The 63263-nt window shown below is 41.8% G+C and overlaps 4 protein-coding genes across 5 annotated transcripts in view; 2 read left to right on the forward strand and 2 right to left on the reverse strand.

Moving 5' to 3' along the window:
• fbxl2 (F-box and leucine-rich repeat protein 2) overlaps positions 1-8567 on the reverse strand; it is a 17927-nt gene extending 9360 nt beyond the window's left edge. Inside the window, exons 1-3 of one of the 2 annotated variants that reach the window (XM_008290723.1) lie at positions 8117-8566; positions 4081-4142; positions 115-169 (exon numbers count right to left, since the gene is read on the reverse strand). In XM_008290723.1, coding sequence (XP_008288945.1) covers positions 115-169; positions 4081-4142; positions 8117-8146 — 147 coding nt within the window. In that variant the 5' untranslated portion in view covers positions 8147-8566. Of the gene's footprint in view, positions 1-114; positions 170-4080; positions 4143-8116 lie in introns of both variants that reach the window. The other variant, XM_008290722.1, reaches the window with a different exon arrangement.
• Positions 8568-19538: 10971 nt separating this feature from the next.
• On the forward strand, positions 19539-35090 carry susd5 (sushi domain containing 5). Its single transcript, XM_008290724.1, has 5 exons — positions 19539-19745; positions 20865-21042; positions 25933-26042; positions 28230-28418; positions 30850-35090. Exons 1-5 carry the CDS (start codon positions 19658-19660, stop codon positions 32769-32771), a joined length of 2487 nt encoding a protein of 828 aa, XP_008288946.1. The 5' UTR covers positions 19539-19657; the 3' UTR covers positions 32772-35090.
• A 746-nt stretch (positions 35091-35836) lies between these two features.
• crtap (cartilage associated protein) lies at positions 35837-44525 on the reverse strand. Its single transcript, XM_008290726.1, has 7 exons — positions 43720-44525; positions 40071-40220; positions 38875-39046; positions 38579-38707; positions 38332-38477; positions 36782-36865; positions 35837-36221 (listed from the first exon to the last, which is right to left on the reverse strand). The coding sequence occupies exons 1-7, from the start codon at positions 44179-44181 to the stop codon at positions 36174-36176; spliced, it is 1191 nt and encodes a 396-aa protein (XP_008288948.1). The 5' UTR covers positions 44182-44525; the 3' UTR covers positions 35837-36173.
• Positions 44526-45242: 717 nt separating this feature from the next.
• fkbp9 (FKBP prolyl isomerase 9) lies at positions 45243-58672 on the forward strand. Its single transcript, XM_008290725.1, has 10 exons — positions 45243-45518; positions 46432-46577; positions 48224-48413; positions 48508-48653; positions 52684-52873; positions 54215-54360; positions 54480-54669; positions 56618-56763; positions 57168-57331; positions 57462-58672. Exons 1-10 carry the CDS (start codon positions 45316-45318, stop codon positions 57639-57641), a joined length of 1701 nt encoding a protein of 566 aa, XP_008288947.1. The 5' UTR covers positions 45243-45315; the 3' UTR covers positions 57642-58672.
• Positions 58673-63263: the final 4591 nt, after the last annotated feature.

Raw genomic sequence — 63263 nt, forward strand, 5'->3', positions numbered from 1 at the left:
AATCTAAACTGGTTTTAAATGAATCACACCGCAGTTTAGAATTACATAAGTCAATACTTTTTAAACAATGAGGGTGTAACTCCACAGTGGAAGCGTGGGAAGTGAGGTGCTTACCTTGGATACCTGGGCACACCTACAGAGTGTAACCACGTCTAGATAGGAGAATATTCTAGAAAGAGACACAAAAAAAGGAGGCGTGAGTTCGTCTGATCGGACAAGGAGCTTTGGGTCCAAGTGAATTTTATGTTTGACTATGTTTTCCCTATGGTGTTAGTGACTATATGTTGTTTTAGGCCCGTGGAGAACAGAACAATCCCCTGTATTTGGTTGGTAGCAGGAGAGCCCCACACACAGGCAGTGTTTGAGCTGTGGGCCGGTCGGCCACAAAGGGCTGCATGCAGCAGGCTACTGGGTCAGCTCAATCCATTAATCTGCCAATGAGTAATCTCTGGCACTCAGACAGGCAAGGCCACAGACAGGCTGGGACAGACAGACAAACATATATGCACATACAGGAGGGCACACACAGCGAATACGTACACCTCCTATGATTTCTCAGCGATAAAGCGGCCTGTTGCTGCTCACAGGTGACTTAAACGGAGCAATCTATAGGAAAATTTGAGGTATTCAGAGAACTGTCATGGTGCCAAAGCTTTGAGCGCAGCTGGGGTCTGAATGTCCTTTTAACCCTCGGAAACAGGAGCTGGCCATTGTTTCCTTCATATAGAGGCAGACAAAGGGTGCGTTTGATGTGCGTTAGGCCAGGGCATGTTGGGACATGTCTGTATAATCTATAGCAAGAGTCTTGTGTCAGGAGAGCACATGCATACAACTGACAGAGCGACGCAGAGACACATGCACACATGCGACACGTGCACTGCTTTAAAAAAAAAACACACATGCACGGTGCGGTCGCATGCCACCGGAGAAGCCGACCAATCAAGCTGCTGCTCATCGATCCGCCCGTCTAATAACTGGTTAATGGCCATGACGCTGACCATTGATTGACCGTCCGTTTTAATCAAATACAATCTGACTTTCCATTATGAGTGCGAGAGAGAGAGGCCTTTTACCAACCGCAGAAGAATTCAGTTAATCATGCTCACAGCGAAGCAATAACTCAATCTGATTCGTTGAGTCCTGTTAACTGATCGGACGTTCCTAATTGGTAGCGAAAAAATATTAGCTGAGAAGAAATTAGATGTTTTGAACGAAGACAGATTGATGAATACGGATAGGTCGCTAACTTTTTCATAAGGCAACAGAAAGGAAGAGATTTCAGAGCAACACCATCATGAGTAATGTATATTTTTCAGCTTGCTTCACACACACACACACACACACACACACACACACACACACACATACACAGTGAAAAATAAGTTAATAGCCTGTGATTGCTCTATCAAGCCCTGCCTGGGTGTGCCTTTTTTTTCCCCCGGACAAGGTACATAATGGGATATTAATGGGGCATGGTCCCATTTGTTGACAAAAACGTACACCCGGCCCCGTCGAGCGTGGCCAGATAAGAGAGAGTCGAGTCGTCGCCTAGAGTCTGGGACTGGTTGCCATAGTAACAAGTCAGACATGAATTTGGGTGGTGGTTGGGAGGATGCTGAGTCAGTGCTTCCTGGTGAAGAGGAACCCGAAGTCTCGTCTGTCACACGAGGTTCTTCTAGATAAGGGTTCTCACAGTTTACATCCTCGCTAGATAACAGCTGTTTACGAAGCGCCAAAACTAGTCAATCGCTCCAGTTTGCTCACAGCGATACGTGAAACACTAGCTGTTATGCTAATGAGAATGCTAATTAATCAAATAATATATTAATTAAGCAATATTCCTACAGCACCCATACTGGCCAACACACTGGTGTTCGCTCCATCCAGCTAGAACATCGCAACATTGGCGAACAACACCTACAAGTTCTAACTGGGTTTTTAAAAGAAAATCAAACGTTCCAAGAACGCCTGAACAACATTTATCATGTCAAATAATGTTCATATATGTTAAAAGTTAGACATAAAGTTTCATCTGAGGCTGTTTGGAGGATTGTGTGACATGATAACAAACAAAAAAACATTCACAAACTAACATTCCAAAAAATGTTTTTAAGATGCTATCAAAGCCCCGCATGACAGAATGTTCTTTATTTGTTTGTTTGTTTTTTTTAACGTTCCTGCAATGTGATGTGCGAACAAAGGCAGAACATTTCACCTGCAATGTTTCGAAGATGTTGTTGGGGTTACAGGTGTTGTGTCTTGACAACAAAGAAATTACATTCTCAATGTCATGTTCAGGAAATGCTCAAAGAATGTTTGGGCGTAACAATGTTCTCACCAGGCGTTTTTAGAATGTCTTTGGAGAATGTTGTCTTTACTTTTAATAGGAACATTTTCTGGACTAAGAAAAAATCTAATTGACAGCATCACTGAACCTTTTCAAAACTTTGTTACATAATTTCAGAACAACAACATCGTCACAACTTATTATTATCTTTGAGATATGAGAAAGGCTAACCAAAGACTGAGGTTCCCCTTCAAACCATACACACTGTTTCAATTTAGAGTTCTTCTGTTTGTTTATTTATTTATTAAAGTTAGTTTTTGGCCTTTTAGCCTTTATTTGATAGGACAGTAAAGAGTGAGACAGGAAAGTGGGGAGAAGAATGGGGGACGGACCTGCAGCAAATGGCCATGGGCTGGTTTCGAACCCACAGGGACTACAGCCCCAGTACATGGATCAACAGCTCAACCAGTTGAGCTATAGCGGCGGCCCTCTGTTTCCTAATTAATTAGTTTGTTGATTGCCACATAAGTATCAGCTGCTTTCATGTTTAAAAAGTCAACGAGGTCATCTTTTAAGAAAAAGTGGCAAACACATTCTGTGGTTTCAGCTTCTAAAATGAGAGGATTTGATGCTTTTCTTATGCCTACATGTTTGGGTTTTGGACTTTTGGTTGAATAAAACAATCATTTACTGTATTTTACTGACAAAATAGCTATTTAATTATACATGAAAATATGCCAAATTGATGAATAATGAAAGTTAGTTGTAATATTTATGTTAAGCATTAGGGCTCTTAGAAATTAAAAACATCTTGTACGACACAGCTTCATGTTGGAATCACGTTCAGGGGTTCCGCAGGTGAATTAAGTGTTTGTCATGTTTAAAAAATCTACACAGTAATGAAGTGACAACACCATGTACCTCACAGTGTAATGTAGAGGCAGGATGCAACAAAATGCTTTGGAAAAACAACAAAAAAAAGCTCCTGTCAACCCACTTTCCATGGTCTAAGAACAAGATTTACTGCCATCACAAAGAGTCTTCCTCACTGCTCATGTTGTGTAACTCTCTCAACATGACACATGTGACAGTAGGTCATGCGCCGCAGCCATCGAGCCCGTTCGTGCGTGTTTTTTTTTTTTTTTTTTTGCATGCCCACCAGTGAAAGCGTGCTGGTTGTAATGGGCGTACTGGTCGGTCTCTGCGGTGTGCAGATGGAGCAGCAGAAGAGCACAGCACTGCGGAATTCCCCACCAGCTAAGACAAGCTATTTATAGCACACATACACAGACATACAGTTTGCATAGGCCCAGGAGTGTTTCACACATGCACGCACAGACACACAAACACAGAAACAAACACATGCCATGTGTCGGCAGAGGTGCGTGCAGGTGCATTGATTTTTTTTTTCCAACATACAAGCAAACACATGTGCAAAAAATAAATAAAAAATCCACGTATAAATCAGCGCCGGGGATGAACACGGGTGAGCGTGATGTCAGATTTATGGGTCATGTGCAGCTGCTGTGGGACAAAATATTGGTCTGTAGGTCACACAGTTAACAGAGCCTCATTTCAGGCTAGTGGCTGACATACATCATACAAAAAGCACACACAACCAGCAACGAAACAAACAGTTCAAGGCTGCTTCAGCTAATGAGTAACCCTGAACCTAAGCCCTTTTCCCTGTTGGTATGTTGTGTTGCGTTCTGTGTTGCTTGTGTGTGTGTGTGTGTGTGTGTGTGTGTGTGTTTATGGACGGGGTGAAGGAGCTCCTGCGTTTTCAATCTTACCTAAGAAGAAGCTCTTTGGGGAGCTTCTTGTTAATGGGGGCTTCATCGCTGTTTGAGAACACCTGCCGAGACACAAGATAAACGGTAAGCGTGTTGGTGAGGCAGCAACAAGACACACACACACACACAAAAATCCATCATCAGCTCAGGATCGCTACGACAAACAGACCCCAGCTTGTGGATGACATGATTTCATGGCCCCTAACTCACGATGTATGTAATAAAAACAGACCCTTGCTCTGTGTTTACAGTTACTACTGAGAAAAAAGCCATCACTTCCTTAAGCTATGCTAATAAACACGACAGAGCTACATTTGGCTTTCCATGTCCCCTCCTTTACAAGCTTATAATTCTGTTAGCCTGGTCAGCTTGTTGGCATGCTTATCTCAATTAGTCTACTCACTGGATGTCTGGCCATCTGCTGAGTGGGACACACAACACACACACACACACACACACACGGGCGGTGACACACACTTACACACTTGCAGGTGATTCAAGTCAGACCTCTGTGTGTGAAGAACAGAGGCAGAACATTCTAGATCAGGTGGGCCGTATTCAGCCATGAATTTAAATAACGGCAAAACACCCACATTCGCTGTGCCTCTGCAGACACGCATCCTGCCAGCGATGCACTTGTATCCTCAAAGAGTCAGAAACTGTATCTAATGAGAAGGTTGGGGAGAGGGGAGGGGGGGACTCCCCGCTGTTTCACACGCAAACACCAAAAAAAAAAATAAAAAAAAATGTGAAGGCACAAAAAAAGGGGAGCGAGGAAAGGGATGAGCAGAGGTTGATTCCAGCTCCAACACAGATGCAACCTCCCCGAAGGAGCAGGCAAGGAAAAAGGAGGAATAAGGGGAGACAAAGGCAAACAAAGAAATTGTGCAACGGTCTCGAGGAGAGTTGAAAAAAAAAAAAAAACGTGCATAAAAGTCATTGCAATCAGAGTGGAAGAAGGGGAGGCGAGGACATAAAGGGCAAGCGAGGTAAAAAAAAGACAATAGAGCGGGAGCTGGTTCAGCCGAGGTCCTGCAAAACATTAACTAAGGCGGTTTAAATGTTATCCTCTCCACTCAGGTAACAACACGGCCGAGAATGTGGTCTGAAACCGATCTGGAACCTATTGATTAACTATATCCAATAATAGTTCGAGGATATAGTTAAAACCTTCCTCCATCGCTGGTCTCTGCACACACACACGCACACACACACACACACACATGCACACCTGTATTGAATAATGCATTATCACACTCTCAGCTGTGTCCGCTGAGTAAAGTGTATTGTACTGAATAGTAGGAACAGAACTTAGCCTGTCCACAGTCAGGACATTTGCTGTGTGAAGCCAGAGGTGGCTTAGGATTTAGGACTAAATTTAGACTTAATTCCAAAGCACCTCTGTAGCACATCATTGACCTTTGACCTCTCCTTCAACAGACACCAACAACACACACACAGGCCAGGATGAAACCCAGAAAAACATTACCGTCCTGATGTGGCTTGTAAACACAATTTCATGTGCTTTGTGTAATTAGATCTAGTTTAGTTCCTTCCAGACTCACAGATTAAATTTAGATTCACAAATCTGAGATCACTGCTGAAACAAGCGATCCATTGGTGGGTCCAAATAAATTTAGTCATCACAAACACTGATGACATTTGACACGTCATCTATGTCAAGGAAAAATACTGACTCTCTCCTTGAATTATGATGCCATCAAAGGCAACTCCGGTATGTACACCTCCCTAAAGTTATCACCTCAACATTCTGGTGCCCTCGTTCCCGGTGCCAGAAGAGCAGCATTCCCAAGCAGGGAGCTCCTCCCCTGCTGTCACACTCCTCCTATTCCTAGACAGTGTACAACACATGCAAACCTGTTTTTATCAACTAGCCTGGCTCAGTTTCTTTGCCACATTAAAGCGGCTATGAGGAAATTAGATCTGGGTCATGTGTTCAATTTCGGGCCTGCCATCCAACAACTACGAGGCCCTCGTGCCAAGTGTTGTTGGTGAAGCATCATCTCAGGCTACTACCAGTCAAGTCCTCGTCTCCTCCCCTCCTCTCAATGTGACACAGCTTTGTTTCCCACCATACACTGGGTTTCATCTAAGGAGCTTAGGGCGCTGTTGAGAAATCCACCGATATGGCAACACACACATCAGCGCCGCTAACACCTTCTGCTCTGACTCACTCGCACGTAGACGCACACGGTCGTAGCGCCGGCAAGCACGCGAACACCCGACTGTGGAAAGTCAAGTAGCATCAAGTCGAACCCTGAAAAGAATCTCAACTATGTTTGAGTAATATCTGAGATGCTCACAGCTGGAGGGACCGGTAACCAGTTGGATGAGGCTGATTTAAAGGCAGGCATGAAGAGGAGGCTGACACAGCAGAACGATTACTGTGGCGCTGGTGTCGTGCACGAGTCGAAGGTTTCTCAACTATGTTTGTGCTACTTTCTCCATCGCAAACATTGATCTGCCAGCTGTGATCGCTGATAAAGACGATACAATCAAAAAGGGCCCTTAAAAACAAAACAAGATTATGAATGAAATTATGCAGCTGTACATGAAGCGAGCTGCTTTATTCAAACCTGTTACAACATAAATGCATCAGGTGTCACTTTGACTGCGTCATGAGCTCATTTTTACCACTTTTGTCAGCAACATATTGCAATATTTACTTGTAAATAAAACTAAAAAAAACTTCAAATTCCCTGAAAGTTAAGATATCTGCTACTTTTACACAAGACAAAAGAGCTGACGTGCACAAAGGGATGTGTGTTTACCACTTTCCCGCAAAAGTCACCATGGAAATATGGCGTCACCTTACTTTGCCTCCATTAAAAGCTCATTGTTGGCACTTTGCTGACACCATATCGCATTATTTACTTGTAAATACGAGTAAAAAAAACTTAGAATTGCTTGAAACTTAAAATATTTGCTACTTTCACATGAGACAAAAGAGGTGACATGTATGAATGGTTGTGTGTTTACCACTTTCCTGCAACAATGATCATCGAAATATGGAGTCACCTTACACTGCCTCCATTATAACCTCATTGTTAGCACTTTTGGTGACACCGTATCTTATTATTTACTTGTAAATTCAAGTAAAAAAAATTTAAATTGGTTGAAACTCAAAATATTTGCTACTTTTACACGAGACAAAAGAGCTGACACGCATGATCGGTTGTGTGTTTACCACTTTCCTGCAACAATGATCATGGAAATATGGAGTCACCTTACACTGCCTCCATTGTACGCTTATTTCTATCACTTCTGATGACATTATTTCCTCATTAATCCAACCTAAATAACTCGGAATCCCCTTGAAACTTTAACTATCTGCTACTTTTACATGAGACAAGAGAGCTGACACGCATGATCAGTTGTCTGTTTACCACTTTCTTGGAAAAATGATCACGGAAACACTGGAGTCACTCACATTACAAACTGTGCCACTGATTATTCTTGGAACACAGAAGGACAACCAGTCCAGTGGTGAAGAGCCAAAACCTCCTGTGGCACCTGTCAGGTATCACAGGAGAGGTTTCTTTTTTGTTTTTCTTTTCAGCCAAATGAATTGAACACTGCTACAAATGCTTGTGTTTACAACATTACTCTCCATCTGCATCCCCTCCTCCTCCTCCTCCTCTTCCTCCTCCTCCTCCTCCCCTGAAAGCCTGTAACCTCAGGCGACAGTGGCAGCCAAGCCTCGGCCCTGATATATTGACTATCCTCAGCCACAGCCCTCCTCCTGTCCCGCAGTCCTGAGCTCCATGTTGTCGCTGTCTACTGGTGCGGCAGGACAACAACAGGATTTCGGATTATCCTTGACCAACAAAAAAAAAAAAAAAAAACGCCTCAGCTCCTGACTGCATGTAAAATTAGGAGCAGAGCGCACCAACACACACACACACACAGACACACACATACACACACACAGTTTGCTTATACAAGCCCCACGACTCCCACGTCTGCTGGAAACAAACAGTTTAACCGTTGCCGGTCCACTCCCTTCGGTCATTACCTCGAACCGGCCCTTGGTGATCCCGTTCATGTCTGCGGCGTTCCCCTTTCGCTCGCACACGCCGCGCAGACACCAGTCAGATTATTGTTTTTGTCGCCGTTTTATTTTTGGTCGGTCGGGGAGTGGAAGGAGCCGAGCTGAAGCTGGGTCTTCACACCCTCCCTCCTCCTCCTCCTCCCTCCCTCCTCCTCCCCAGCCGCCAGCGAGGCTCCTGTCTCCGGGTCAGCGGTAGCGGCAGGCGGCGGCGAGGGTGGTGTCGGTCCGGGGCGGCCTGCGGTAGCGCTCGTTGTCTCGGAGACCAGCGGCTCCCCAGCCCGTCTCATCACAGGAGCTACCAAAATAACAATAATAACATGGACGGTCTGTCAAGTGACTTCACTTCCGCCTCTCCCCTCATCGCTCCAGTCAGCTGGCCCCCCCAAACAGACACACACAGGGGGGAGAAAAAAAAAAAAAAAAAAAAAAACCTCCCGAAAATGTGCCGCAAAAACACAAGAAGGACGCGAGATTAACGTGCGCCCTCCGCTCCCCCGATGCGTATTTTACGCATCAAACGCGCGTATGGCGGCTGACACGAGCGCTGCTTTCCTCCTTCACTGTTTTCACTTCACTTGCAGTGGAGAGAGAAAAAAGGGGGAGGGCCCACGTGACGTCATTGCTGCGGGAAAAGCACGCGTGGTCGATTTGTTTTGATTGTGGGCTCTTGCGGAGATTTCGAGGGGGAAACTCGCCGCGAAACGAGTCCCCCGTTTGTAAACCTTGCAAACGCCGCAGCGGCAGCAGCAGCGAAGGGGACCGGGACGGCACCGAGACGTGACCTGACACGAACCTCCGATTAAAAAAAAAAAAAAAAAAAAGGAGGGAGGGGGGGGGAGAGAAGAGAAGGAAACACTCGCATCTGTGAACGCCAGATCCACGATCCAAGAGTTTCTCCACAGTGGAGATGCGTAACTGTGGCACAATGCGGGCTTCGACCTGCAGACACACACACACACACGCACACACACACACGAAACAACCTGGACCGACTCCTGTGGCATTCCTGCGTTATGTAAAGTGGTGAGACATCAGCAAAGCAAAGCAGGCTGCGAGGGGGGAGGCCTGCAGTCTGGTTTCACTGGGTTTGGCAGTGGAGACGGATTATTTTGGGGAAGAGGTCAGAATTACATGTGAGAAGGTTATTTCAATAAGAATTTGATCAGACCTCAAGTTATTTCTGCTCAGCCTGTATCCAAAAGCACATATTAATGATAAAAGAGGTACAAACGTTAATAGAACTCAGTTTTCCAAATACTTAAAAAGGTCAACTGTGACGCACTGGATGAGACAAATGATGTCAAACCTTTAACTGGAAAGAAGGATTTGTATCTGAACATGTAGCTTTTTTTAATTAGGAAAATGTGTATATAACAAAGAATATGACAGAAGAAGAACTCACAAACCGTGGCTTTGTTTCAATTTCAAATTTGGAATTAGAATATTTTTGGGTTATACTAGCTTTTCCACCTTTTTTTTCAATTTAATACAAGAAAGGAATAAGACTCAAAGGAGATGTTAAGATAAGATGTTAAGGATGATGGATCTGGATCTAAGAGGAGCAGTTCACTGTTGATTTCTTCTTCATCATGTCTGTATTTGTCTTTTTCAGCCACTATGCGCTCTTCTGCGAGACTAAATCAGGAATGTTGGGATATAGTTGTCTTAAAGTGAAGATACTGTTGGGGAAAAAAATCCTGCATTAAGTTTAGTGTAGTTTTATCTATACAGCAGCAATTCACAACAGGAGTCATCTCAGGTCACCTCATAGTAGGAAGTGCAGTAGAGCATGATATTACAGAGAGAAGTCAAACACTTTGCTTTGAGCAGGCGCTTTGCCAACAGTTTGGTGTCAAAATTCTACCTACTTGAGTAAAAAAAATAAACTAGTATTACTGGTGAAACAACAAAAGCCCAACTAAAGACTAGTTTCATGTGTTTTATTCATATATTGTGCAATTATCATCACCTAAGCTTCTTTCTTTCTTTGCAACATAATTTACACGGCACATCTAAAACAAAAGCTGGCGAGCCAAAGTGCTTTCCATTAGACAAATTAAACTGGAGTTACAAATTAACCTACCAAGCTTAAATATTAAAGATAAGACCCTGCGGGTTGATTTATGATGGGAATAAGCCTGAGTAGTTTAAATATTACGGTTAAAACCCTTAAAAAAATGACATGAAATACAAATTTGCTTGAATAAATTGAACAATAAAGTTAAGAGCACAGCAGAATTTATTGTAGAGATTTACCTGGCTACTTTAGAGTGTGTTGGGTAGTTTGTCTGCAAAAACCTCAACCTTGTAAAGATATTTTTTTTTAAATCTTTGAAGGATCCACAAATGAGGTAATATGTCTAACGCACTGCCAGGTGTTGTTTTACTTATTAAAGAGTCCTAAATGATTTAAGACTCTTCATAATATTGAGAGATTTGGTGATCAAATTGCCTCCAGCTACAATAACTTTCTCCTGCATGTTGTCCTTTAATAATTTATAGTTCTGATATCCTTTACTTGCTAAGAATTACATTTTTATGCAATGGGAAACATTTTTACATTGAATTATTGCTACCTTTACGTCTACAAAAGGCTTTAATACTCCTCCTATTGCAGGTTTTTGTAGACAAAGCTGCAGACAGACTGGAGCTTGTGTTACACATCTTGGACCAAATATCTTTGTATTTGTTCTCCATCTCCACAGCTAGAGGACGCCCTCATGCAGCCTCATCTCACTTCATCCAGTGCTGTTCCAACAATATCAGCAGGTTTGCTCTTGTCATACAACAGAACTCAGTAGAAAAGGAATGGGAATGTAGCAGGACTTGAGCAAATGTATTCTGCTTGAGTATTCACATGTAATGCTTCTTTTTACATCTACTGTACTTCCTCTCTGAGAGAAATAATGAACTTTTAACTCCACATTTTTCAAACAGCCAGTGGTGGAAAGTAACTAAGAACATTTTCTCAAGAACTGTACTTAAGTATGATGTTCTGCTGCCTTGTACTTCTACTCCATAGAAACTCAGATGCAAATATTCTGCCTTTTACTCCACCACTTTTATTTGATTTAACTTTAATTTGATGTCACTTTGCAGGCTTAGTTTTATCACATAAATTATAACCAAGAAACAAATCACGATGTCGTATTATTAATCCATTGATTCACTACCAGTCAACAGAAGAACTTTAGAATGAAGGTAAATCACCGTTAGCAGCTCCAATATTAAAGACATAATACCAACAACTGTAATCCAATAACATACATCATTTTGAAGTAGGCCTTTCTGCAAAATGAGCACTTTCACTTTTTGTGTCTTAAATATACTTTGATGCTTGTGTACTTCTACTAAGTATGGGTTTGCATTGCAAAAGCACAAGATCCCAGGTGTCCCTCAAAGGGACACGAACCAGCGACCTTCTAGCTGCCAGGCAACGGTGCAAACCACCGAGCCACCTCGCAGCCCTCAGTTATACTTGATTACATTTTCCATTCCACATAATAATGCTAACAACGGTTTATTTTAATACTCTAGGTAGAGTTTGCAGGCTATACTTTTACACTTTTGCCAAAAGAATTTTTACTTGCAATAAAGTATTTTACAGCATGGTATTAGTACTTTTACCCATGTATAAAGGATTTGAATACTACTTCCACCACTGAGAGCATGACAGGAGAGAATACATCATCCTACACTCTAAAAAATCATGTTTAGGCTCACCAAAAAAAAAGAAAAAGATCAATTTGCATCAATGTGTTTGAGTTACGACAACTTCTAAATAAATTATGTTCAGCCAACAAACTCGATTGAGTTGAAAGAATTAGCAATCAAAAGTATTTTTATTTACAACTTACTGTAGGATTGGTTGTATAAACACGAGTTTTCAAGGTGATTACTCAAAAAACTAAGTTGTTTCAACAAGTGTTTAAGTTTTTTTTTTTTTTTTAAGTTTTATGTGCTTAAATACTGCAATTATGAACTCAACATTTTAAGTTGGTAAATTTAAAACACTGGATTGTTCCAGTGTTTAAGGTGTCAGTCCAGTTTCATTTAGTAACCTCAACTTAAGTTTAGTTTTAATTCAACAAATGCAGAAGTTTAAGTTTAAATGACTCAAAACAGGGCTGCTATGTGGTACCGTGGTTAGCATCGTTGCCTCGCACCAAGAAGGTCGTTGGTTCGTGTCCCCAGTGTGGAGTCTCCATGTTCTCCTCGTGCAGCGTGGGTTCTCTCCGGGTTCTCCGGCTTCCTCCCACAAGGTCCAAAAACATGTTGAGGTTAATTGGTGATTCTAAATTGTCCGTAGGTGTGAATGTGAGTGTGCTTGGTTGTCTGTCTCTAAGTGTAGCCCTGTGATAGACTGGTGACCTGTCCAGGGTTTCCCCTGCCTTCACCCTAAGTCAGCTGGGATAGACTCCAGCCCCCCATGACCCTTGTGAGGGATAAGCGGTGCATAGATAATGGACGGATCACTCAAAATATCAAGTTGATGCAAATACTAACATTATTGTGTCAACCCAACCTATAAACAAAATGTCTTGTTTACCTAAATCAGTATAATAGATTTTTTTTGTCTTGCAGCCATGAATTTAACTAAGTGCTGGAATTACATCCCTTGAATTACTCTATAGTGTCTTGTCTACAGCCTCATCTGACTGTGTAGCGATATGAGAGCTTTTTTCACACAATAAATATCAAAATGTCACAACAGTTAAAAGCAGAGGCATAAAAGAAGATGCTAAATGATGGCTGTATTACCACCAGCTGCTTCATGGTCCTGTGAGACCAACCTGAATCCTGAACCTACAGTAGCTATAACGTGATCATAACTATTTGACTGGAGCAGCTTGTTAGTGGAAGTATGCAGCAGCCTTTGAAGGCCCTGACATTTTGGGCCTGCCATTTGCTTTTAGCCCCTGATTAAAAGGATTTTGTCCCATAGCTGATTTTTTTTTAAAGATTTGTTGCTCTCCAGCTGTGAGGAAAAGTGAGGAATGTTAGTGGAGAACAGAAAGAACAGAAATGTCAGACATAGTTCTTGGACTTTGTGTGTGTGTGTGTGTGTGTGTGTGTCAGATTCGGCCCTCTGTTCTCTTCTCTGGTTTACTTTTGTACTTTCTTTAATTATTTGTGTGTTATGTAAGACCTGTGTTTCAGTGAGTGTAACATTTGTGAAACCAGTAACACAAACAACAACAACAAAAAAACATGGAATTAAATACAATTCCAGGAAAGAGAACATAAAGATGAGAAACAGTTCGTGCGTGAGTTCTGCCACGAGGACGCACATTTCACAAAGTTTATGTGAAAATGTAGTCTTTCGTCTACACTCATTGTTATCCCTTTGCCACCCCATCTCGCTTCATCGCGTGGTAATTAACAATCTCTCATCAACAGTCTAATTAATTAACTGTCTCCTCTGAATAGCTCCACGCCCTTCTCGTCCTGACTCGGCTGTGGCTGGCGGCTGCGTGTTGAATGCGTCCTGATGACTGCATTAATGTCAGACAGGGTCATGACTGTCACGCACACGGTGTTTCTATAGAGTCTGTCAAATGGAACGTGTAGCTGAGCTGTTCATGCTGATGAAGTTAATACATCACTTTTATCTTCTGTGCATCGTCCTCTTCATTCATGAACACATTTAAATGAAACTTTTCCCCCTAATCTGTAATTACTGTCTCCGTCTGTTTATTATATATATTTTTTTTGTCTATTTTAATGTGTTTTAGTGTCTTTGTCATTCATTTTATTGCTGTTTTACTCTATTTCTTGAACATTTTGTAAATCAAAGTGCTATTAAAATGCACATTAACATCCGTGCACCATTGTGGCTCATGTATTTCCTGATTTAAACACATGTATGTAGTCTGTCAAAATCATAGAGATTTTCAGAATCAGAAAAGCTTTGTTGCCAAGTGAGCTTGCACACACAAGGAATATGGCATGGTGAATGAGACTGGTACACAACAATAACAAGACAAGAATAAATATAGAAATCTAGATCTAAGAAATTCTAAACAAAATATGTAAAAGAAAAGCATAAAAGTACTACGGAAATAAAAAATACTATGAAAAGAGACATAAACCAAGTAATAAACTGAGTTTAAGTGTGTTGTTATGATCGGGTAAAATTCTCCAATATGTCTTTTTATATGAATAATAGTTTATTTCTCCCAAAATAGAGAAAACATAAACAAATATTTCATTGAGCTTTATTATAATACAAAATAGAACTGATAATAAATGCTTAAATGTTCACAGCATGGCTTGTTAACTGGCATTCTGCACTGTAAAGCTTTGTACCCCAAAGTATCTCACATTTTCCATGTTTTTACAATATTTAAAAATATTGATAACATTTTTAAAAACTAGACTGATTTTACACATATAATGTAAAACAACGTTTGAAACCTGCAAGTTTTAACAACTATGAAATTCCAGTTTTTTAAGAACATATAAACACATATCATAATTTCCACAAATATCTCTCAGTATTTAACAGATGAAACTGTTTAAAATAGGCTTAATGTCATAAATATATTTCTAACATTATATTTAAAAGACAATTAACAGAAAAATAAACGTTTTTTCAGTAATTTTGCATTGATTTGTTTGTTAAATGAGATGTATGAAACCATCTATTATTCTTCAATAAACACCAAAAAGCCAAAAATGTATGCATAATAGCATGTAAAATAAGGACTAAAAATTTATTGGGATTATGGGAAACTACTGTGGTACTATTCATCCATCATCTATACACCACTTAATCCTCACTAGGGTCGTGGCTGACTTAGGGTGAAGGCAGGGGACACCCTGGACAGGTCACCAGTCTATTACTGTGGTAATATGAGATGGTTATATTTTTTTTTAAATATAGTTTTACTGTATTTTTGTGACTCCCTGTCAGAATATTGTCATTTTTTTGATAGTTTGTCTTGTAACAAACTACATTTTATGCAGTAGTAAGTTACTGCTATTTCTATAAGCTGGATTCTGCATTAAAATTAAATGCTTGATAAACAAGAATGGTACTGTCCCATTTCAAGTGATACTCCTTCACCTTATCAAGCAGCCTTTCCAATATCCATCCATCCATTATCTATAGACCACTTAATCCTCACTATGGTCGTGGGAGGCTGGAGTCTATCCCAGCTGACTTAGGGTGAAGGCAGGGGATACACTTAGAGACAGACAACCAAGCACACTCACATTCACACCTACGGACAATTTAGAATCACCATTTAACCTCAACATGTTTTTGGACCTTGTGGGAGGAAACCGGAGAACCCGAAGAGAACCCACGCTGCACGGGGAGAACATGCAAACACCACGCAGAAAGATCCCGCGTGTCCTCACTGGGACGCGAACCGGCGACCTTCTAGCTGCGAGGCAACGATGCTAGCCACAGAGCCACCTTGCAGCCCCCTTTCCAATATGTCTTTAAGTAACACAAATCCCCTAAAAGCCCTCTGGTTGTTCTGAAAAGTGCATTGTCATAGAGCTAAACACTGGGATATTTTCTGTCTTTAGCTCTGTCAAAAAATTAGTTTTTCAGATACATGGCTTTTACAAGAGAGCCACACACACAGACACACACACACACACACACACACACAATCAATCACTTTTCTTAAACACACATTTTTAGTTTCAGTTCAGGGCTTTCAGTTCTGTTCCTGTTTGTGTCTGGACCCCACCCGTCACCGAGGTTTTTTGGGAGGCTGTTGCCATGGAGACAAAGCCATCCCTCCCCTCCGTCTCCGGCCTCCACCATTATGACCAGTGATTTCCTCTGAGTCAGTCGCACACCTGCACTACACCTCATTCTGACAGGACACGTCTCACATGGGAAGTCACTGGTCCCACACATACTCAGAGCAATCTCGTGGTTGTATGTTTGTGTGTGTGTGTGTGTGTGCGTGTGTGTGTGTTTACTTCTACAGCACAGATTGCCTAATGGGTGTGTGCTGGAAGTCCTGTGAGATTACACACCGGTGTGATGTCTGGATGCGATGTCTGTCCCTCTCGCAGAGCCCCTCCTGGACACCTGCAGGAAAACATAATTCTCACCAGCCTCTCCGAGATGCTGCAGGTGTGAATCACGTCTCCCTCCTCCTCACTTCTTCTGTCCGACCCCTCGACTCTCCAGAAATAACCCCTGCTCATGAGTCAGGATCCTCGTCCGGCCCTCTGAAGGGGACATGCATGGAAGTGTGAGAGGTGCACGAGTGGAAAAATGTGACTGACATGGAAAAAAACAAAACCAAAAAAACCCATCAGCGAGGGATTTGAAGCGAGAATACAGCAGCAGCAGAAGTACAGGTGACTCCGGTGGGACTGAGGGAACACGGAGAATTATGAAAATGGAAAAGGTGGGATGTGAGAGGAAGAGACAGAAAGAGATGAGTAAGTGTGAATCCTCAATAAAGGTGCCACTCCTTGAGGAGTTTCTATATCATTGTTTAGTTTAAATCTCATTTCAATTGCTTTTCTGTTTAAAAAAAAAAAAAAAATCCCTGTGTCTGAGTCTATACGTGCACACATATTGCTCCTGTCCCACACCGTCTGCAGCTTTCTCAGCCTTGAAATCACATCCATCATCTCTTCAGCTGTAAAAAAAAATCATTCATACTCAAGGTGTTTTAATTTTTTTTAGCTCTTTTTTTTCTTCGTCTCTTTGGTTTAAATAGAAACAGAGTAAAAGAAGAAACATCACATTCTTGATTAAAAGTATCTCTTGCACTACAAATACATTTACTCAAGTAATGTACAAAGTTAACTTTCATGCAACAACTCATCAATTCATCAACAGATGTTGCACAGTGGTTAGCATCGTTGCCTCACAGCAATAAGGTCGCCGGTTTGCGTCCCGGTGAGGATACCCGGGATCTTTCTGTGTGGAGTACCCTAGTGAGGATTAAGCAGTGTATAGATAATGGATGACGATGAGCTTATAAGATATTATGCATTGGTGAATAAAAACAAAGCTGAATCAATTCCAGCTGTCTGGTGGTGACGATTTACTGCTTTTCTCTATTTCAACTGAACATAGAAACTGTAGTTGCTCTGCTTTCTGGGGAAAACAAGCAGGAATTTCTTTCCTTTAACAGACCAAATAATAATCACAAACAATGATTAGATGATTATATGTCTAAGTAAGATGTTGGGCCATGATGTGCTGACAGAACAGCTCATATGCAACCACAAGCTCCTTGGCAGTGGTTCTCCAAATCTCTGGAGCTCTACTGGACAGATGAACACCATTCTTCCAAAATGTATTCACCTGTTTGGTGTTTCAATGATGGTGGTGGAAAGTTGCCCGTAGATGTTCAGCTGGGTTGAGATTTGGTGACTGTGAAGGCCAGAGTGATCCCTCATGTTCTATTAATGGAGCCATTGTCATCCTAGACTCCCCTTCTGACAGGCATGTTCCATCATAGGATGAAGGTGATCAGTCAGAACAACTTTGTATTCATTTGCAGTGACCTTTTGCTCTTAGGAGGCAGCTGGACTTAAATCCTGACAGCAAAATGTTCCTCACAGCATAATAGAGCCACCGAATCTTCTCACTGGAGGGCTCGAGCATTCAGGCCTGTTTCTTGTGTAAGGGTGGCTCAGGTGGTAGAGCAGGTTATCCTCTGATCGCAAGGTTGCTAGTTCGATTCCCTTCCCCTCCTTGGGCTTGACACTGAACTTGAAGTTGCTCCAAATGGCAGGCTAGCACCATGCATGGCAGCTCTGTCACAATTGGTGTGTGAATGAAACACATTGTAAAGCACTTTGGGTACCACTAAGTTAGAGAAAAGCGCTATATAAGTGCAGACCATTTACCATTTGTGTGCCAAACATGCAATTGCCCACTTGTTGTGAATATGGTGAGGAATCACTTATTTTTTCCAGCTCTTTTTTTTTACACCAGGGAGCTCTCAAATGTGCCTTCGTCTTTGTAATATGGTGCGGCCCTATCATCCCTCTTTCTGTACCTGTCGACATATTCTGTTTCTCCTCTCCTATGGCACTAATGCGAAAAACATCAAGGTCATCAAATGCGCCTGAGTTTCCATTCCTGTTTAATCTTCCCCATAGATCTAAATGCAGATGTCACTTTAGCCATTGTTACTAAAACGCCAGCCACTTGAGCTTTGTGACTGAAGCTCCTGCCATCTGCACCCTAACCCTCTTTCCAAGTCACGTATACCTTTTCTTCCTGCCATCTTAGCATAAAAATCAGAATCAAACTGGACCTGCTCTGCATTTATATAGATGCCAATGACGCTCATTTGATGTTAACTGTTTAACTGTATCATCCGCTGACTGAAAGCATCTGCATTTGTTGTGTTCCTCCATTCATTTATTCAGGCTTTTCCTGTAATTTGTCACAGTCCACATATACGTTGTCTCTTGTAGGTGAGAATAAAAAGCCTCAGACACTGACTCACAGGCGGTCAAGCCGTCACATCACAATCTAACACCATCCTTACGCATGTGAGGTTTATGTCCGATGTGCAAATGAGAAACAGATGATTCAATTCTTTGGTGTGTTATGCATTCTTTTTAATTATTTTTTTTAAAGCATATGTGCACACTGTGATAACTTTTATTCTCTGCATTTTTTACAGCTAGTAATGTAAATTTAGGTTTACCAGCGTTGATCCTGTGTGTATGTGGGTTCTTATCTTCACATGCAGATATACTGAAACAATGCCTGAATGCTCCAAAAAAGCTCCATATGGGTTGTGGTCTTTATCTCTCCCACCAAATGGGACGCGTATACATCCATCCACCCACACACACACACACACACAGGCGGCATCCAATACAGAGAAGTTCGGCCTGCATCAGAGGGGACAGTTCACCTTAATTAAGATTATTATGCTCAAAGGATCAGTTCCATTTGGGTGTATTGAACCTGAGGTGCTTCATTAGCCACTGGGTGGTAAATGGACTATAAATAGAAATGCAGTTCTGCAAAATAAATGCACACTGGCGGATATTTTTAAGGTTCAGGCTCACAAGGAATGACTTGGTAGGACTGTAGGACACCTCAGCCTCTCTCTCTCTCTCTCTCTCTCTCTCCCTCCCTCTCTCCCTCTGTAAAGGAGCAGTCCGGCGGTCCTTTCCTTCGCCCACCCTCCTCTCAAGATTTTGAGCCGTGACGTATTTGCTAACGGGGACGCGCGAGTTTTCACACAGGTGCTCCATCTGCTTGCCAGTGCGACTATTTGGAGGAGATAAACTGCGCCTCGCTCCTGAGCCGCTGCAGCCGTTTTCTTTCCGTTAACATCCTCACTTGTGAACACCTTTCCTGCCGCTCAGCCACCCCCTCTGCCACCGGGAGGCAAATAGCAGAAGTTTTGCCCTCCACCGTCACTTTTGACCTGCGAGTTTGTGAATACATTTGGAAGTTTTTGGACACGTTTTCCAACGCAAAACGTGAAATTAAGTCGACAAGAGAAGACTTGTGGGAAGAAAAAAAGAAAGAAAAAGAAAAAAAAGATGCTGGATCGTTGTAACCAAACTGTTCAGTCACTGCTCTTTGGATGCCTGGCTTGTCTTGTGGTGACCTCTGTTGTAAATGCAGATGGTAAGTAAACCTTTTAAGAAGAAAATGAAAGACACTACGTAGGTATCTAAACCATAGACTTAATTATAAAGTTATTCCAAAACAGAATTATAAGCTTTTACTCACTCTGAGTTGGTGCTGCCCAAAACTGTTCCAGAGCGCACTGGTGGATCCGTGCGCAAACATTTGGCACCTGCCTTGTTATCTGTACGTTTAACGACGTGTATTTCCCTCTCAGCCTAAAGTTTTCTTTCTTTAACGTAAATATTTCATCGCACTAAGAGAAATGTAACATATTAATGTAAGTAGATGTGAAAAACACAGCACTTTTACATCCAACAAATCTGTGCGTAAAGATTATGGAAGCTGTTGCGCGCAGTCAAGCTGTCTCAGCTTTATCCAGATATTTAGAACATTGAACTCTTAAGAGTGTTTTCCGAACTGCTAATGATGTGGCAGGGGTGTAATGAAATCACAACTGTTGTCAATTAACCATCACAGGAGGTGGACAAAGCAGATGCTCACACACATTAAAGTTGACATCTGAGCTCTCTAACAGAGACTCACATGCAAGTGTGATTCTTAATGATCCTTGATGCAAACACATGTTACATGGCACATTAGCACTATTATATTTTGTAATTTATTTGCAACTTGCATTTTATGTGATACTGAATGGATACCTTAATTAGGACAGATACAGTAATTGTTCATTTACATGTGTATTCTAATAAAATGACGTGTCTGTATTATGATAAACACGATAAGGCTATCAGACTTTTGTATGAATATGCACCCAGTGTTGCAGAGAACTTACTTAATCAATTAGATTTTCAGCAGCTATTCAGTTGGATGCCCAAAAAATGTTGATTAAATAACTTAAAGAACAAATGTAATCTGTTAAAACAGTGTCGCTCTTTTGGGCCTCTGTGCTCAAATAATCTGTCTTTTTTGACCAACTGCATCTGTCCTTTTTCCTCACGAACAACATAAAACACATTTATTTGTCTGATTTTATTCACAAGTCTCATTCTTACAGATCATGCCATTATCCACAAGCACACAGGTTCAGTTTATACAGCAGGCAATACAACAGATTTTTGAGTTTTTGCAATATAAGAGGTTATTTATATTTCTCAGGTCGAGTTTTTGTGTTGGACCTGAGGAACTCCTCTGGCCTGCAGGGCTTCAGAGATGCTGAGCAAGCTTGCGCCTCACAACATGCCCGCTTGGCATCAGCAGAGGAGCTCCGTCACGCCGTGGTGGAGTGCTTCTTCTCCCCGTGCACCCGTGGGTGGCTCTATGGAGGGACAGTAGGGTGAGTAAAGGAAGCGTTTGTCCTCATTGTTTGAAGGTGACATGTAGGGAGACTTAAGATTTCCACAAAGGTCAGAGGTCACGTCAGTGTGTGCGCTTCTGTGTGTGTGCGTGACGGAGGTCGCGAGGGTGGATGAAAGGAAGTAAAGAGAGCGGCGGCGGTTACAGAGCGAGAGGGAAGATAGAAGAGTGACACATTTCAGGGGGGAAAGAGAACAAGCAGAGAGGAAGAGAGGGAGAAAGACTCCTCTGTTTCTTCCTGGAGGAGGAGGGAATTCTGAGCCGGGGTGTCATGTCGACAACTGCCTCCATTCACACCTCTCATCTCCACGGCAACATGACACACAGCTTTCAGCACCCAGAGACAGAAACAGACACACAGACGGGGTTGATTTGGGCCTGGAGGAAGACAGGTACACTGTTGGCTTAAAGGGAGATGATTGACAGCTGTTCTTTTTGATGGTAATTGCAGAGCAGACACTAGAATTACTGCAGTTTTGGTTTATGTGGTTCAAATGTAAGGTATCACGCAAACATACTGATGTTCAAGGAGGTGAAAGTGTAAAGTGATGGCAGGTTAACATTTGTTAATGTGGTCGTACATGAGTGTGGTGATGGCCTGAATGAAAAATTAAGGGATCATTGTAGTTGGTACATTTTGTTCTGAGGGAGACGTGAGTATCTGTGAAGTTTATTTTAGGAATATACTCAGCAGTTGTTAGACCAAACACAGGCTACAAGTGCCTGTTAAGTGTGTTTAGTGTGTTTAAAAGGCCTAATAAAATACTGTGAGCAGAGAAACTTCACGTACATTACATAACCTTCCAACCAACCTTCATATATGTGCCATGGAAAAAATTCTCTTCCTCAGCTATTGTTCAGAGAAACTGTTATGAAACAGAACCTGATTCAGAATGGCAGCTGCCCTAAAATATGATCTGGTGACAAAAAATACCACCTTTTTTTCCCCCTCGCTGTCTGTCTCTACACTACGTGCTCTCTACATGTTGCTCAGCGGACATCATCAGCTTTCACACTGGCTTACCATGTTTCACAGTGTATCATCCAGCTACAGCTCCACACCTCGCCCCTCTCCATTTCTGATGACTCAGTGGAGCCATGACAGTAATTGTGCTCAACTGAACCGACGTGGAATTTCACATATATTCTGGTCGAATTCATCATTCATGTTTTTAGACGTGCATATAGTTGTTGGATTTAAACAAACCTGTTTCATAAAAATGCGGCCAATTCTGAGCTCATGCAACACGTGATAGAGGAAAAACACAAGAATCATCTTATATAATATGAAACAGCAGGCATTCAGTAGCAGTAGCTGATGCTGGACTGATCATTTATTTGTGAGTATAAACATTATGATTTATGGTTACATTCAGCAAACTGTATGAGGGAAATATGATTTATGGCCAACATGGTCTCTCTTATTCAACTTGTCCTCATAGCCTCTGATTTCATCCTTCATGACTCTTCTTTCGGTCGGATAAAGAAATACATGGACACACATCATGACACAATAACATCACGAACATGTGAGGTGTAAGGTGTCTTTTTTTAAATCGTCATTCTATCCTTGATTCTTTTTTCTGTTTGATTATGTTTCCCACAACACTTACTCCCACTTACTTCCCCCATAGGCCATGCCATCTTCATCTTCATCCTTATCCTCATCCCACCTTCTGACACTCACAAGCATTGACTGTATAAAAGAAGTGGATGCAGTTAATATGATGCCACTCATTGGTTTGTACGCTACTATTTTAAGCCCTTGAGTTTGACATTTTGGCCACCATTCTTGCAGTCAGAAGTGATGAGTGAGAGGATGGATTTCAGGGACATAATGCAGACAAATATGGTAAACGCCTATCCTGTTTTATTGTCTATTTTACTCTAAATGGGACCATAATTTACAAACTGAACATCCTCCCGTATTGAAGAAGACTTGAAACTAGCAACTGAGGCCATCAACCTGTTAGCAAAATGTCTATTGTGGTAATGAATTAAGTGAGAATTTGGTTAATTTTCTCATTGACTTCTATGAAATCGGACCAGAAGAGTCGCCCCCTGCTGGTCATTAGAAAGAACACAGGTTTAGGTCACTTTTGGTTTCCCTGTTTTCCCTACAACCACTTCTTTAATACAGTCATTGATGACAAGTGAACAGAAAATGTCAGAAAATTTACAGACCTAAAGCTCAGTATAGAGGAGTCAAGTGAAGAGAAAGAAAACGCTCCATCCAGATCACCTTCAGTCACATTTTGGTTCCTTAGAATAACAATTGCGCCCCCTAATTATTTCTATCTCTAATGTGAACTGTGCTGTTTTTCCAGAAGGACGTGCTCTGTCGTCAGCATTAGCTAGCTTCTAGGTCTGTTGCATAATAACAAGTGCATCTCAGGTTGACCCTCCTACCTTAACATGTTCCTCTTACCTGTCAGTCATACATCTGCTGCCACGGTAACCAAACACAACAATACCAGTGGACTGAATTAACACTCAGTTTCATACACACACTAACACAGACATACTTTTTTTGGTTTTCCTTGTAATCGTTCTGTCGTGTAAGGCTACGGCTTTGAGAAATGGGTCCACTTTCAGGGGGAAATGCTTCCCAGAGGTCAATCGTTTTCCTTCTTTCTCATCCGTCACACAGATACCTGCAGGGGCTACGGCTTAATGTTTAAACAGTCTTCGTGTTTTTGTCTCTCTCCGAGTGTTTTCTCGGTGATTTTCTGTTGTGTTCCAAATTTCTCTCCCACCTCTCTCTCTCAGACTTTTGTCCTTATAAGCTGAAGTTAGCGTGGCACAAGCATGCAGTATGACTCACACTGCTCTCTTCTCACAGTCTCTCACTGCGCTGCCAGTCAAATTCTTTCCAATTACTGATGCTTTGACTAGTTCGGTTACTCACACACCTACACAAATGCGCGCTCCTAAGTTTGGCTCCAGTAGCTTTTCCATTCGAGTAACAAGATGACCTATCAAAAAAATGCTATTAATGAAAAGCGTAGTGTGACGGACTTCTCATGATATTTGTTACGTCAGTCAGACTTTGCTATGAATTTTCTAACACCGGGTTGATCGGTGCTGGGAGTCGCTTTGGGAACATGGCCTGGGAGTCAAGCTTATCTGCTGTTTTTGGATGACAAATGGATTAACAATGCAATAATATGGCACCGAAAATAGACTGTTTACTCAGCACTTTTTAGTCTCAGTGGCTTGTAGGCGTCGTGCACTTTCCGCATTACTCGGTCCCTGTGGAATACGTATTATATTGAGTCGGTGATGTTATGATTGCTCTATAAGAAGTGGGCTGCAACTGAAGGCTCCTGCTATGGGAACATCCATCCCGAATGTGCCATGGTGTGATAATATTGTGTCACTCGCTACAGCTGCTGATACTGCAGCATGTCTGAGACATGATGTGTGTTCCTGCACCCTCATGTCAGGCTGGAATAATATTTGACTAGGCAGCAAACCAGGCGGCGACCGAGAAAGCGCTGTGCTGTGTTACTGTACGCATCGTCTGTGTGCAGCCAAGTTTCCCATACATAAAGCAGAGCAGCAGCTTTACATTTCATGTCACTCGGAGGAAACATTAAATTACCCATATTACTCCCACTCACTTCACTTTGATCAGCCATGGAAGAAATATTCAGATCCTCTGCTTATGCATTCACTTCTAAAACTTCCATTACAAGTAAAAGACCTGCATTCATGATCTAACTTCACCAGATGTGGTACTAAGAAACTGCTGATATTTACTGTGACTTCTGGAGCCGTTGTATGATTTTTTAGTCCAGTGGTTCCCAACGTGTGGGTCAGGCCCCGTTCAAAGGGTCACGAGATAAATGTGAGAGGTCTTGGGGTGATTAATGACACAGGGAAGAAGAAAAAAGTAAGTTCTGCTTCACAAATCTATACTTTTTTTGTGAAATAATCGCTAATTTGACTTCAGTATGCCTTACAAAAGTTATTTAAATGAAAGCATCAGAGAAGTTTAGAGGAATCAGTGGCTCTCGAGTGGCTTTCAGATTCTCAGTCCTCTTCTTATGAGCAGAGTCGCACAATGAGGAAATTCCTTTGAACTTGGCACAAATTTAAAGTTGGACTCGAGAATGGTTTAAATAGAATTAATATATGACCACGCACAACATATTTGCAGCAATACCTCAGTAATCCATCAATTAATCATGACAACATATCACACATATGTCTGATGAGGTGACATTTTATACGCAAAAGGTCAAAGGTCACCCGCACTGTCAGACCATAAGTTCTTAAAAAACTGGCTGTCATTCATTTCTAGAAATCAAATTCTGAACTGGTTACACTGATCCCTGGGTGTGCTCACCTTGAAACTGTGTGGATTGTTTATATTTTCTGTGTTGATGAAGTTTGTGACGCACCCACATTTTAGAGTTGTAGCTTCTTTGGAGCAACATTCGTATTTGAAGCGTCTCCTACTGTAATAGCTTTGACTCTTCTGTCGGAGTCGGCTAAACATGTGAACAAATATAAGGACTGTGAGGTAGAATAATATTAAAACTGCTATATGCTCAGTTCTTGACTAAATGTATCTGGTTATTTTCCACCAGTGGGTGTAATGAAGCACAAGATATGTGTCTAACGGAGTCTCTTTCTGTGTATGTGTGAGTTCGTGTGCGAGAGACTGTGTGTGAAAAGTAAACACAGCGGGTTTAATTTTCACCACCCTCAATCCTAAAATCCCTCTGGGTTTCTGAAATGCTTCGCTGTAGGCCACTCAGCCTCATATCACCTTGTAATTAATGAGTGTGTTTGTGTGTAATTTGACTTCATATGTGGATAATAGACATTCTTACCGTGCATATGTGTGTCTATCTATTTTTAGGACCACGGTGTGTAACATTGTGGGCAGCGCACTGAAAGCTGTGGATGTGAGGATAGAGAATGCTACAGACGACACAACGCACCTGGACGCCTTCTGTGTCAAAGACAAAGGTTTGTAGAAACACAAATACACATGTATAGACACATTATAAGGAGGCTGTGATCAGGATATGAATGGAAGAGCTTTGTGTGTGCAGCTTGTGTGTATGTGTCCTTCCTGAGATATTTACTGAGGCGTAAAAGAGGCTGCGTTCCTGCACTTTTTCCATCTATAGCTCAGCTTTCATCACTCTTCATCCTACTCATGTTGGCGTGCCATTTTTTACTCATATCTGTCTCTAAATATGAATCCATCAATCCTCTCCTGCATGTGTGTGTGTGTGTGATACCGCTCGGTTCACGAATGTACCCAGACGCAGCAGAAACTGAATTCCACTGGCACTGACAGAAGAGGTGGGCAAGTCAGTGGTTGGTTTTGGATCAGATTAGTATCGAACGCCACCTCCAAGAGGTCTCTAGTCTTTCCTCATAAACAGGAGAGCTACAGTTCCGTGGCTGTTAATATACCACACACCCCGAGGTTGGAACAAACACTCGACTGTGGGAAAAAACATGAGCGGTACGGATCCACGTGGCGCAGTAAAAAGCAACGACGCAGCTTCACAGTCGGGGTTAAGGTTGCGGCTGCAGCTGTTGGTCAAACTTTTGTTTATATCAGGAGGTTTGGAAGAACTGGGTGCTGTGGTTACCCCATCATCAAGGCAACACACCCACATACAGTTTGACTAAATTCATTAAAAAAGACAAATTTTAGTACAAACAAACAAAGAAGTGGGGCTGATTTGTCAGTTTTGTTGGTGAAAAGTTGTTTTAAGTGATCATTCCAGGGATTTTTTATTTTTTTTGCTGCTGTTTGACTAATATTTCAGACAACAGACATTTAAAGACTTGCCATAGTTTGTCTTTTAACTGTCATGCAATGGTTCAGATGAAGATCCAAGTGCAGACACCACAGATAGGCAGGTTGAGGCAAAAAAACATAATCAAGATAAAGCAGGGTTAAAGGCAGGGCAGCAACCAGAAGAAAAATCAAAACTATAAATCCATGTAAATAACTTAAGTATTTTATCCAGGGAAACAGAAAGCAAAAACAAAAAATGACAAACTGGTTTAAGAAAAGGGAAAGACAACCACTATTTATACACTGAGGAGTAAATGGAGAGACAAGAAACAGGTGACTCGTGAGACACAGATGAAACCGATCAATGCAATCAACAGAGGAGGGAAAACAGACAAAGGAAGGAAGTAACTCAATAAGAGACACACAAGGACTGTAAATTACAAAATAAAACAGGAAATTGGTGAAACAAAAACTGTAATTTTTTAACCTTATAGTTGTCATTATATAAAAAATATAAAAATCAGTATATAAATTGGGCTGTAATCAATTACTGTACACATGGAATATTCATTTATTTTGACAAAACAGTCATTCAGCAGCTCAACTGCATTACAAGATTTTATTTTGCTATTAGAAATTGATTTTTATTTCTATTTAAGCGCTTTAAAGATAATAAACAACAATGCATTGTACTTTGAGCAAAATAACAATACTTTATGAATTGGCTATAATGCAAAAAAGTGCAGATTCATATGGCGGCGTTGGAAGCTTTGACATCCACCACTGCAGATTCAGCTTAAACGTTAAGGTATGACACACCATTAAATGCATAGAAGGAATTCAGTGCATTAAAACATTTTTTAAAAGGCAGCTGGTGGTATCCTAAAGGAAGGCAATGTCGTAGATTGACTTAAGTAATCAAAAGTACCTTAAATTTATCCATTATTTACCACAGTGAAGCTAGAAATTTAGTCGTTTTATTTAAAATATTAGACATTCATTCTAGAAAGTGGCATTCATTACGATTTAAAGAAAAACAAAAACAAAACACCATATAGAGTAAACACAAGCCTGAAAACTTCACTTAAAATAAATTGCGCACCATTTTTAATTACATCAGCATGTTGTTATTTGTCATAAACCATTTTTTAAGAAAAGGCCAGAGTCAAGAAAGTATAAGCTTTAATTCATATTTTTTGTTTTTTTAAGTGGTCATGTTCTTTGACATTACATCCCCATTTCCCATTAATTCTGTCATTCTCATGCTGTAAAGCTGGTAAACAATGAGTCAGGTTTTATTGACCACTCTTAGCAGTATTGAAGCGTGATGCATCATCTTTAACTAACAGTTTCACCTCTTTTTTGATCGCATGCATCTCTGTGTTTGTCGTTGACAGACGTGCCGTGTGGAGACCCTCCATCCTTCCCTAACGCACGTCTGCAGGGGCACTCTGGGTTCGAGATGGGCGACGAGCTGCTGTACTCGTGTGTTCCAGGTTATGTGATGCCCAGTGGACAAGCTGCCTTCAGCCTGCTGTGCGACAGCTGTGGGGAGTGGTATGGACTGGTGCAGATTTGTGTCAAGGGTAAGAAGGCGTTTAAACTGTTTATGTAGGGCAGAAATAGAAAAAGGCAGAAAGAGACAGATCTGTCTTTTGCTCGTCCACTTCAAAAGCTTTGACCTGGACAGGAGACCAGACCGAGGTCAACCTCCTCACTTCCTTGCTTGTTAGATGCCAGCGTTGTTAGGTGATTGATTCCTGACTTTTGGAAAACAGACTCTTGTTTGTGAGTTGGGATGAAAATGGCTGCGATGACACCACAGTGTGACATGCCATAGTGTGGCCCAGTTCGTAGAGTAGAAAGAGTCTATGAAGGTAAAATGCCAGGCCTGTGTGGATGGCTAACAGAGTCTTTGTCATGTTTGTGCTCTAAAAAGTTTCCTGATCCATCCCAAGATACATCTCAGTAGATGATTTAAGGAGATAACGAAGGACAAAAAAAAATCCTGCAAAATTGCTTTTATGTTTCTACCTACTTTTTAAATTTTCATTGAGCTCCTTTCATTTAATCAAGCATCTAAAAATCCATCAGCCTCAAACAAAAAGGTCACAATTCCAGTCATTCATTCAAACTTTATTTAAACTTGGAGCACATTTGGGTGCAGAGGACACATACCATGAATCTAAGTAAGAAAATAAAAGATGTAGGCACACAGATACGGAACTTGGATGGCAATAACAATAAAAATATTAAAAGGCACATTTTCTAAAATTATAAAATCAATATTTAGAGCTTTTGAGATTTAAAAACAAATGCACTGGCTAAACAAGAGCTGGAAGTAAAATAAGATTAAATTAAAAACCTGAATTGCCCTAAGGATAAAAATGAGTCAAACTCCAGATTGTTCTGCAGGTTATTCCAGGTCGCAGCTGCACAGCGAGTAAAACTGGGTTTTCCAAGCTCAGTAAAAACAGATGGCACCTGCAGCATAATCCAGTCATTTTAGTGCGTTCAGTAGAGGCTCACATTAAAAGCCAGCAATAAAGTACTGTAAGGAGGTAACAAACCAGTAAAAGTCTTATAAATAAATAAACCCCAGTTTCTTTCACACCTGACAGCGAGTGAGAGCCTGGCTGTGTGCCTCAGCATACAGTGATGAGTATTATAATTATCACCAGCTACAAATCCTAATAGAGAGTCAAGTGCTCAGGGGCTTAAGAGTCGCCGCTGATGCAGGCACGTATAAAAGGTCACCATAATTAATCCTGTACTGCTAAAAAAGTTGCCTCTGCAGTGCAGTGGGAAACATGATTTGTTCCTTTGAAAGAAAACATATTTTTTTGTAGTTGTAGTTACAGTGTGGAAATGTGATCTTTAAAAGTCAACTTCTGTATTTGTGCACCTTGACTCTTTCAGTGTTTGTACCTCTCATAAAAGAGATGACCAGATTGTCACAAAGCAATACTTCAGGCTCTGTTAAAGACCATGGGTTTATATTTCTCTGAATTAAGAATTCATTTATGCAACATATAGCCCAGCAAAGCAGTACGGAAGGGCTTTGACAGCAGAATGTTGTGTTCAAACAACAGCACAAAACCGTATCGTCGGCAAAAAGATGTACATAATGGGCAGATACAGAGGAAACCATGTCATCTATATAAAGTGAACAAAACAGGCCACAGAATTGAGCCTTGTGGGGCACCTTTTAAAACATTTACAAAACTAAACATTCCTAATAGCCACATGTTGTTGTCTGTCCATGTGGTAAGAATCAGAAACAATTTTCTTAAAAAAAAAAAAAAAAAAATCTGTCCATGTGGTAAGAATCAGAAACAATTTTCTTAAAAAAAAAAACCCACACAATTAACCGGTAAATAGACTGATTGTAAAGCACCATAACCACATTTTTAACAAATTTGATCAGGTATCACTTTGTCCATTACATACACTGCTACAGCCAGCAGCAGATTAGCTTAACTTAGTATAAAGACTTCAAAGAGGGAAATCAGCTAGTCCAGCTTTGTTCAAGGTCAAACAAAATCCACCCAGCAGCCCTTCTAAAGCTCACTAGCAATTAATACATTATCTTGTTTGTTTAGTTGGTACAGAAACTGAAGTTTTACGTGGAATTTATATGTGGAACTATTTCTTAGCTGAATGCAGTGACCTCCTGTAGGCTTTTTTTTTTTTTTTTTTTATTGTGAGGTTGCCAGGCAACCAGAAGACCTTGAGTCTTTTGGAGCAAAAACTATGCTAAGCTAAGCTAACCGACTGCTGACTGTGGTTTCATATTGAATGGACAGAGTGGTGTTAATCAACATATCTAACTCTTAGCGACATGACATCATAAAATTTTAAAAAAACATCAAATTTTTACTAAATTTAAGGGGGCATGACCCAAAACTGCATGGGAACCATTGCCTACTTACTTCCAAATTCAAAAATGCAAAGACTTGATGTAGCCTTGTGAGTTGATAAAGTACTATCTATGCATCATGTTTCCTCTTTCTGCAGATGAGACTGAAAGTCACGTAGACTACGAGGACAAGTTCACGGATTCCTATGGGGAGGCCGAGCACCACAACGTGAGACCAGAGGAGGCTCATGGTGAGACGTATGAGGAGGTGCATGGAGCTGCACATCCAGATGGGAAGACGAGTCACGTGCAGCAAGAGACAAGTTTCAGTGTCAAAGTCGAGGAGGAGCACCAAGACCAGCATGGAGAGCCTGAAGTGGGAGGAAAGGTGACTGAGCATGGTGAAAAAGAGGCTGTAGAGAAAGGAGAAAAAAGTGAGGAACGGGCTGTCGAGGACTTCACAGGTCATCCTCGGTGGGAGCAGGAGAGGAGGGAAGTGGTCCGGACTGATGCAGCTGCAGCCACAGAGGCACCCGTCTCTCTTCTCTCCCAAAAACACCTGTTCTGGTTCCCCTCCGAGGCTTTCCAGGAGGAGGAACCTCTTGTCTCCACCAACCCGGCCACACAGACAACACAGAGAGCCTCAGGCGCTCAATCAGAGGAGAGCAAAGAGCATGAGAGCCAAGAAAGACCTCACCACCAACGTCCTGTTGATGCTGACGATCATCATCACGATCGCGACAGCTATGATGGTCCTGATGATAACGATGATCATGATGACAGCCGCCACGATGACCAGGACGTCCATGAAGACAGCCACTATGATGATCACTATGACAGTCACCAGGACGAAGACCATGAGGAGTCTGTGAAGCATCCAGCTCAGCATGATGATCTGGACAGTAGGGAACACCACGACAAACACGATGATCACGATGATCACAATGATCACGATGATCACGATGATCACGATGATCACGATGACCACTACGACATGGGCGAACACGAAGAAGACCGTGATCGTGTTCGCTATGGCAGTCAGGAGTATGATGATCGAGATGACACTTATGACGATCACGATGACCATGGCGACGATGATGGAGAACATCCAGACGTTTCTGAGGAACATCCAGACCATGACGACCACGATGACGGTGAGGAACATTACGACCATGAAGACGACCATTACTCTGACCATGACGATCACGATCACGATGATCATGATCACAAAGAAGATGACAGCTATGACGACCACGACAGCCACGAAGACGATGATGGTCGTCAGCACTTGATCGTTTCTATAGCAACTGATGAACGTCAGAACGCCTCCCACAGAGGAGCGGGGGTAAAGGCCACCACAGATGAGACCTGGCTGGACGGCTACCCAGTTGTTCCAGCAGAAACAGAAAACGGTGACTCCACGGAGGGGAGACCAGAGGGTAAAGAAAGGGGGAGTGTTACCAAGACAACAGACAGACCCAATGAGGTGGAAATTCGTCGGCCTGTTTCTTACACCAGCTTACCAGAGGAGCACGAATCTCCCACCACTGTGCCTGAATTGGATCAAGGGGTGGTGGAGGAGGTATGGCCCAGCTTCATCAGGACCCCTGCTCCCTCCGCTGACCATTTAGATCCTTCGGGCTCCCCCTCATACTCTGACACCCTGGACTACGACACACAACAGGCAGCTCCCACCCACTCCTGGCTGGGCGACCTCACCGAACACCCCTTCCTCGATCACGGCCCAGCTCCTCCGGTGCACGACGACAACGTCTTCACCGGATCGATGGAGGAGCACAACCTGCCCGGTGAGACCGGTGAGAGGGGCGATGTGGAGGGGGAGATGGGGGAGACGATCTGTGTGGGTGAGAACTGCCCTCCTCGTCCTCCAAGCTCCTCCAGTCGAGGTCCAACGGTGGCGGCCATAATCGTGGCGGTGTGCGCAGTCGCCACGGCGGTCATCGTCGGGGTGTGGTGTTACCGACGGCAGCAGCAGAAGAGTTCGGTATATGAGATGAATGGGAAGGGCCAAAGTCAGAGCAGACAGGGCCAACAGATAGAGATGCAGCAGAAGGTGTAGGAGCCACAGATGAGGAGAGGGACACTGACGGGAGCTGATGGCAAGGATGGGAAGATTCAGATGAATTTTGAAGGAAAGCACAGCTCCTCATCCTGTTAGAAACTACTGCATATTTGAAGATTTTGAATAGGTATAAACAGATAACTTGCTGCAGCTCTGCCTTCATAGCAAAACTTTGCCGAACCAGCAGAAAATTTTAGTAAGAAACTTGGGCGAAACAAGAGGGTAAGAGTTATCGATTCCAAGGAAACCCATCTGTCTTTCTTATACCTATCCATTATTTTTAAAGCTCTGGCATCTAGCTGGACACCTAAAGGTGCTGTGACTGGGCTGGACTCAACTCCAGGAACTGAAAAAGGAGATTATAAATAAATGACCATGTAGGAAAACCACACAAACACAAGGCCTGCCTGCCTGAATATACGAACTGAGATTTCAACCTCCAAAGCTCTTGGACATTGTGGTAAAGATTCTCTGTGTTACCTTTTGTTGATTTTATTGATTGCTCTTTTAATTTTTGATATGTACTGCTCTGGATTTATCATTCATCTTTTCTGTTCTTTTTTTTTTATGTTGATAAAAACTGTATTTCACTTGTTACTCGACCACAAGAGTGTTGAAGTTCAGAACAATTCAAACCAATCGCAGCAGATTCGGGCAGCTTGTCCCAAAAGAACCGTCTGGTGTCTGTCAGACCGGAAAGAACGGAGACAAAAAGGTGAATACGGTCAGGTCAGATGAAGAGAAGCGAGAAGGGAAGGAAAAAGAGGTGCAGTATGATGGGAAGAGTATTTTTAAGACTGTTGGTTTTGACAGTCGGCTGGTGAGACGTATAGAGGCTTCCAGACTGCAGACTCAGCTCCGTGTATGTGTGTGATAGCGTGTGTGTGTGTGTGCGTCTCAGCTCGCCGGTCATCGTGTTTGAAGTTTCCGACTGAGGAACCGGAGTGGATGCTGACGGCATTCAAACCAAGCAGAGACTAAACATTGAGGTGCTACCATGGCAACAGAGAATCACAACCCTAATTGGTTTGAACTTAAATTGATGTTCTGAATGCTAAGAGTGTCGTCGTCTCCCCCCTATTAAAGTTCAATAAAGTAAATGTATTTAGAAAAAATCTAAACTGGGGCTGAAGCACAAGGCCCAAAATATACTGTATATACGTAAAAGATAAATTTAATATTTTTAATACATCAATTGGTGATGTTTCCTCATTTGTGTCCCGGTTATTCACAACATGACGAGGGTCTTCTTGACTGGGATTATTTGGCCGTTTATTGTCTGATTAGACTTAATTGGTTGCTAATTTCGAACAATGTATTTATCTTTTAAAAAAATCTGTCATGAACAAATGAGGCTGATTAAAATTGATAGGTTTTGCCCTTTTCATTTGGTTTATTTTCCAGCCTAAATAAAAAAAAACAAAGGTATCTGTAGTGTGTTGTAGCTCTGTATACTTTCATGATATTCTCTCCATATTGTGTCAACTATTTGAAATATTTAAAATAGAAATATATACAAAAGAGTGTAAATAAATTCAAAATAGCCATAAGAGTGTTTACATTTCAGTGTCAGAGTGTTCTTCTCTTGATAAAAAAAAAAAAAAAGATCTGTAGCACAATAACTTAAATAGAAAGTGCTTTAATTACAATTATTGTGAATGATGATGAGTAGATGAGGCATTTTACGGTGTCATCAGTTTTTTCTTATATTCAAGTCAACATCCAGCTGATTTCTGAGAAGCATTTTAATAGTTATTTTTCATTTGCAAGTATTTCATCAAACGTTTTCATTTCTGAATTGATGCTAATACGGTGAGAACCTGAGGAATGAGGTGCCTGTTGTCTGTTTGTTTCTGTAAATAGGAACCTATTAACTTGCTGTACATACTGTAGCATCACTGGTGTGTGGGACATACATTTTAGATTTACTGTACGTTTTCTTCTTCGCCAAATCCTTCAAACACGGTCGGCATTAGACACAGGTCTTACACAGGGTACGCTCATCTTACTTCGCCTGCTGTTTAAACACAAACTCTGTATTTGTAGTTGTGTGAATAAAAACCACACTGTAGATCATTGAGCCTCTCTGGACTCCTAATAATAACCATGATTATTAAAATACTGACACTCGTTTAGGGTTTTAATAGGAAAAGCTATTAAAACTAACTTGCTCACTGTCATTCACAAGCTGCAAAGATTCTTCCTTTTTCTTTTTCATCTCAAACAGCCTGATGTGTTGGATGTCAGGATGAAATGTGTACTGTATGTGTGTTCTCTGAGTCACAATAAACTTCTAAACATGTGGTTTTACCTCTATTTTTTTGTGTATGTTTGTTTTGTCAGTGTCAAACAGACACACTGACTCATGCTACAGATCTCAGATGCTCCATTGTTTACCAGTCATTGTGTAAGCGTCTGACTAATCGCACCTTCAGGTGTGACTTTGACCTGCGACCTTGACTCCCGACAATCAGCCTTTCATCGAAACATTTAACAAAAAAAGCCCCGTTTATCAGCCGCTGCCTTTCGCTTCTCTGACCTAAATGTTTAAAAAAAGAAGACTGAGCTGAGAGTTGAAGTGCGCTCGAGGGAGAAGTAATAAAGGAGACAGGTAAATAGAGGCAGGAGAGGAAGGAGGACGGAGAGACACAGAGACACTCAGTAATACAGAGGGAATGTTCCCCGGTGGGTTTTTAACATCACTGTGTGACAAACTGCACAGAGACTCAATGTTCAAACATTATTAAACAACTCAGTGTTTTCTCTGCTCGGCTCTGCGCTCCATTCTCCTCTCCTCTTTTCATTTTTTTTAATATTGGGGCTCCAGTCAAAAATCAATGGACTGAAACAGAGTATTAGCTGATTAATTAATCCTTTAAGTCATTTTCAAGAAGCGCAGATACTAAAAATAGCAGTTGCAGGCTCAGATTTGCGATGGTTGACGGTTATATTTGACTATTTTCTGACTTTTTATGTACCTAACAATGAGTATATAAGCTGAAAAACAATATGATTCAAACATAGCTGCAGCTCAAGGCTGCAGGGATGAAACCAGCAGCTGATACTTTTTTGTAAAATCTTTTTATTGTCAAAAAAACCCCTCCAAAAGACAACATTGATGATTCACAGTGGAGAAATGAATTCATTAAAACGGTGAGTACAATTACGTCTGCCTCTGTTATGACTGTCTTTAAAACATTTCATCGCTGTGCTGTAAGTCCATACAACTGAACTGGATATTTAGTGCACAAAAAACTTTAAAATCTTCAGGAGCTGCAGGTTAAAAAAAATAAAAACCTCAGTGATCAATCAGAGACTCTTAAACTTCAGGAGTGTTTTGTAGTTTGTGTTTGTTCTTTTTTTTTTCTTTCAGTGTTTCGGCAGAGTTTCCAACGTGGGCTATTCATCCTCGTCCAGGAACTCATCTATAAACTCCACCACCTCCCCCTGTGGACACAAACATGACAAAAAGAATGAACCAGAGACAACTCAGGAGGGTCGCTTTTGTTTCAAAGTGGATTACCATAAATCCCTCCACTCACAGCCCTATGTGTGATTTCTCATATCACGCATTACTAAAGAGATTACAGTCAAGAACTGAATGGTATTTACCACATACAGCATGTAATCCTGGCTTATGCTAGGTTGCCCTGATGGCCACAGTCCTTGTGCTGCATCACAATAACTTCAAGAAATGCTGTGTCATACTGCCACCCCATGGCTGCCTGGGGTTTTGCAGCCTGATAAACACAGGGCACATTGTACTGCAGGGCGTCATGTGACCAGACTGAAGAATCCAGGGTTTTTCCATAAGTTCCACAAGGACAGAGCCAGTGAGAGACGCAAGCAACTCAGTAAGAACTGTAAACGATTTCATGGGAATGGTGCAAATCTATTCCTAGCAGTGTCTTATGCTCCCTTCACTTGAGCAGCGATAACCTCCCGTCTGGAATCATCCCGCCTGTGACGCACCGAACGCCCAAAAATATGCAAACGCAGGCACACACCTCATCATCGCTCGCCAGGCGCTGTTTGGAGAACTCCAACATCTGTAGCTGCATGGTGGTCTGATTGTAGTACCGCACTGCCTCCTGCAGCAAACACACAAACACAACAGCTCCACAATTAGGTGTTATAGGAAAGTGAGGACATGAAATCAGGAAAGAAGCTTGAGACAAAGTGCAAAATATCTCAGTGATGTGCGTTTTTAGGTACTTCCAGACAAAAGCAATGAGAACATTTGTTTTAAAGGAGTAGTTCCGCATTTTTGCTCGTGCAATTATGCTTTTATAATCCTGGAAATGGTTCAAAAATCAACACCGGCTTAACTTTTATAGCTAGAGAGACCATTTTACCTGCTTTTATTTCACCTCCTTGGGCTTACTGCAACAGCCTGAACCAAAAAAAACTATTGATCGACTTCAGAATAAACAGGCTCTGGAATGAGCTGCCCGAGGGAATCAAGTCAATGATCTCTTTTAAGTCTGAAAACATACTTTTATCAGTGAGCTTTTCCTAAATCTTATTCAATTTCCTCTGAGCTGTCTTTAATTTCTTTTAATAGCAGTTTCACCTTTTCGTACACTCTATTGGTTTTTATACATCATGTTGTGTTTTTATCTGTCTTTTAAAATGTGATGGTTTGATGACTTGTCTGTTTTATTTTGCTGACTTGTGAAGAACTTTGGAACTTGGATTTGGAATTTTTTTATTAATAAAGATTACTATTATTGGGAATACACATACTTGTATTTTTGTTGAAAGCTCTAATGTAACATTTTCTGAAATTAAATGTGGATAAATGACAAAAGCAATATAATATGTTATGTACTGACATTATCACAAATGTTTGCAACAGTGTTCAAACCTGTTCAGAATTTTAGTCAGTTTCATTTTGGTGGCCTGTCAGTTGCGAGTCAAGTCAGATGAGTGATTCAAGGACTGTCAGCAAATAAAAAACCCTACAATTCATTGTGTTTTTACAGTGTATGGTTTTGTTAAATGGTGTGATTTTAGTAGTTTTTAAAATGATGCTTCTCAGAGTGTTTCTGGGGGACTTCTATGTTGGCTTTGGAGGCTCTGTCCATCTTTTAATAAACAGTCTATGGCATCAAATTAAAAAAAAAACAAAACTCTACCTCGCAGTACCTCTATAACTCACTAAATAACACAGGTAACCTTTGCAGTGTCTTTGGTGCAGAAACCCAAGTTAAGCTATGCTAACCAGCTGCAGCTTTATATTTGGTACACTGACATCAGAGCTAATCTCTTGTGATCTTCTCATCTAACTCTGGGCAAGAAGGCAAATAACCACGTGTGTGTCAGTTTCCCTCCACGGTGCTTTTAGAGGTTAAAAAAAAAAAAAAAAAAGATCGCAAAGCAGAAAATAAAATGTTTTTCAGGGCAGGAAAGAAGACAAGCTGTATTTAGGGAACCATATTAGTAAAGACTGAATACAGGCTTTTATCAGAGTTTCCCGCCTTGCTTTGTTCGCACGCAGGTAACACAAAACTGTATGTTCTTTAGTAATGTGCATAAGATCATCAGTATCACTCACTGATCTGGGGAGGAAGTCCTCCTCCACCAGCCCCCACTGGTTTTTGTGGAACTTGTAATAGGCCACGTTGTTCTTCATGACTTCATCGCTGGGGTCGAACAGCATGTAGCTGACTGCACACGGAACTGCGTTCTTCAGGTCGTTCACTGGAAACAACAATTAACAACTTAGTTCAGGCATTTTTCTTTGGAAATGCAATAAAACGTAGACACTAAAAATAGTGCTCTAGTTGAAGCAGGCTACGAACATTTGTAATAGGCGAACTGCAGGTAGTGGTACATGGTGGCCACAAACTTCTCAACAACAAAACCTCCGACCACAGGTGTCAAGTCACTTTCACAGCCCACCTTCCTCTCCAGGACCTCAATGTAGTGATCTGTGGAGAGGAGTGAAACCAAAACTCAGACAGAAAATGCAAAAAGCCAACAAATACATTAAAAAATAAAGTCTTAAATAAAGACACAGCCAGAGCAGACTTTGAAAAATATACATGTGGTTAAAGAAAGATGGGGGGAATGAGGGATGGGACAGACATGAACCGACCAGCGATGGAGGGGTAGAAGTCTTTAAAGTCTTTGACGTCTCTTGGGCCTTCAGACGCAGCCAGACACTCGTCGTAGACCTTGAAGAAGTCCCTCAGCGCCAGCTCCATGTCTGACACCGACGTACGGAAGTTCTCTCCATTATATGCTCTCACTGCTCGCACGAACAAAGTCTGGACCCCCACATGACGGAATCACGAGAAAACACAACAATCAACACATATACTGTACAATGAGGGCAGTCCACTTTGTTAAAAAACACTTTTTTACACAAGTCGGTGATATTTTACACATTTTTTTAGCACTATGTTGACGTACTGTATACAAGGAGACAATCACATTTTTTGACAAGTTCTCAAAAGACACATTTCATGAACCCAAAACATGTTGGAAGCTAATGTTTGGAGAGTCAAGTGACAGTTGCAAATGTATGTACCATTGCAACTACTGAACAATTTGTATATTGTGCATCCTCAGGGCGTAATACTGAAGCATTCTCTCCTCAGTGTTTCCTTTCCGCAACTACTCTATTTGTACAGCATGTGATGTCAAAGATGTTGATATATTCATATTTTTATTCATAAAATAGCACCATTCATACAGACAAAAAAGTGCTTTACTCAATAAAAACAGAGTCTGAGGAACTTAGGGAACATAATCATAAATACATCTCGTAAACTTTATAATTTGCAATGTGGATCCACTTGAGGAAGTCGCATAAAAAGTGACATAAAATAGATTGAAATGCATCAATAAATAGACATATATTTGCATATTAATAGTTAGGATTTGGGCAAATGAAGTACTGTTTCTCTCAAGACCGGATTATACATAATGAGGCCAAATGTAATAAACAACAAGACATATTTCCTTTTGTAGTGCTTATGAAAGAGAATATAAAAAAAACAACCTCCTAAATTTCCTCAATTTCCACCTCCTTATTTTGCAGAGGCCATGAAGCCCATTCAAGGACGACCGACGTTCCGCAGACCAGCACTGGAAAGCTCATAACGCCAGATCAGGCTGCCAGCTACAGGCTGCTACCACAGCGGCTCACCCACAGAGCCAATAATAGGTCGGGCTGTGTGTGTGTGTGTGTGTGTGTGCGCTCTCCAAGTCATGTGGGTTTGGGTGTGACGCTCAGAGAAGATCTAAACTACAAGAGCATCCGACTGTGTTTCATGTGTGTGTTTGTACCTCGTAGGATTTGGTCTCCAGGTCTTTGAAGTGCTCCTCGGCTCCGGGCAGACTCTTGTAGTAGGCCATGTTCTTCTGCATCATCTCGTCATCCGGGTGTTTCAGCAGGAAGGTGTGAGCGGCCGACACCGCCTTGGCCAGGTTGTTAGACTGCAACAAACACACATTATAATCAGAATAATCAGAATGTTCTACAATTCTGTTTGGCAGACGTTTTAATCCAAAGCGACGTACATCTGAGAGCAGATACAACACACACAAGGATCCAATGAGAAGAAAACAATCTAGATAAGTGCCATCGAACAAATTCAGGTGCGATAGGATGTTGATGCCAACAGCAGGCTGTGTGGGAGGTAATAGGATTTTTTTTTTTTTGTCTGTTTGTTTGCTTTCAGGCTGTCAAGTGCAAAGGTGTTCAGTGAAGAGCTGAGTCTTTAGTCTTTTCTTAAAGACTGAGAGGGATTCAGCAGATTGAACAGAGTTTGGTAACTCGTTCCACCATCACAGAACCACAGAGGAGAAGAGTCTAGCTATCGCCCTGTTGTGGTGGTTGTATCAGGTGGTTTTTGTTGGTCAAGCATCGTGAGCGGGAGGGAGTGTAGATCTGAATGAGAGCGTTCAGGTAGGAGGGAACTGTTCTCGTTGTGGTTTTGTAAACAAGTGTCAAGGTTTCGAATTTGATTCGGGCAGCAACTGGGTGCCAGTGAAGCGATCTGAACAGCGGGGTGACATGCTGTTTTGGGCTGCATTCTGGATCATCTGCAGAGGTTTGACCGTGGATGCGGGGAGGCCTGAAAGTAAGGAGCTGCAGTAGTCAATGCGTGATATTATGAGAGCCTGTACCAGGAGTTGTGCTGCATGTTCAGACAGGAAAGGTCTGATCTTCCTGATGTTGTACAGGGCGAATCGATGCGACCGAGCAACAGAGGCCACATGAACCTTGAAGGTTAGAATAACTCTTGATAAATTAAAATCATGACACATTACAAGACAATACCTGCAAAAAATCATGTTAACGGTGCAACTGAGTAAAATAGCCCTAAAAAGTAAAAAAAAAAGCAGGACCAATGTATTTATTCCCTGCACTGTGCTGTGAGTGTGTGTCTGTATTATCATATTATCTTACAATAACGTGCGTTTTTTTAATGTTCACTACAGATAAGTTAAGTTTCCTCTTATTAATTTAATACCAGTGTATCCCAAGAGAAAGCCATATGATATATTGCTGTGTCAATGTTTGGTAACACTTGTACTCCAGCAGCTGATTTAGAGCCACTCATGAACGATTAGTAGCAATTCATCAATCGTTAGATGATTCCTTACTTGCCTGCTGCTCATTTACTCAGTAATTTGTTTACTTTACATCTAAGTGGCACCAATTTAAGTCGCTAATTGTGGTCAACATGAATCTCTACACTGATGTTATAGTGAGATAAGAAATAAATGTTGGTCATCAGAATGAAGACGCCTGAAGGCTCCACCTTCATCTGTTAAAACAATTATATGCAAGAATAAACACCATCGAAATGTCCGGCCATCATAGCGCTCAGGAAGGAGACGGGTTCTGTGTCCCAGAGATGGAGTGTTTCGGTGCGAAATGAATGTATCAACCCCAGAACAAAAGGAAAAGACCTTGTGAAGATGCTGCCTGAAATTGTTAAGAGAGTGTCATTATCCACAGTGAAACCAGTCCTGGACCGACATGGGCTGAAAGGATACTCAGAGAGGAAGAAGACATTACTCCAACATAAAAAACCCCCCAGATTACAGTTTGCAAATGCACACAGGAACAAAGAACTTAATATCTGGAGACATGTCCTGTGGTCTGATGGTCTGTTTGCCCACAATAACCATCGTTACATTTGGAGGAAAGAGGGGGAAGCTTGCAATCCTGAGAACACCGTCCCAACTGTGAAGCACGGGGGTGGCAGCATCATGTTGTGGGGGTGTTTTGCTGCAGGAGGGACTGGTGCACTTCACTAAATACATGGCATCATTAGGGAAGGAACATTAAGTGGAAATATTGAAGCAACATGTCAAGACATCAGCCAGGAAGTTAAAGCTTGGGCACAAATGGGTCTTAAGATGGACACTGACCCTAAACATATCACCAGATTAGTTACAAAGAGGCTTCAGGACAACAAAGTCAATGTTTTGGAGCCGCCATCACAAAGCCCTGATCTCAATCCTGTAGAAAATTTGTGTGCAGAGCTGAAAAGGTGTGTGGAGCAAGTGGCTTAGAAACCTGACTCAGTTACACCAGTTCTGTCAGGAGGAATGGGCCAGAATTTATCAAACTATTGTGAGAAGCTTGAGGAAGGAAACCCAAAACGTTTGACCCAAGTCATACAGTTTAAAGGCAACGCTACCAAATACTAAGGAGATGTATGTAAACTTCTGACTTATTCTATAATAATTTCGGTAATCCTAACTGACCTAAAACAGCAAAGTTTAGCCTGACTTAATGTCAGACAGTGAGAAAAAAAATGGTATGTGTCGTTTTATAAAGTGGATGTAAAGTTCTGGTTTCAACTGTAATTTCATTAACTCAAGAAAGACTGACACAGACATAAATGCTTTGTTGAGCCTAAACATTATTTCTCAGAATGTAAGGAGCAGGTTTGTACTGATCACAATGACTTGTGAGGTTATGTACGATGCAAGTTTATAGAAATTTAGCCTTATCATAAAAATGTGTGCAATATCATATTGTACCACATTTTGTCTTATTTAACTTTATTTTAAATCATAGTATCCATTGCATGGCTCTATAGTGTATATAGTGTATATATAGTGTGTGTGTGTGTGTATCTCTATTGCATTGCATTTCTTAGCTCTTCCGATTTATAGTTTATTTGTTCTCTTTTTCGTCCAGTCACTTTTTTGTGCTCTTTCCTGTGTCTGTACTGCTGCAACAAGTGAGTTTCCCCATTGGCGGTGAAAAATACAGTGCAGTCTAATCTAATCTAATCTAATCTCAAAAGTTGTAGCCTTTAGAATTGACCTACCTCCTCAACATGGTTAAGAATACTTGTTGTGTACACATCATATTGATATGCAATTTATACACATGTTTTAAAAGAAACTTGTTCTTGTGGGGGGCGTCTAACACCAGATGACCCCAAACAAAAATCAACTGAAGTGGACCCCATCTGTATGGAAGCATCTAGATTTGTCATCTCAACTCATTTACAGTATTCCAGATTTTCTTTCAGGTTGTCACACCTCTGATATTTTTGTTGCTTGTATGTAAATTTGACTTTAATCCAAACTTGAACCTGAGTTGAGTTTTAGGTTAACATAATCCTGAATCAAGCTTGGTCAAAGTCATGTGTCTTTGATGAGTGTTTCTCCTCTTGTCAGGGTTTAACTTCTTAAAAGAAGAGAGAACAAAGCACAAGAACTTAAAAAGGTAAAAATCTGACTTAAAAAAAAAAAAGAAAGAAAACTCAACAGACCCCCAGTGCATCCGTGGCACGTTGGTGACGTCAGGACGCATTTCAGGAAGAAAAAAAAATCACCACATGAAATGAGAAAACCCTTATATGGATAAATCAAGTTAGGTTTAAAAAAAAAAAAAAAAAAAGTAAACCCGTGATCCAGGTTGGTTGATCTGGAGCAGACGCTTCCTCACATGTTTTATACTTACTTTGAAGTAGGCATACTGAAGGTATCTGTACGGCTCCCTCCGATCAAACTCATCTATGGTGTCCCGGCTGGGTAAAGTCTGTCTGAAGGCAGGCAGTCCCTGTTTGCAGCGCTTCAGGCACTGCGCCCTCTTCATAACGTTCCCGAACGAGTGCAGCTCTGGAAACTCCGCGAACTTCTGCTCGTCGTCCAGCCTGACGGAGCTGCAGTTGAGGTTGCAGAAGGCCTCGCTGTCCCGCAGCAGCCGGTAGAGACGCAGAGACACCTCCATGTACTCCACCGTCTCCTTCCACTTCTCCCCGGTGTACTGGTCCAGCGCGTACTTGTAAGCGGACTCCAGAGGCATCAGCTCGTGCCTGGGGAAACTCCTGAAGCTGTACTTTTCGTACTGAGAGTTCACCACGGAGACGAAAAACGCGATCAGTAGCGCAGAGAAGACTTGGGAAGAAGTGGAGGCTGCCATTTTTTAAAAAACTCTATAGTCAGTGGTGGATGGGGTTTGGTTGGGGATGATCCAGGGCTGGCTTGTCGGTGTGCGTGGGTCTCTCTCTAGGACCGCCTCAAGTTCCACCACGTATCCGGACAAAACCTCCCCTCCCCCGGGCGCAGGGCTACGATCGGTGGCTGCAGAGAGTGGCTTCTGCTGGAGCTCCTCCTCCAACTAAATCACAAAATAAATCACTGCTGTTGTTGTCAGTGCTCGTAAATAGCCCGACTAAGGGCAAACTTCTTAAAAGTTAGCACCATAACTGAGGGAGAAACTCACATAGGGTGGGTTTATGCTCGGTTTATACCATTTAGTTCAACTTTTGGAAGCTTCTTTTATTTAATGCTGCTCTTCAAAGTGCAAACCTGTCCTCCAGGCCACCAATTAAACCCCTGGTGAGTGTCCCTCCCCCTCCCACTGCCACGTAGAAACATTCCTGCGTGGTCTGCCCCCCCCTCTCCAAAGGCCTAAATACCCCCATCGCAGCTTTATCCACGCGTAAAATCCAAAGCAAACTTTACGCGTCCTGCTTATTGTCACATTTTGATTCACGTAACTCAGAGGAGCAGCCAGATGTGCGCGTTATTCTTATTTAAATGACTCCAGAGAGGGGATGTGCCTCTGCGGAGACCCCTACGTTACCACGTTGACACATCTTGGAGGCTGCACTGCGCAGGAGCGATACGTGGTGCCCAAACTTTCCCATTCAATCACACAGTGCGTCAAGTCAGCGAGAAAGACACACAGGAAACACGGTTTACAGTTAAAATAAGAGCACAATTGGCAGCGTAGGTGTCGTTTTTGTTCATTTGCGCGTCATGCAGGGGTTAGATCGTGTATTACAGCCACATATATTTGGGTTTTGGTGATAAAACGTGCCATTTAGATCACTTGTGGAGGGTTTAGGTGTGAAATTTAAACGGAAGTCGTGCCTCTTTTCTCTGACTTGACACGTGATCATTCCTATGCTGGAACCAGGGGCAGGACTTTTCTATCCAAGTCGGTGTAGAGGAAACCAAAGTACCGGGGAGCAGGGAGTCAGCGCGCGCACACACGAACAGGCCGAACCCGCAGTTATCTCCATCGTCTTGAAGTCTATCGGCGGTGAAAATGATCAAGTGCGTGCAGGGGGTGTTGTGTCTCTCGGTTCTGGTGGCGTTCGCCGCCTGCAACGCTCCTCCGGTACCGTTAGACGACATCCTCATTGAGAAAACTTTCGAACCGGAGCAGTGCGTGCGCGCAGTCAAAGTTGGGGACTTTGTCAGGTATCACTACATCGGCATGTTTCCGGACGGCAAGAAGTTCGATTCCAGGTGAGTGTCTGACGACGGGATCGTTCTATTTTCACGCTCCGTGCGGAGCTGCACGGTGGCGAACAGCGTGCGCGATGCGTAAAAGTGCGCGTTTGTTGGTTCGCCAGAGTGAGCCACGCAGGCAAACTGAGCTCTGGGGTTTGATCCGAGGGTTCCCAAACATTTTCACATCAGCGAGCATAACAGGGGTCACACAGATGACCCCGTTCTGATCAGAGGGACAGTTCTGCCATTAAGAGACTTATTTTTAACCACACTAGATCTACTGAGATGTTCACTGTATGCTTAATTTTAAAATTTCTTCCACGACCTTTGAAGGTCTCTTGACTCAACTTTTGGAGACCACTCAGCAGTGCGTCATGCAAAATGGTCAACTGGCCAGTTCCACAGACACCCAAGGGCCCCTAAAGCTCCAGATGTTGACCTCAAATGGCAATTTTTGGTCATTTATGTAAATTGCTGCACATTTAAATCCAAATTTATGGAGTAAAATGTCAACTAAGTAAGGCTCTGCAGTGTTAGCTGATTTTGTGGCCCTGTTTGGTCAAACACCTACAAGATATTCATTCAGAAAAAATATCAACATGTGACATAAGAGGCCGAACAGCATTTTGACACTAGCATTTTAATCTGGTCTTAAATGCCTTTATCATGTATCTTAAGCAAGTCTTTCACACTTGTTCTTCATTGAGAGGCTTTTTCTGAATCAGTAGTCTTTGCAGGTTCAGACAAAATGATGACATTGTGAGAATACGTGCACATAGATACCATGAACTGGGGTTAAAAACCTGAAATCAGGGCCTTAAGGGATTTGTGTTGCTTGTTTGATTAAAGTTGTTGGTCAAGCAAGGAAACTAAGAAATAAATCACAACAGACAATTAAAACAAAGTTGTGTTTTTTTAAATGTTTCAGTTATGACCGTGGTAGCACCTACAACGTGTTTGTTGGCAAGAAGCAGCTGATTGCAGGGATGGACAAAGCTCTGGTGGGGATGTGCGTCAACGAGAGGGTGCTGGTTAAGATCCCACCTCACCTTGCCTACGGAAAACAAGGATACGGTGCGTATATTCCACTCCGCCGACTAACAGTTTGGAATGAGCATCTCTGCAAAGTTTGGGGACAGCCTGGCGTGGATCCCTCTGTGCAGCTGCTATAAATACACAGTTGAGTGAGAACAAAGCTCACTGTAACAATGAGAACAACTTGGCAGAAGCATGAGGGGCAAAAAAACTTTTTTTTTTTTGTGTTGTACGAGTCGGTCGAAGTAAAGAGGAAGTGGGCTGCTCTGGAGCGTCCATGTTCAATGATGTCAGAGGGACATCACAGACCAGGAAGTGGACCAGAGGACGCTGCTTTGGATGAAGATTGTTTGCTGTTAGAAGCTGCACTGCCAATGTTAATGCATCAACGTTGTAGCTGTTGATGTGCAAAAAATCTGCTGTTCAGAACAGAGCGTGTTTGTTGTCTGACATTATTAATATATTTTCATGTGATGGTTGTAATTAGAGGGAATCTGTCGAGGCACTGTTTACATGTAGAGACCGGTGTGTGTGCATGAACTATTTAGAGAGGAAAGAGGGGGCATGTGTGGACAGGTAAAAAGCTGAGGCCTCCACCAGCGGTCTATATATTAGAGGGATTACAAGAGGAAAAAGAAGAAAAGAGAGAAGCAAGATGGAGATTTTTAAAGTGGTATAGATGTATTTGCACCAGAGAGACTGCCACCTCATCAGTATTAAAGGTTCAATGGCTGCCACCGAAACAGTTCCCTGCTCCCCCTAAGTTCACCCTCTACACCTTATCTTCATTATCTTTATCTTTAAAGGGCTTCTGTGTGATACAGTGCGAGATAACTGCTTGACACGTTTTATAACCAGAGATAAATAAGTGTCGGGCTGCACGGTGGTGCAGTGTCACTGAACGGCTTAAATTTGCTGGTCTGCAGGTCCAAAAAAATGTCTGTGAGTTTGTTTGTGTTGGCCTTGTGATGGACTACCAACTTGTAAAGGGTGTACAGTCCAAAGTCAGCTGGGATACTCACAGATTTTCCTGTAAAGTTCTGGAAAAACATCACCAATTAACTGACTGATCTTGTAAACTGCCATAAATTACTTTCGAACATGTGGTATGCTTTGGTTTATGTTTAGGGGATGTGGTCTCAAAGTTATGCCGCATTTCTGTTTTGAAAATGTTTCACGCTGTTCATCAATATGTAGTTGGTACCTTTCATACTGTAATAAGCCCAAGGCAAAATATGTACAGAGCATGCTGCATAGTAACTATAACACCTGTGGTTAATTTGGAAATAAAGTTGGGAAGGTGACTGCTATGAAAGGTCATGAAATATGAAGTTAGATGAATATGCGATACAACATTCCACTTTTTCTCCACCTGATGATAAATCAAATACACTGAATTAAGGGCAATTTGAATCTTGTACTGACACAAAGTTAAACAAGAGATTTTCAATTGACGTCTATGAACTGAACAACCAGAACAAATCAGAATGTTAACCCATCAGTCATACTAATTAGCTTGAACAGGGGAAAGATATCAGGAGTGAAAATGCAAATACCTGGAGAGATTTATAAAATGACTGTGGTATGCTCAATGTGAGGATATGCTTTATGATACAGATTTCAGAGCAGAGATTTTCCTCTTTGCTGATTGGAGTTGGGTTGACCTGTTCTCTTCTCCTCTGCAGGCGACATCATCCCTGCTGACTCCATCCTCCACTTTGACGTCCTGCTGCTCGACGTGTGGAACCCGGAGGACGGCGTCCAGAGCAACACTTACCACACGCCCTCCGTCTGCTCCAGAAAGGTGGAGGTGTCTGACTATGTCCGCTACCACTACAACGGCACCCTGCTGGACGGGACCCTCTTTGATTCCAGGTTTGTTCGATACGATTCCTCATTTCACCCAAACAGTCCCACAGATGTGCACACCTGCTCTTCTATATCATGTGTTCTCCACTCTTTGATGCAGTCACACCCGCATGCGTACCTATGACACTTACGTCGGGATCGGCTGGCTGATCGCTGGTATGGATCAGGGCCTTTTGGGAATGTGTGTCGGAGAGAGACGCATCATCACTATGCCTCCGTCTCTTGGATATGGAGAGAATGGAGACGGTGAGTGTTGCTATAACTATTTGGTTTGATAGCTACAAAGCCCATTTCAGACTGCACTCCTTTCTGTTAATCAGGCAGCATCTGAACATGTCTGAATAAACATCCTGGTCATGTTTCTTTAAAAGTCACAATGGCAATTTTACTAAGTCTCGAGACTGTTAAGTCTCAATTGCATTAAATGATGGGAATGGACAAGTGACGTACAGTCATGACTCGATAATCTGACCCTTAGCAATCCGAAAACCTTGCTATCCGACAGGTTTTTAGGAAAAACGAATGGAACACATGAAAAACAGCCTTAACATACCGACAGCCTTGGCCGAACATGACATTTTATGTCAAAAATAAGGATAACAGCGTATTATCTGACTGAACAATCCGACAGATTGGCTACGTTCAGACTGCAGGACTTGATGCTCAATTCTGATTATTTTGTGAAATCCGATTTTTTTGCGAGTTCATTCACATTTCTAATTAAATGCGACTTGTATGTGATCTGCTGTGTGAACTTCCTACGATCCAAAAGTGTCCCGTATGTGCAGAGGAAGACATGACGACGTCACACACAGCGAGCGTGCTCAGTGTTTATGGAAGTAAACGATGGTGGAAGCAGAACTGGGACAGCTATCCTAAACTAGCATCAGCAGCCAAGTACTGCCTGTGCGTTGTGACCACTTCCCCTCGACCGCGCAGATTATTCTGATACTCATCGTTAATTGGGCCTGAATATCCAGAGACCAGAAAGTGCTATTCGGACCAGCCCTACTAGTTATTAGAAAACCACTATAAACAATAAATATTCACAACAAATGAGCCTTCAAGCATCAAGCCCTTCTTGTACCTTGACCTCCGTCTTGACAATCCGACAGCCTTGCTATCCGACATAAAAGAAGATTTTACATGTAGTGTTAGATTATCGAGTTACAACTGTACTTGTGTAAAGTCATTTGGGGACCTTTGTTTTTTTTTTTTAGCACTAGTGTTGGTCCCAAAACATTACAGAGAGCAAAAGACACAACTTGTGTTAAAAAATATCACAAGACACTTTTTTCCTTCGCTGTGCCCTTCAGTTTCTACTGTTACAAACTGAAATGTTCACATCAATGCGATTAAAAAGGGAGTCTGTAGCCATTTAGTTTCCTAAAATGTAACAGCTCAGATTAAAAAGATTCACTAATAATAAATGTAATCCAGGTTTTAACAAAAGGACCTCATGTTTAGTACGCTGCTTCCAGCTGTGTAGGAGTCTTTCCTCTGAGTTCAGTAAATAGCTGCAGCATCAGACAGCAGCAAGATCCATATGAGCGTCTCCACAGATAGAGAGTTGTGCGTATTCATGCACGTTGCCCAACAGCAGTAACTTTATCAATTACGTTTAATGATAAGTTATCACAGACATGGAAACAGAATTAATCGGGCTCTAATAGCAAGTTAAACTGTGTTCTTTTCGTCACCTCAGACAGGTGAGCTGTCACACAGAGTTACAGTTAACAAACTGCAGCTCAATCACTTGTTGGCTGTCCTCAGATTTAGTCCCGAGCTTCATCACAGCTGTCAGGATATTTTTAATTTGCTGTTGGTAAAATAGAAGTTATATTAGCTTCACTTATGGATAGAATTTTTAGTGTTTAGGAAACCGTAAATAAACAAGACTGGAATTTATTTGGCCAATTTGCTAAACTTACTATTATTTTAGATTTAATCTTGTGTTTCTTACATCATTATGTATTACACATCACTTGGTGTACTGTCTGATCTTGTGTAAATGACAAATATTGCATGGGGACCACAGCTCTCTCCTTCACTGAATGTCTTCATAAAGCTTGGAGAACATTAACACAACAGTGACCCATTTCTGAATGAAAGAACACCGTCACTTTAGCAGATTGATAAAGCAGCAATGTTACATATCTGACATCTGAAAAGGGTTTTATAAAACCCATGTGAGTGATTTTCCTGATTTGAAAGCCTCCGCTCCTTAGAGAGTAATAAGAAATTCATGACTGCAGTGAAAAGCAACAAGTAGTGCAGCTGCACACTTGGAGAGAAAGGTGGCAGTAGATCACACATGAACCAAATGACTCATCTTGTTTTACTCCCTCAGTCTCCTCAGAAATAAAGAATATTTGACAAATCCTTACCCTGATCAGTTTCTTTGGAGAAACTGCATCACTTCTTCTCACCTGATAAACATTGACCATTTTAATTTTCGTGGATCATTTAGTTTTTATTTTATAGCCAAATGTTCTTTCACTTAGTTCCTCAAATCCAGTTTTCTTTTTCCTCATCAGACCATAACTACCAACATGGTAACGTGACCTGGGGAAACGGTTAATCCAGCTCTGTTGTATAGGTGACAAAACCTGCCCATCAGCATTCCTAAAACTTACAACATTGAAAAAAAAATGTAGAGATGAATATTATAAGCAAGGCCCCCAGTTAAATTAGATATTCACTATTAAACCAGCTACAGTCATGAACAACAGTTGACATACACTTGTGAACACCATGTACATCATTGCAGTCTTAAGTTTCCAGTGATGCATGTAACTCTTAGTTCTCTAAGATGGAATCATTGAAACACGGGCTTCTGTCACACAGAAAAAACAATCATATATTTTGGTGCTTTCATAGATTTGTTAGAGGTCGTCTGGAAATATGACAAAATCTTCTGGGTCAAAAATATACATACAGCAATGCTAATATTTGTTAATATGCCCTTTGGCTACTTTCACCACAACTAGGCTCTTTTGGTAGACATCCACAGGCTTCTGGCAACCTTCTAGTTGTATCTTTGACCACACTACTCACTAACTCACCAGCCTGATTTAGCCATTTCTTTACCACTATTGATGTGTGTTATGTGTAAGAATGTGTAAATAATCCTCCTTTTGCAATGTTCCATTTACTTTGTGTAAAGCAGCAGTTTGACTGATAGCAAACAGCTCTGGAGCATAATACTACCACCACCATGGTTGACTATAGGTTTGGTGTGCTTCACCTTCTTTCCTCCATACATATTTCTGCTCATTCATGTTTGTTTTATCTGACCACAGAACTTTCCTCCAGAAGTCTTTTCTTTGTCCATGTGATCAGCAACAAACTTCATTCAACCCTTAAGGTGCTGCCTCTGGAGAAAGGGCTTCCTTCTTGCACGGCAGCCTCTTAGCCCATTGTAACATAAAACACGTTTGACTGTGGGCACCGACACCCAACCAAGTTTAAACAGATGATTTTGGGACCTTTAGCTGCTTTGGAATGGCCTTTCATGAAGTGACTTTCATGACTTGTTTAACCCTATTCAGGAATTTCATGTTTCCATGTGTCGAAGGTCTTTCAGGGTCTATTGGACTCCAAGAAAGAATATGTGCAAAATATTTGTTGGTATTCATTAAAGACTTTTATAATATGTTAAATATCACCTAAACCAAATGGCCTGGGGTCCAAAAGTCCTGAATAGCGTAAAGTCAACAACTCCTTTTTCAGATCTGTACTCAGCTCCTTAGACACTTCCATTGTAGTGTTTGTGGCTGAGTCTAATGAATATATCAAACTGGCTCAGAGGAGCCACCAGCTGTCATCAATTGTAATCACTCACAAGAAGCTAAGAGGCCATGCCACGAAGAAAATTAGTTTAACACAGCTTTCTAAATCACCAAAACTGATATTACAAATTGCTATATGTATATTCACAGCTGACAGATTTTGTCATATTTCTAGAAGACACAGAACAAATCTGTAAAAACACCCAAATCGTGTTACTGTGGCAAAGACGTGTGTTTCAATGACTCCATACTGTTAATTAACAACATAAATGATGGAAATTAATGTTTCTTTGGTTTTAAAAAGGTCCACATTCTGTTGTGTTAACATCACATTTTCACAATTTGCATTAGACGTTGAAGAGCAACAGTTTGAAAAACTAATTGTAACTTAGTCCTCTTACTGCTTACAAGTAAGGGATGGATCCCTGCAGTGGTTATAGGAGGTAGAACAAAAAATAATTCTTCTCATCCTCTTCTCTCCTCAGGTAGCGACATCCCAGGACAGGCGTCTCTAGTGTTTGATGTTGTACTGTTGGACCTCCACAATCCCAGAGACGGGATCGCAGTGACGAATCAGAAGGTGCCCGAGTCCTGCACAAGGAAGACCGTTGCTGGAGACTTTGTACGTTACCACTACAACGGCAGCCTCCTCGATGGGACATTTTTTGATTCCAGGTATGTTCACTATTTTTCATTTTAATTATACGGAAAGACTCAAACTAAACATTTAGATTCTCAACAGACGTGTATGTTTCGTCTGCTGTTCCACAAGCGGCCAGAGAGTGGCAGCATCTCTCTGTGCACTGGAGACATACTGAGAGATGAATCGAAACTTAAACCCTCGTGTGGAAGGTCTTTCCTTGTTTGTCTTGAATGTGAAAAAAGTTTCCTTCTTTGATCAGTGTTTTCAGTTAACATACAGGTCAATTACAAGTGAATAACAGCTCATTGATGAAGGCAGACCACTATTTCTGTTGTGTCTGATATCAACAGAGAATAATTTAATCTATATTTAAACATTTAATTTTAAGAAGATGGACTGAGAGCCGATGGATGGGTTTAATCAATGAAGATCACTGGAGACAGACAGTCGATTGCTGCCGGGAAAGAACTAACTTGAGCTGGAGATTATTCACACGCAATGATTTCTTGGACAACCCCCTTATTTGTGCTTCACTTTAATGTTCGCCACACATCTGCAAAAGTCTGTGTCTGCATCTTGCACAGTTGTGACGCTATTGTGTTAAAAAAAAAAAAAAAAACGTCAGTCAGATGAACACCTGCCAAAGTACTCGGAACTGGCTTTGTGGTTTCGGTTGCAGTCGGTGTCTCCAGGGCCACAATTTTCCACAATGACACACAAACAGATACACATGGTGAAACCAACATTGGCTACACTATCATAGCTAATAAAAGATATATGTTTATACACCACATTGAGATGTAGGACTATGATGAGCTAAAAATATATTCAAAGTTAAAGAATGTGACATGGGGGTGTAAAGGGACTCTTTTACCTAATTATTTCCTCCTACTCTGTACTGAAGGGCAGGACGACACCCATCCTCAAACCTCAACCTAATTTCGATCTCAACTACACATCTGTAAAGTTTTGTGTCTGCATCTTGCATAGTTGTGACACTATTGTGTTGAAAAAATGCAGTCACCTACGCAGTGCCTATGCCAGACATATGACGTTTTTGATTTGTCAATCGACTTTATGTTCGTGTAAGCAAAAAACCACAAATGCACCCCTCAGAACAGCTTGCCGGTTGCTGCTTACGTGCAGTGGTTTGGAGGGTAACATGTTTTCTTCCTTTGCGTCCTACAACAGACACTTTAACTCCTGTTGTCAGCACTTTTAAGTGTTGGGTATGATTCATTTGTCCCCTTCTGTGCACTGCTTAAACTTGTTGTATACTCATTTAAATCACTTTATATTATGAAACAGTCCTGTATGTTAAATTCACAACATGTGCCCAGATATTCAGTTTGATAATATTTTCTTTTGCACAGCTACTCCCGTAATCGTACCTACGACACCTACGTGGGTCGAGGTTACGTCATCGCCGGCATGGATGAAGGTCTGATTGGCGTCTGTATTGGAGAGAAACGCACCATCACCATCCCCCCACATCTCGCCTACGGAGAGGAAGGCACAGGTGTGTGTGTGTGTCCAAAGCCTGGATACTCTTATGTGTATCACGGATATGTTCTCTTGCACTTCTTTGTTGGCAATGTGTTATATTGAACACATTTTTTCTGTCATCACATCTCTTAGGCTCTAAGATCCCCGGATCAGCTGTGCTGGTGTTTGACATTGACATAATCGACTTCCACAACCCTTCAGATAACACTGAGGTCGTTATCACTTTCAAGCCAGAGGAGTGTGATAAGCAAACCAAGAAGGGAGACTTTGTCAAATATCACTACAATGCCTCACTGATGGACGGCTCATCCATTGACTCTACGTGAGTAAACTTCTGATGCACACTTGTAGGCCTCCTGGGAAAGCAACAGATCTTAGAACAGGGGTCGACAACCAGCGGCTCTTTCATCCCTCTGCTGAGGCTCCTTGTGGCTTTGGAAAATAAAAAATGAGTATTTTAATCCAAATGTATTTTATTTTAGCTCGTTAGTTTTTAAAATGTAATTCTAAATTTGAAGATTTTTGTGAACTTGTAACATTAAAATAAAACGTGTTTAATTTTTTTGTCACTCAAAACATGCGACAAACTGTGATTTTGACGGAAACTTTTCCCGCATGTTTCTCAAGAGTAAAGCTTTTCAACTTTGTGAGTTCTAATGTCACACTTGAGTTGTGTTGGGACTTTTTTTTTGTCAGAAGCGACTAGTGACAAATCTAGCGACTCTATCTGGTGTTACTGGAGACTTTTCTGGTGTTTTGGAGACTCTGAGGTGACAACACCTATTGTTATGCAGTTACTGTCCTCAGCGAGCAGAGGTGCTGCCGTGAGCTCCTCCGGTCCCAAAGTGCTCACAGGCGGCCAGGAGTCTGGTCAGCAGTCCCAGCTGCAGTCAGCAGGACAACCAGACGGCATTTTTACTTTGCTGCAGGTGGATAATTTAAGATCAGCTCTTATTTCATAAATACCAGGAGAATTCAAATAGACATTAAGTATTTTATTTGAAAGTAACCTCCAACCCAGCGTCTGAAGCACTGATGTGAGGACATGCTTTTCTTCTTTGGGCTGAGCATAGGAGGTCACATACAAGTAACCGTTATTGGCAGAGGTTAAACATCTGCCCAGCTCTGTCTTCTTTAGTTTCACAGCATCGCCAACTCATATTTCGCTTTCAGCCACTGCTGAACAAACAAATTTCAAAGGTTGCTTTTCTTTCTTTCTTTCTTTAGTTTCTCTGCAGCCGAAGCATCACACAGCATCCATACTGTTACAAAAAAAAAAGAAAGAAAGATGGACTGAGCACAACTTAAACATGTGACAGGAGACTTAATTGATTATTTGAATCTTCTGACGTGTCATTGTACGTAGCCATAATAACCCAAATATTTCCTGCATATCAAACAGCTGAACTAATAGAGACTCACAGTTTCTACAATAAAATCATTGGGTTAAGCTTAGAAGAGATCCAGCACTATCTGAGCTGATAAATATATATTTTTTAGGAAATACTGTTTAATGGGGTCACATAGATAATTAGATGTCATTTAAAATCTATCTCTGAGATGCTACCTACACAGTGAAGGTGAAAACAATTTAGTTTGCGGTACAACATTCAGAACTAACACTCTGAAAGTTCAGCTAATAAACATCTATCCTGAAACTACTTTGTTAATCTGGACAATCCACATCCACCGAACACAATTGTTTTAACTTCTTTATACTTAAGAAATCATCCGTATTTCTACTGTCTGCTGTATGATGTGTGTGAGTCCCGACTTCCCTGGACATAGGCTCCCATCCTTACAAATCCCATCTGCAGATTTAGAAGAATGACTTTTCATACTTAGCATATCTTCTCTTACTTTGGAGTTGAAGTGAGAGTTGCTGTGTTAGCCTGACTTCAAAATGTAGATGTAGACAAGCAGTTCCCAGAATTCAGCTGTTCTCAAAATTTTAAATTTGCATTTAATAATGATCACATTATCTTGAAAACCAAAACTTATCCTTGACAGCAGTCTCACTGTTAAAAATATTTTCCATCAGTCGAACCATGCTTGACAAAATGTCTTCTATACCTTGAAATGTTTTTTCTCACACAGCGAACTTTGAGAATATGTCACAAAATTCAAATACAATATAAATACACACAAATCAGTGAAAAAAAGGAAGTATGCGATACATTTAGAAGGCACAGAAGGCATATGCTTACTTAAGGTTGATGACTGGAAATACAGTTACTTAGTGTATTTTTGCTTCATTTAATTTATTTCAGGTATAATTATGGAAAGACGTACAACATTGTGCTGGGAGCCAATCAAGTCGTCCCTGGGATGGAGGATGGACTGTTGGACATGTGTGTGGGGGAGAAAAGGCACCTTGTTATTCCTCCTCACCTCGGCTACGGGGAGAGAGGAGTCAGTAAGTGACATACAAAAACACACACACATGCTTTACATGCAGCCAGTAGTTAAGGTTATTCAGGAGAGTGATTCTTTTTGGTTTTGACAATATATATTTCGAAAGTCTTTAAACAAATCATATGTGGCATTAGGTTCTTTCAGGAAAATTATCAAAATCTAAGCCTAAAATAGTGATGTTTTATCAATATCACTTTGTTCTACATGTCTCATGTAAAAAAAATTGCCAAATTCTGAAAATATTCACCACTGGCTTCCTCAGAAAATGAATCTTGCACTGGGCCTAGAGTCAGGATACATCCTTTCTTGGCAATACCAAGCCTTTTCCAATATCTGTGACATTTTTACAGAATAAACACACTTATGTTTCCTGGAATTCACCAATGCTGTTTGTGTGTTGTGTAGCTGATGAAGTTCCAGGGAGCGCTGTGCTGGTGTTCGACATCGAGCTGGTGGAAATGGAGGAAGGACTTCCTGAAGGCTACATGTTCATCTGGAACGACGAGGTGTCACCTGACCTCTTCGCTGAGATGGACAAGGATCAGAACAAGGTGGTGGAGCCCTCTGAGGTATGTGAAAACCTTTTTACTGATTGTTTTGTTTTTTTAAACACACAAATGCACATCTGCAACGTTTTCCTCTTTTTGCTACTACCTGTATACCCTTAACTTACCCTCTCCAATCTCTCGTTATTTCCAGTTTACTGACTACATCTTACAGCAGGTGAATGACGGTAAAGGCCGCCTGGCTCCCGGCTTCGATCCTTACCGCATCATTGACAACATGTTCTCCAACCAGGACCGCAACGGAGATGGAAAGATCACAGAGGCAGAGTTCAAACTTAAAGCAGACGAAGCCGCTGGTCATGACGAGCTATGACGGGACTGAGTGTAGAACTCAGATCAGGGTGAAAGGCGAAGGGTCAGACAGTCGGGGAATGGGGGCTTATAGTAAATATGTGGGTGGTAGAATAGCAACAGATGGGGTTGTATGTGTAAAGTGAGCAAGTGTTTAATGAAAAATGTGCTGACAGAGATTTTGTGTTTTTTTTATCTCGTGGACTGAGTTGATGGTCAAACGGCATATTCTCCGTTAAGTGCCAAATGAATCTGAAAAAAAAGAGTGAGGATTTAGGAAGACGATTATTTGTGAAGTATTGGAAAGAGAACACCTATTCTGAGGACTATGATGACAGTGAATGACTTTGTGTTTACCTCCTCGCTCATCAGGTTCTTTACGTCTTGGTTTATGTGACTTTTTTTCTTTTTTTTTGAAGGGTATAAAAGCACTAGTGTGTGAGAGAACAAACTCCACGCTCTCTACATTTAACACTCCCTTTACTTTACGGTCGTTTATTGTTGTCAAACTTTATTTTCTTCTCACTGAGTATTAATTTGCCTGAAATATCTGACAGCCTTCCAGAAGCGTTGACTTAGTCATCACCTACTTTAAGATACTGTGATGGAAGGAAGCTACATTGGTTTCCTAGAGGAGAAAATGAGTGATTGTTTTAAGTGAGAATAATAAATTATAGTAACATTTTATTTCTGTGGTTCTAGTCAACACCTTCCGCTTTTAAATGTCAAGACGTCTTCTGTGTTTTCTGCTGTTAAAACCATCCAACACAACATTATAACACTGGAAGGTCCACAATCCTTAAATGTTGCCATTGCTTTCCAGTCCTGCAATCACTTTTGCTCAGCTGTTGCTTGTTTGTTTCTTCTCCAAATGTCAGCCCCAGTTTAAGACTTTGTGTTATTGTGTGTGCATGTGTGTTTGTGAGAAAGACAGAGAGAAACATGTGTGAATGTTGTTTTTTTGTATTGCTTTTTTGTTCAGGAGAGGCTTGATGATGGTAACTATGTCAACTCATAATGTCCAATCGATTAAATGACCTGACCTAAATATGTGCTTAGCTTGTGTCTGTCCTTTTGTGCTTCATTCGAGTGCGTCTTGCTGAATACTACCGTTTTATATCAAGTCCAAGTATGCTATTTTTTATTTAAAGGTCTCAAAGCAACTTGTGCATTTTGTTAAACAATATAATGGTAATGGTTGTGGGATTTTTTAGAATTGAACAAAAGAGGAGCTGCTAGGTGCTCGGTGGTTAGCACCGTCGCCTTGCAGCTAGAAGGTCCCTGGTTCGCGTCTGTGAAGTTTGCATGTTCTCCCCGTACAGCGTGGGTTCTCTCCGGGTTCTCCGGCTTCCTCCCACAAGTCCAAAAACATGTTGAGGTTAATTGGTGATTCTTGTCCAGGGTGTCCCCTGCCTTCACCCTAAGTCAGCTTGGATAGACTCCAGCCCCCCGCGACCCTAGTGAGGATAAAGCGGTGTGTAGATAATGAATGGATGAATGAACAAAAGACAAAACTGGAGATATGATTAGGATGATGTGTTATCTGATATTCCAGACCATGGGTTTATGACTGGAGTAATCAGGTTAAGGGCTGGATCTGGAGAGTTATCACATTATCTAGAGGATGTGATGTCCTTTTCCTCTGCTGCCCCGAGGCTGTGGAATGCCCTCCCTGACCACCTGAGGGCCCCGCAGTCTACAGATGATTTTAAAACATAGCTTTTTTTTAAAAGTATTTTGCTGAACTCTGTTATTAGGTTCTACTTTTTTTTTTTTTTTGGACTGTTTAGTAATCTTAACTAGTTTTGTTTTACCCAGTAGCACTTTACATCAGCTTCTGCCAGGACAGCTGTGTACCAACACGCACAAGGGTGAGTTACAACAATGACAAACCCTGGTTCACAGCTAAACTCAGACGGCTCAGGTCAGACAAAGAGGCAGCATTCAGGAGTGGGGACAGAGACAGTTTCAGAGAGGCAAAGTATGCGTTTAGTAAGGAGGTGAGAAGAGCTAAGTGTCAGCACTGCGTCTGGCCAACAGCCTGAATCAGCACGACTGCAGATTTGAAAGACAATGGGACAATCCTGATTCCATCCTCCATCACACCTCAGACCAACCACAACCCATCACCTGCATTTCCTCCATCACAGCAGGAGCCTCACCACAGCTGCCCACCTCAGAGGCTCCCTCCCGAAAGGTGTCAACAAACTATTCAAGAGGCAGAACCCCTGCAAGGCAAGTGGGCCGGACTCTGTCTCTCCATCCACCCTGAAGCATTGTGCTAATCAGCTGTCTCCAATGTTCACAGACATTTTTAACACCTCACTGGAGACATGTCTCGTTCCAGCCTGCTTCAAGGCCTCCACCATTATCCCCCTCCCCAAGAAGCAGAGGACATCTGGACTGAATGACTTCAGACCCGTCGCCTTGACCTCTGTGGTCATGAAGTCATTTGAGCGCCTCATGCTGTCACACATCATAGACATTACTGACCCACACCTGGACCCCCTGCAGTTCGCCTACAGAGCCAACAGGTCTGTAGATGATACAGTAAACCTGGCCCTGCACTTCATCCTGCAGCACCCAGACTCCCCAGGATCCTACGCCAGGATTCTGTTTGTGGATTTTAGCTCTGCATTCAATACTATCACCTCCTGCAGGACAAGCTCTCCCAGCTGAACGTGCCAGACTCCACCTGCAGGTGAATCACTGACTTCCTGTCTGACAGGAGGCAGCACATGAAGCTGGGAAAACACATCTCAGACTCCCGGACCATCAGCTCTGGTTCACCTCAGGGCTGTGTTCTCTCCCCTCTGCTCTTCTCCCTGTATACAAGCAGCTGCGCCTCCAGCCACCAGTCTGTCAAACTCCTGAAGTTCACGGATGATACGACCCTCATTGGGCTCCTCTCTGATGGAGATGAGTCCGCCTATAGGAGGGAGACAGAGCGGCTGGTGTCCTGGTGCAAGCTGAACAACCTGGAGCTCAACACTCTCAAGACAGTGGAGATGACTGTGGACTTCAGAAGGAACACAGCCCCACTCACCCCCATCACCCTGTGTGACTCCCCAGTGGACCCCGTGGACAACCAATACCAGCAACTCTCAAAACATTGTTGTAAATAACACTCCCATTAAATATGTTTTTTTAAATTTAAATTTAACTTTGATTCTTTGCACTATTACAGTTATTTTTATTTTTAGTTACTTTACTGTATATTTATTGTTTACCGTATATTTATTGTTGTTTTATTGCACCAACCCACCATAACAAATTCCTCGTATTGTGTGAACTATACCTGGCAATAAATCTGTTTCTGATTCTGATTCTTTGAGATTGCGAAAATATAAAGTGCAATATAAATAAAATGTATTATTTTTATTATTATTAGTAGTAGTATTAGTATTATTATTCAGATGTGGCTCCCATTAGGACAAGAACCATTTGTCCATTGTTTGACATAAACAACTCCCCTATTCAACGACCCATTAAAGATGGTGTCTGGGATGGCCAAAAAAACCTCCTTCGCTGAGCAGAGGGAGAGACGGGTCCCAGCTGCAAGGTCTCAAATTACACAGTGCTAAGCAAGAAACAATGCGAGTTTCAGATTGATCTCAAAGAAAGAAAATGGGTTGGGATTTTTAGGGAAAGGAGGGGATTCGGACAACATTCGTAAACGTATATAAGGACATGTATGTAGCCAAGTCTCGAGATTTTGCTTATGTTTGTCCGTACAGCCTCTGTATTGAAAAAACATTATTCACATCAGACTCTGAAGAATGACGATTTTTTTCCTCTTTGGCTGCATGTTTTGCCTGATTATCACTGGCCCATAGCAGGCAGACTGAGTCACCACAGCAACAATCTCCAACTGCATCTGCTGCTGCGTCAACCCCCTCAGACCACCTCCTGGACACAGTTGTTCACTTATTAACCTTGTATTTGCCCTCAGCTCAGTGAGGACTTCACCACCTGCCATGCAGGAGGTAGCTGAAAATACAGTGCAGTCTGATGTCCTCCAAAAAAGAATTACATGAATCTGAATTCAGGTCTGGATCATGAGTCGACCCTTTAAAATTTCTCATTCCCTTTTTAGGAGCCAAGGCACTGTTTGAAGATAAGTTGGCCAAAACTCCTTCATTAAAAGTCAAATCTTTAAGCACTTTTTCTTTTTTTTGACATCATACAGAAAGGAAATGAGTTACTTTTTGTCAAACTAAGGGATAACTTTAAACACTTTGAACAGCACTTACATAACAGCCTCAACATATTTGCATTACAAACTATTATTCATTTGCACGCCAAAAGGTCAACCAATCAAAAGTAGAACAATTCCGCGGGAAAAACTCAGCAAACCCTGAAGAAGAAAGAGAAGAAGAAGAAGAAGAAGAAGAAGAAGAAGAAGAAGAAGAAGAAGTAGAAGAAGAAGAGGAAGAGGAGGGCTCTTCAGCTGCAATCACTCCCAGCAGAGATATCAAGGAGACCTGAAGCTACTGAAGTCAGATGACAACAAAGCATGAGACAGCGTGCAGTGAGACCCATGGGCGTTTCTGTTGCTGGTTAACCGACCTGGTTCTAGGCACGTCCCGGTGCTGTGCGTGCTGGGCGGGGTCTCTGCGTTGCGCGCTGCAAAGACGATCCCCATCGGCTGGAAGTTGTCAGTAATTATCTCGGAAGCTGCCGGACTGGAGACACGCTTTCTGTTGTTGTTGTTTGGATATCCCCACGTTGTCGCTTTGGAGTTTATTTTTTCTGCAGCCCAAACGAAGGAGCAGATGATTTTTTATTTCTTTTTTAATCTCTCGGAGAGAAGTTTCTGCTAAGTTTGCTGCGTCAGTAGCTTTGGAGGATGGGGGTCGTCAGCTTGCACTGCCAGGTACGTTCAACGATCTGTGGTTTGAATTATTTATGTGGTCTTATTATGTTTTAACCTAGTTATGGAGATATGAGTCACAAACGGTGTCCACTGGCAACGCAAAGGACATGTGAGCGACACGTGTAAATGCTGAACTGAAACACTGCGCAGTTAAAATGCAGCCGAAGTCGTATTTGTGTGATTATTACGTGTGCTAACACAGAAATAAACCGTCTGCAGGAACGAGCCCTTCAGTTCAGCTTCGGTTTACTTAAATCGTCCATACTTTGTTTTTTGGGTTTTTTGTTTTGTTTTGCAGCGCTGCAAAATCGTGTTGCACATTTCAGATGAAGCATTCCCCACTTTCAAAGTTGTACAGCTTTTGTGCAATTCGTCCAAATGCCAGAAAAGAGGCATTTCACTGCAGCTGAGAAGTTAAATAGACGAGTAATGGAGAAACAGAAGAAATAGTGAAAAGGAATATTTGTGTGGAGGATTTGTTGAGGCTGTGGGCAGGTTTTCTTGACTGTTTGGAGTTGGCATTGGTGGTGTGGTATCTGGTGTTTCACTTCATGGGTTTTGAAGGTCAGCTGGGTTCAGAACTTTTAATGACTCTGTGGTAGCTTCTGCTGTCTTCTACGCTGTGTTGTGCTGGAGTGGACAGGGACAGGAAGAGGCTCGACAAGCTCATCGGCTCTGTTTTGGACATGGGTGAGAGGAGGATGATAGCCAAGCTGACATCCATCGTGGACATCACCTCTCACCCCCTGCACGACACTGTGGGGGTCT

Source organism: Stegastes partitus, unplaced genomic scaffold (genome assembly GCF_000690725.1).
Source record: "Stegastes partitus isolate 25-593 unplaced genomic scaffold, Stegastes_partitus-1.0.2 Scaffold692, whole genome shotgun sequence".
NCBI classification, from domain to species: Eukaryota; Metazoa; Chordata; class Actinopteri; family Pomacentridae; genus Stegastes; species Stegastes partitus.

Bases quoted from the DNA above. Each gene is read 5' to 3' on its own strand.
- susd5 (XM_008290724.1), top strand. From the start codon at position 19,658: ATGCTGGATCGTTGTAACCAAACTGTTCAGTCACTGCTCTTTGGATGC. The intron at 19,746-20,864 runs GTAAGTAAACCT...TATATTTCTCAG, and splicing joins CTCTGTTGTAAATGCAGATG to GTCGAGTTTTTGTGTTGGAC. The intron at 21,043-25,932 runs GTGAGTAAAGGA...ATCTATTTTTAG, and splicing joins CTCTATGGAGGGACAGTAGG to GACCACGGTGTGTAACATTG.
- crtap (XM_008290726.1), bottom strand. From the start codon at position 44,181: ATGGCAGCCTCCACTTCTTCCCAAGTCTTCTCTGCGCTACTGATCGCG. The intron at 39,047-40,070 runs GTACAAACACAC...GTGGGGGTCCAG, and splicing joins TGGAGACCAAATCCTACGAG to ACTTTGTTCGTGCGAGCAGT. The intron at 36,222-36,781 runs GTGTGTGCCTGC...TTGTGTCCACAG, and splicing joins GCCTGGCGAGCGATGATGAG to GGGGAGGTGGTGGAGTTTAT.
- fkbp9 (XM_008290725.1), top strand. From the start codon at position 45,316: ATGATCAAGTGCGTGCAGGGGGTGTTGTGTCTCTCGGTTCTGGTGGCG. The intron at 48,654-52,683 runs GTGAGTGTTGCT...TTCTCTCCTCAG, and splicing joins ATATGGAGAGAATGGAGACG to GTAGCGACATCCCAGGACAG. The intron at 52,874-54,214 runs GTATGTTCACTA...TCTTTTGCACAG, and splicing joins GGGACATTTTTTGATTCCAG to CTACTCCCGTAATCGTACCT.